The sequence below is a fragment of the Phragmites australis genome, chromosome 2 (genome assembly GCF_958298935.1).
Source record: "Phragmites australis chromosome 2, lpPhrAust1.1, whole genome shotgun sequence".
NCBI lineage: Eukaryota > Viridiplantae > Streptophyta > Magnoliopsida > Poales > Poaceae > Phragmites > Phragmites australis.
The window spans coordinates 9,105,216-9,176,774 of NC_084922.1; the positions used below are offsets into that span (position 1 = coordinate 9,105,216).

The 71,559-nt window shown below is 43.5% G+C and overlaps 4 protein-coding genes and 1 non-coding gene across 7 annotated transcripts; 2 read left to right on the forward strand and 3 right to left on the reverse strand.

Moving 5' to 3' along the window:
* Window positions 1–11,372: 11,372 nt before the first annotated feature.
* Window positions 11,373–14,970, forward strand: LOC133898432 (ATP-dependent 6-phosphofructokinase 6-like). Its single transcript, XM_062339126.1, has 11 exons — window positions 11,373–11,788; window positions 12,163–12,209; window positions 12,310–12,349; window positions 12,453–12,653; window positions 12,941–13,153; window positions 13,241–13,309; window positions 13,403–13,532; window positions 13,653–13,693; window positions 13,791–14,015; window positions 14,303–14,506; window positions 14,588–14,970. The coding sequence occupies exons 1-11, from the start codon at window positions 11,582–11,584 to the stop codon at window positions 14,804–14,806; spliced, it is 1,596 nt and encodes a 531-aa protein (XP_062195110.1). The 5' UTR covers window positions 11,373–11,581; the 3' UTR covers window positions 14,807–14,970.
* A 260-nt stretch (window positions 14,971–15,230) lies between these two features.
* On the reverse strand, window positions 15,231–23,380 carry LOC133898441 (serine/threonine-protein kinase Aurora-2-like). 3 transcript variants are annotated; one of them, XM_062339145.1, is made up of 11 exons: window positions 23,237–23,380; window positions 22,314–22,422; window positions 22,037–22,169; window positions 17,742–17,852; window positions 16,991–17,137; window positions 16,804–16,899; window positions 16,614–16,709; window positions 16,433–16,529; window positions 16,176–16,293; window positions 15,679–15,751; window positions 15,233–15,580 (listed from the first exon to the last, which is right to left on the reverse strand). In XM_062339145.1, the coding sequence occupies exons 2-11, from the start codon at window positions 22,328–22,330 to the stop codon at window positions 15,479–15,481; spliced, it is 990 nt and encodes a 329-aa protein (XP_062195129.1). In that variant the 5' UTR covers window positions 22,331–22,422; window positions 23,237–23,380; the 3' UTR covers window positions 15,233–15,478. The 3 variants fall into 3 exon arrangements, with proteins under 3 accessions (XP_062195122.1, XP_062195129.1, XP_062195137.1); XM_062339138.1 differs by having other exon boundaries at window positions 15,231–15,580; window positions 22,037–22,422; XM_062339153.1 differs by lacking the exons at window positions 22,037–22,169; window positions 22,314–22,422; window positions 23,237–23,380 and adding an exon at window positions 18,752–18,870 and having other exon boundaries at window positions 15,235–15,580.
* Window positions 23,381–28,318: 4,938 nt separating this feature from the next.
* LOC133909833 (transcription factor RAX2-like) lies at window positions 28,319–29,893 on the reverse strand. The gene is made up of 3 exons (XM_062352380.1): window positions 29,345–29,893; window positions 29,116–29,245; window positions 28,319–29,013 (listed from the first exon to the last, which is right to left on the reverse strand). The coding sequence occupies exons 1-3, from the start codon at window positions 29,478–29,480 to the stop codon at window positions 28,536–28,538; spliced, it is 744 nt and encodes a 247-aa protein (XP_062208364.1). The 5' UTR covers window positions 29,481–29,893; the 3' UTR covers window positions 28,319–28,535.
* Window positions 29,894–34,442: 4,549 nt separating this feature from the next.
* LOC133910361 (small nucleolar RNA Z247) lies at window positions 34,443–34,582 on the forward strand. The gene has a single exon (XR_009908530.1). It is a non-coding gene; the product is annotated as a small nucleolar RNA Z247 (small nucleolar RNA).
* A 29,683-nt stretch (window positions 34,583–64,265) lies between these two features.
* Window positions 64,266–66,218, reverse strand: LOC133898457 (zinc finger CCCH domain-containing protein 2-like). Its single transcript, XM_062339163.1, has one exon. The coding sequence runs from the start codon at window positions 66,085–66,087 to the stop codon at window positions 64,936–64,938; it is 1,152 nt and encodes a 383-aa protein (XP_062195147.1). The 5' UTR covers window positions 66,088–66,218; the 3' UTR covers window positions 64,266–64,935.
* Window positions 66,219–71,559: the final 5,341 nt, after the last annotated feature.

Below are 71,559 nucleotides of genomic sequence, written 5' to 3' on the forward strand. Positions count from 1 at the left end.
CTCGGGGGCTGAACGCGCCAAGAAAGACGATCGGGACGACTTCGTTCTCAGGGACGGAAAGGTCGGGAACGGTCCGACTGAGTACTCCCCGGGGCTTCAAGGCAAAACATCAGAAGAAACGCTAAGTACTCAAGAACACTGGAGTTGCGAGCCCAAAGAAAAGCTTCCATTATATTCACAAGGGGAATACAAGCATTTCTAAGGGATCACTCCCATATTGACATCCAGCCAAGACAAAAATAAAAGAAGAGGAAACTACTACAAAAGCCTAATCGGAGGCAGAGTCGGCGTCGGAATCGTCTTGGCCATCCCCGGGGGCTGGCGACGGTGGCGCTTCCCGCCTGAAGCCGGCCGCCACCTCGGCAGCGGTGCTCTGAACTGCTTCCTGGGCGGCCTCTCCCTCGGCTTCGACCACTCCTTCCCGCGCTGGCTCCAGCGGGAAGTTTGAGTCTCTGCTCCGGTAGCAGGCCAGGACGTGCTCGGCCACCGCTTGGGCCAAGCCGCGTCCTTCCCGGGCGGCAAGCTCCTGGACGGCCCAAGGCAGCACCTCGAGGCACTCGCAGACTTGTTGAAGCCCCAGGACTTGTCGTCCGGGGCCATCGCTCTTCTCGTCCGCGACGAGTCGGCCAAGGTCGGCCCTCTCCACGGCCCACCGCATCCGCCGGAGTACGTCCTCCAACATCTGTTGCAGGTTGACCCGCAAGACAAAGGCAGCCTCAAGCTTCTCCTTCGCGACCCGAAGCTGCTCCTCGAGTCCCTGGCCCCCGGCCGCGCCAGAAGAGCTGCCGTCGGTTGCGGGGACGCCGGCCTGCTTCGTCTGCGCCACCAGTTTGGACAAAGCCCGCTCGCGGGCGGTCAGCTCTGCCTCATGTTTGGCGTTCTCCTCCTCCCTGGTGGCAACGGCCGCCGCCGCCGCGGCAACCTCCCCCTCCCAGCGGGTTAGCGAGTCTTCCCGGGCGCCCAGCTCCGCCGCCGTGATCTCGTTGTCGACCTCCCGGATGGAGACGTCCTCCTCCCACCGTCGGACATCTCTGTCAACTCTCTGGAGCTCATCTTTCCAACGTTGGAGGCTGGCGCGCGTCCGATCAGCCTCGCCCTCTCGACGGGTTAGCTCAGCCCGGAGGTCCTCCACCGCCTTCTCGCGGCCCGCGACCGCCTTCTCCCGTTCCTGCGCCTGCGCCTCCCTGGCAAGGGCCTCGGTAGCCTGCTGCCGCGACGCCTCAACCAGGCGGGTGGCGTCTTCTCGCTCCCGCGCAGCTTCGGCACGGGCGGTCTTCAAAATCTCCCACTCCCGCGGTACCTCCGTGCGGGTATCCTCCAAAAGCTTCTGCTCTCGCGCAGCCTCCCGGGCGTTCGCAAGCTGCGCCCTCTCCAAATCCAGCTGGGCGCGCTCCGCTTCAAGCTGCCCCTCCTTCGCGTCCACCGTCGCGCCCAGCAGCTCGACCACCACCTGGACGCCCTCGATCGCGGCCAGGAAGGGGTCGGCAGGCCGGCCGGGCGCCGGTGGAGCGCTGGTTTCCCCGCGATCCGCCTCCGGGTGGTTCGGGGTCCCCGAGGGTAGCCACACGATCATCCGCCCCGGGCTCGGCACGCCCGGGGTAGGTTCGGCCGGCGCCGGGCGCTCTGGCGATGGCCGCATTCCCGCCTCGGCCGCCGCATCCGCCGGCCCCGGCAAGGCCACTGCTTCCGCCATCATCCGCCCCGGGCTCTGCATGCCCGGGGTAGGTTCCACCGGCGCCGAGGGTTCGGGCGACGGCTGCGTCCCCGCCTCAGCCGCCGCTTCCACCGTCCTCCCCTCGGCCGCCGCGTCCGCTGGCTCCCCCGCCATTGCCGCGTCTGCCTACCTCGGCTCCGCCGGCTGGCTTGGCTCGGGCGCTGGCGCCAGCGCCGGCGTTCCTTCGCCCTTAGCGGCGCCCGTGGGTGGCCTGCAGGAGGCAGGCGAAGGTCAAAACCGAAGTTTAGTTCGGGCGGAGAGCGCCCAAGAAAGAGCGAAAAATGAAACTTACGCGGTCGTAGTTCCCCGATACTGCCATTTGGCCGCCGGGGGCTACTGTCGGTGTATCAGGAATCGGGGGTCCCTGAGTCCCGAGGCCAGGCCAGCCATCCGCCACGTGTCACCATCCTGCGAGGTCCCTCCTGCGGGATCAGGAAAATCTAAGTTCCGGAAGAAGGTGCTTGGGGCCACAGTCTCTGGTCCCCGAGCACCCCAGCTCCCCGATGACCCGCAGAGTCCAAGTACCGGGAAGAAAGTGCTCGGGGAGGTGCCCGCTCATCCCCGAGCACCCTAGTCCCCCGATGATCAGAAGAGCTAAGTTCCGGGAGAGAATGCTCGGGGACCGCGCGCAGCAGTCCCCGAGCGCACGGTTCCCCGAGGGCCAGCGTGAGAAGGCTCGGGAGCGAGTGCTCGGGGCTGCGCGTGGCAGCCCCTGGGCTCTCGGTTCCCCGAAGGGTCTATGCAAAAGTGCTCGGGAGAGAGTGCTCGGGGTTGCTCGTGGCAGCCCCCGAGCACTCGGTTCCCCGGAGGATCATGCGCGAATGCTCGGGAGAGAGTCCTCGGGGAGGTAACCAGTACCCACGAGCACCCGGTACCCCGAAGACAAAGATAGGCATTCCCGAGAGAGAGTGCTCGGGGAGGTGAACGGTACCCCCAAGAACTCGGTTCCCCGACGACCCAGAGAGGCCCCCAAGGGGCCCACAGATGAGGTGTCCGCCCGTCAGAGGTCTAAGGCCGCATTAAATGAGCGCGCGTGGCCTGACATATCCAACTGCTCCAGCCGCAGCGTCAGTTCCTGCCATGCTTTGGCAGAGGGGCATGGGGCTATTAATTGCACGGGTCCCGTCCCGTATCATCCGTGTATCTCAGGATAACGTTGCCAGAATCAAGGCGTTCCGCCTGTCGCCCTGCCATGGCAGAGGAACAAGACAGGGCGGGCACGCCGGGTGGCTCTGTGGCTGCTCGGTGGGCCCTCTCAACGGCGCCCGTTGCCAGGGCATCCACAGTGACAAGTGACCGGACGCGCGCCGCGTTTTTCGACCGCCCCAGTCACTTCGCCCACAGGAAATGATGACGCCTTTCTCAGTCGCGGTGTCTTGGAACTTGTGCCCCTTCCTTCCCATTCGGGGTATGTCGCGGCCGGCGAGTGCATAAAAGGGTCAGCACACAGGGAGAAAAAGAGAGAAAAAACAAGCCCAAGCAGTCGACCGTGCCGCAACCAACGAAGAAGAGACCGTAAGCATCGAGCACAGAAGCACCGAGAGCAAAAACCGTAGTCCCTGCCCAAGAGCAAGGGGCTTTAAGCTCTTAGTTAGACACAATATTCTTGTAACCAGCTACATCCTTGAGGGATCCCCCTCAGGATAGTTATTGCATCCATACAGGAGTAGGGTATTACGCCCCCGTGCGGCCCGAACCTGTCTAAACTCCAGTGCATTTACTTCCCTTTGCACTAGGTTGATCATCCCCCACCACCGGCCGTTGCATTTACTTCCACTTCCATTTATTTCTCCGACGAACTTATTCAGGATCATCCCCCCAGCCGAATCTCTAAAAAGGGGTCTCTCGGGATCCCTGCGACAGGTGTTAATCCTCCGACAAAAGGGAAAAGTAATAAGCTTAAGGATAAAGTGTATTCAAGAAATAAAAGTAGACTTGGAGTCAATTTCAACAAGACAAACAAGTCCACAATGTCAAGATCAAGGGGTAAAATCAAAAGAAGATCAAGGCTCACATCACTTGCTTCAAGTGCTAGAAAGAGGGCCAACATATAAAAGATTACCCTTTGAAGAAAGTATGACATAGGATGTGTAAGAAAGAATAAAATCAGAAGAATTTTGCTCACGTCAAGTGCTTCAAGTGCACCAATGGAGAACACTTTGCCTCAAGTTGTCCTAGCAAATTTAATGATGAAGCAACACTTCTAAGAAGGAAATCAAGAATCAACAAAAGGAAGTGTTATGGTTGCAATGAGAAGGGGCATGAAATTTGATCATGTCCTTACATGAAGGAAGAATTTTGCAAGTCATCAAGTGAGAGGCAAACCGGCAACAAGAAAAATAAGAAGCAAGATAAGAGGAACAAAAGATCTTGTGGAAGCAAAAAAATCGACTTTGCTACAATTGTTGGGCAAAGGGACCTGTTAGTAAAAATTGTTCCAAGGGTAATATTTCTAAGCCTAACTCTTTCAGTAAGGATCAATATTTGCTTAGAAAGGTTAAGAGTGGTACTTGTGTTGCTAAGGTAATTAATTCACCTCATTCTAATGCAAGGGCCATTTGGGTGCCTAAGTTTCCCGTGACTAATCTTAAAGGATCCAACATGGCTTGGGTACCACAAAATACTTAATTTGCTAAATAGATACTTAGAGATGCATTGAAGACTTGACTCACTTGAGAAGAATTTTATTGCAAATTTTATATCAAGTTTTCTTTCAAATCGTATTTCTTTGTGAAAAGATCACCAAGTATAAAGATTATTAATCCAACATAAATAACCAATGACATCTCGATAACAAGTACCTACTTTAAAATATGTAGCCTCCTTAACCTTAGGTAGGTATGAGTCGTTCACAATCTTTTTGTGATTGTGAACACTCAAAGTTGGCTAGGTAATTTTTCCTTAAATGTCTGAACTATTATAAAGTGGTGTGTTTAATAGTGCTCTACTAGAGCAAAGTCTTGTGAATGATGCAGGCAATGAATACCTATTAGTAGTCATTAAGAAAAATATCAAGGCTTATGAAAACTCCAAGCATCTTAGCTTTTTGGATAATCTAGATATTCTTGATTGAATCAGGATGCTCCGGTCTTTGTAAACCGGACATTCTCCTGGCTAAATTCGAAAGTTCCAAAATTCGCAGAAAGTTGGAGGTATATTGAGATGAAGAAAAAGAGTTAAAACTGAACCTCCGCTACAAATGCCTCGTTCAATAGCTCATCAAGAATAAAAAAAAAACCATTCCATTAATGATGGTCAAGGAGACATTTGAAAGAGGAATGATAATTGCTAAAATCTTTAGTTACAATTTCCTGTGAATTTTACCTTTTTGTGTCTTCGTGAGCTATAGAAGGTAAAAGAAATACTAGAGGGTTTGGACTTGGTAATGGCTATGGAATATGAACTTAATCTATATGATCTCATGATTGTAAGTTCATTCTTGGCACAAGTATTTCCTTTGTAAATTTATTTTGTGTCTTGACTTAAAATATACGGTAAACTCCTCTAGATTCTTGAATGAACTATGTGTATGTTACAAGTAATTCAAGTACTTGGATGCACATATTTAAGAGAGGGGGTCATCCTATGTTTTGTGCTTTAAGACTAATATTTCTTCAAGTAAATTTTGTGTTAAATCTCTTTGTGAAATGAATGTCCTTAAGGATCTCAATGAGAATTGGCATTGGAGACTTGACTATTTATTTGAAGAGCTATCTAATTGTTTAAAGAGTCGAGTTATATGGAAATATATTATTATCTATCCAATATCATTCTAAGAAGGTAACATTCTATCACAATACCTTAAATTCATGTTCTTGTTTATTGTGTTAGATTTTTGGTCTATATAATTTTCTGGAAAGTTCTAGAACTTGGAAGTTTCAGGTCAGGTTGGAGTATCCGAGTGCTCCAGAACTCAGAGGTTACAGGTTGTATCCGGGAATTCCAGATTCTAAAAGTTTCTAGCTCTTTGTATGTGTCTATGGTTGTTTTAGAGTTTATGCTTATCCTAACATGTTTAGACTTTATTGTAATCTTGTCATATCTATATTTTATATCCATACATATCTTGTTTGCTTGCTAAGTGTGCTATGAATTTATTTCTAGTGCATCTAACTTTTCTTGCTAACTAATATATATAAGTCATATAACTAGTATGTGTAGGATGCATTGCACATTTATATGTTGATTGTGTGGTTTTAGAGCCTTATTTGATTTTATTCGTCTTATTGAATTCTATTTTGGCTCTTTTAGAGAAATTAATAGAATATCACATTATGGGGGGTATTATGCTTTGTGTATCTTAAATACCTATAAAGTATGAATATTTAAGCAATACCACTTAGAATTGATATCATTGCTTATTTAGTATTTATGTGGTATGTCAAACTCATATAAAACTCAATTTTGCAAAAATCCATTATTTAGTCCACATTTTATCTTAAATTGAAACTTGAGATTCTCGGTACTTCTCTAGTGATCTTTTAATCTCAAGATTTTAATTTGAATCTTTCTCGCATTCGGATCAAATCAACTATGATTTTTATATATTTACTTGTAATAGTTGATTTTGTGAAGAATGCTTTGAAGCATGATGCTTAAATTTTAAAATCCCTTCTTCACCTGCTTCTTGAAACAAAGTTAATTTATGCCTTGTTGCAATTACCGACTTGTGAAATCTCCATATACCATTGTTTTCCTACAATTGGTAGTAATACAAGTGGTAATCCTTATTGAACATCTTTGTTTAAAATTTGCTTCAAAGTGATTTCTCTCTTTGTGAAAGATTTTATTTACCTCATATGATAGGAATATTGGTTCCTTCAAGGAAACATTCCTTTTAAGGTTTATGGAAGCTTGCTATCTCAATGGTTGTATCTTTCTTTATATACTTACTTGAGATAAGTTTTTGAGCATGTTTAGAACTTCTTCATATCTCTATATGCTCAATTTTAACTTAGTTCATTTGTTTAACTTTATGAATGCTCATTTGTTAATCTTTTGATCTTAGATATAATTTGGATATTATTGTTGGTATTTTGTCTTTTATTTGGTATCTTCAAGTCTTATATGTTATTTTTGTCTAAATTATATTTTTGTCGGATCTTGAAAGTGATGATCATGCTTATTTGACACCAATGTTAATATCTATAGTATGTTTATCTTCTTTGATCCAACATATAGAGTAAGCCTCACTTAAGTGTTTTTAATGGCTAAAAGGTGTATAATATTTTCATTTGTTTTCAATTAATATCTATTTCATTTGCACCGTCCTTTGAAAAATTTATTCTATATGGTGGGATTTTACTAACCTTTTTGGACCCAATATGTTTGATTACCAAATTATATTTAAATGAGTTTTAGGTGTAATGTAGATGCATTATAAGCTTGGGTTAATCACAGTGAAGGTTCTCATAAATAGAAGATCATTTTAATTAGATTTTCATGAAGAAGGTCACTATTTCAATTGGTATTTATGAAGAAGATCGTCTTCTTCAACTTCAATTGAAATTATAAAGAAGGATCATATCAAAGTAAAGCTAAGCAAGGGTAAATAATGATCTACTACATCAATCCAATATCCTCTCATTGGTAACTTGTTCTTAATTCATGCATTCAACATCATAGCATGAAAACAACATGCGAAAATACGTTTTTATTGCAAGTGCTTAAAAACCTCTTTATTGCAAATATGAGAAATTTGAAGTAGCCTATTTTTATGAGAACTTTATAATTATGTTTATGATTCATTCAATCCCAAATATGCAAAAGAATTCATATCAAATGCTTGAGTTGCTCCTATATGCAATATTGATGAAAATCGTAAAATCTTTTGCTTAAGGTTTTAGTCTGGTTTGTTTGGCCTTATTGAACATGCATGCTTGTGAGATGTTGACACTTTATGCTAAACAAGATATTCGTTATAATGTCAACTATTTTGCTATGTTCAGTTTTGTGCCTAATCTCGGACTCATGCTTGACTCGTCTTCAAATTGGATTTGAGTCAATTGCATCTATCTCAATTGGTATTTCATTCAATTGCTATCTTTTTGAAATCTCTTTTGGCATCTTTTTGAACTCCGTTGACCTATTATACATCTTGTTCTCCTCACATAGTTCATAATTGGATAAGTGTATTTGGTTTAACTCGAATTATAAGAAATGCACATATCATGAGGAGTTTACACTATACATACACAGATCATGAGGAGTTTACACTATACATGGGCTTACACTAGCTTTTGATGATTTCTTTTGTGGGATAGAGCTAATGTGCTTTGGAGAGAATTTCCTTTTGACAATCGAAAGATTTTTGGGACATTTCTCTTTTTGCGAGTCCTCCATAATTCTTACCAATTTGACATCAATTGGAGGATAATTCATTTCGATAATTTTATTTTGGCATTGATGTTAATTGGGAGAGAATTTAGACTATATGTTATATTTTGTAAGAAAGATTTGCTTATAGGGGAGGATTATTGCTCATAGGGGAAAATTTGTAATAGATATTTTGTTTATAAAGAGAATGCCAATTGGGGGAGTTTAAAAGTAAAATCATGCAACTCAGTTTTAAAAGTAAAATCATGTGTTCACGTCAGTGCACATTGATGAAGCTGCTGCACGAGCTAGTGCGTACTGATGAATCTGCTGCATCTAGTGTTCCTTCATGTCACATTAATTTGCTATATCCAGTGCTCTTTCATATCATGTCACTTACTGACTATTTATCTTTTGTAATGTTGTTCCTGGCGGTGCATGCACATCATGATGCTTCTCTTGGCTATATAAGCATGATGCTACCTTCATTTCGTCACACCTTTCGTCCAGTGCTTGTCTTGTATGTTTGATATAGTGCATGTCAACTTCTTGAGGTTCACACAGTCCAGCTAGACGGTACGCTTCTCACCGTACCATGCTATACAATTATTGTTTACGCTAACAAAATTTCCACTGGCCAATAAAATTTACTAAGATCAACTGATGATATGATAAGAAGTTACTCATCGTATCGATAGGATAAGTCTCTGTTGTGGCTTTGTAGGAATGATTGATTTTAACGTAAGAATAAGTACCATGAGACTATGGACTTAATAAATAGTTATGGACCAAAAAGACATATTTTGTGGATATGATTTGTAGTGACCTACAAGCAAAAGCTACTTGCACGTATGTCTTACTGTGACCACTATATTAATTTAAAGTTTCTTTGCTTTTTTATTTTCCTTCAGTCCTTCCGGCGTTTCTTTTTTTTTTTGCATTTTTCTTTCATCGCCTCTTCTTGAGGTTACTTGGTAGGGGTAATTTTTGTAGTCTAATATCCACAGGTGCAGGAATGTCGTATGAAGGGGATACCTTCCTCTAGCTGGATAAGGAAGAGGCATCATGACAAAGGAGTAGCTGCAGGACCAGGTGCCCTAACCTACTCAAAAATAAAAAATATTTACGAGGACTTTAATTGATGGTAGTTGATAGGTGATACCGTGGACGAAGAATGTAGAAATAATATTTTATCATTTGAGATATGACCTCAATACTAAAAATGGACTATAGCAATATAAACATTAAGATATCCTCTTATAATGTATAAGACAGGGTCTTAAGATTACTTTTTTTTCCAACTCGTTTTTAGACACTATGGTGCCCTAAGTATTTGCTCAGCCAATAGCAGCCTCAAAACAAAAAGTACATGCAAAGTGGCTGATCCACAAGGTGAGGTCGATATCAAGCAACGTGTGGACAAGAAGATGCAGAGAGAAAAAAGGTGAGGACGAAAAGAAATGGTCGGAGTTTTGCATCTTTATGTCTTACCACCGCTGCTAATTTCGCGTGCACTAGAAACTAATATCTCTTCCACTCCTTAAAAGTTTTACTAATCTGGAAGTTAAAATTTGCGTCCATGTGATCATCTGCTTTTAATATTTTCTCCTGCTTTTAATATTTTCTCCGAAACCTTTCCGATGAGTTGAGTCCCGTGCACCGTCTCCAAAGTACTGTTGATGCTAGGTGAAACGTCATGTCATGGCTATTCTATTTCACCTGGAAATTGCAGCTGGGGTTTTTTCACAAAATTACGGGCAACGCCGTTCTGTTTGACACGACAATCCGTACTGACCATTTTGCCAACTTGATGGGCTACGGGGTGTGCGTCCGGCTGCGGGAGACCCTGCGCCATTGGGGGAGCACGTGAGTCAATATAGCAGTCGTACCATTTATGCCCATGGTTTGCGAAATGGACGAGACTAGATTTAAAATTTAGTCTATTTTTAGTTTGCGAAATGGAGCATTTCGTAGTGCTTTAGCTCCCAGATAAAATTTAAAGTTTATATGATATAATAAAATAATTTAAATATCTATTTTTAGTTAAAATGAGAATAACATGTTTTACAAAAACCTCAAACTGCGTACGGATCGGGTTCCAAAAATTTCAAAAATTATAGATAACCAGCTTTAAAAAATTAAATCTCAAACTCTGCCAAAATAAACCTTATGCGAGAATAATGAGAGGCCGAGTACCCGCTTCATTTCTAACCAGTGAAACAAAAGAAAAACATGACCGCATTCTATTGGCAGGCTCGTCAAAGTTTGTACCAAGTAATCTCATGCTTTCTAGTCAATGAACCTTGCGTGAGCTTTAGCTTAGACTAAACCACACTGAGATCTCTACTTGCATATGCCTTCACCCTTCATACCAGACCTAAGCATTTTCGGAGCTCCATCTCCTCTAAAGCATTTGATTTTTGCACTCTGCTATTTGGCAAAGTGACAAATTTGTCATTAGTCTATTTGTTATTTTTAGTGAGAAATTATCACTTCGGTAGAATATTAAAAAGTTAAAAAATCTCCAATTTAATTATGAAAACAACCCTCTCATATTCTTTTTCTTTTCTCTCCAGAGAAACACCAGTATGAGACCAACGAGTTCGAGGTTGTTATGTTCGAGGTAGCCTCCTGTACTGGAAAAAGTTGAAATTGGGGCAGACCACCAAAGTATTTTACCGTGTTTGACTAAATATAAAAGTAACCATCAGTGCCGAGTCTGATTAATTTCGGGCTCGTTGCTCATTAACCAGTCCAGAAATGTTTGTTCCAGCCATGCCGTATTTTCTCAAGTCTACCATGTATGCACCTATATTACTCTAAAAAAATATATGCACTTTTATTATCGGCATAATCAATAAATGTTATTATATGTTATATCGTATCATCTTTCACATAATATACTTTAACGGGTCATAAATACATGCCATTTAAAAAAAATGATCAAATTTTTAAAACTTTGACCAACAATAATTTTCAAAATAATTAGTTTTAAAACCTTAAAGTTATATGTATAGGTTTATCTTAAAAATGGTTCCATAATATCACTAATTAAATAGATTTATAAATATATTCTAATAAAAATAGTGATCAAAGTTATGTATTGAAGATTAAATCTTATTTAAAATAAGATAAATTTATAACCGCAGAGTTGAAAAAATGAAAAAAAAAACTTGCGCTCCGTACTAATGTCTTGGAGAATATTCCAATTGCCAATCTGACGCCGGAGCATTTCTTACGCTCCAAACCAGTACGAAAAGGCAGAACCGTAAATAAACGGAAACCTCAGCCCCTCTTCCGAACCGGCGAACCTTCTCTTCTCCCCCTTCGTCCTCCTCCGTCACCGTCGTCAAACGCGACGCATAACGGCGGCGTAGCGCAGGGCGCTAACCCAACCCGATATATAAGCTCCCGCGGCCTCCCAGGACGCCAAGAACAGCCTCAGATTAGTCGCGGAAAGATTTAGTTAGCCTCGCGATTCGACTGGAGTTCTCGATCGCGGACAAGGCGGATAAGAATATTTGCTTTGTGTTAGCCGACGGGCCCCCTGCCATGGAAGCCGTCGGCGTCGCTCCTGCGCCCGTGGCAGCGCCGGAGAAGAAGAAGCTCCTTGACCTGAAGGGCCCCTATGCCGCCGCCGCGAAGGCGTCTCCGGCGCCGGTGGGCAAGTGGGCGGTCAAGAAGAAGCTGGTGGGCGGCGACGCGGGATACGTGCTCGAGGACGTACCGCACCTCACGGACTACCTGCCCGAGCTCCCGGTGCGTGCGAGAGCCCCCATGGTTGTTGGTGTTTCAGTCTCACGTTGGGGTCGGTTGGTTTCCTGACGGCTAGTTCTCGGTGTGGACTGGAAAGTCCTTGGCTTTTTTTCTGTGCGTTTTCTGTGAGTTTTCCTGGTAAAGATGGGATTTTGCCGCTCTTTTTTTGGTCATTTGGGTCTATATTTGGTTCAGGGAATGTCTCCTTTAGTTTGGTTTTGAGTTGTTGCAGATCGATTTTATGGCAATAGTGATTAGTTGGTCCCAAAAAGTTTGAAGCAGGGGCAAATCAATCTCCAGAACAAAATGTGAAGTTAACTTTCTATGGGCGATATGCTCGATAATTACTGATTTTTGTTGGTGTTGTTGACTTGCAGACATACCCGAATCCCCTCCAAGACAATCCGGCGTATTCGGTCGTCAAGTAAGAATTCTCCTCATTTCTGGATTCCATTTGAATGATTCATATCCATCCAGACACGGATGTTCCAAAGCTGACCTTTCTTCCCACCCCGTGGTCTCAGGCAGTACTTTGTCAACACAGACGACACCGTCACACAAAAGGTGACTTGCTTCCCACAACGTGTTCTTCTTACAGAATGTGAATATGAGATGATCGCTGCAGAGTGATTTGCTTGGGCTAACCTTGTGCCCTATCTGGTTGCAGATTGTTGTTCATAAGACCAGTGCGAGGGGCACCCACTTCCGGCGCGCCGGGCCACGGCAGAGGGTGTACTTTCAGTCCGATGAGGTGAACGCGGCGATTGTCACCTGTGGGGGGCTCTGCCCCGGGCTCAACACAGTCATCCGCGAGCTTGTTTGCGGGTTGTATGATATGTATGGAGTCACCAGCGTTGTTGGCATAGAGGTGAGGAGTTTTAGAGTGCTCTTCTTGTGAGTTCTTAGGTGCAGCTTACTGCTTTGCTACGATGCTAACAATGTTTACCAGTTAATTTAAACCGTTTCAAAAATCATCTGAGATCAGAGAACTTTAACCATTTCAGAAATGGTTTTCTAATTGATAGTGACAACAATCATTTCCGTTTGCCACCTAGCCACGTGATGTTGTTATGTAGTATCATATGAAAACAATACTTATCAACATTATCGTTCTTGTTTTGTTTTCTGAACTAATTATGAGTGTGCAATGTGTAGGGTGGATACAAGGGATTTTATTCTAAAAATACTGTTCCGTTGACACCAAAGTCGGTGAATGACATACATAAGAGAGGCGGGACTGTCCTTGGAACTTCAAGGGGAGGGCATGACACTGCCAAAATTGTTGATTGTCTTCAGGACCGTGGTATTAACCAGGTTTATATTATTGGAGGTGATGGTACTCAGAAAGGCGCTTCTGTAATTTATGAGGTAATATAGGCATACCGATGGTGCTGAAATTGTTTATCAGATGCTGAATGCATTGCATGACACAAAATTTTTGAAACTTGATTCCAGGAAGTCCGCAGACGGGCCCTCAAATGTTCCGTTGTTGGTGTCCCAAAGACCATAGACAATGACATCGCGGTACTTTCTTCTTTCTAGTGCCCCTACATTTGTATACAGTACCAATCCATTTGCTATGGCTGGTTATAATTTTGATATTGAATTATACACCAGGTAATTGACAAGTCATTTGGGTTTGACACTGCCGTGGAGGAGGCCCAGAGGGCCATTAATGCTGCTCACGTCGAGGCTGAGAGTGCAGAGAATGGCATTGGTCTCGTGAAGCTAATGGGTCGTAACAGTGGTATGTTTTTCACCGACTTGCAACATCTTGTATGCAACAGTCCTAAGATAACCTATTCCTGCATATTTTGCAGGAATGTGATTTTGAGTAACTAAAGAACTTTAAATTCTACTGGTGCAGGGTTTATTGCAATGTATGCTACTCTAGCCAGTCGTGATGTGGTATGCTTTCATCATTCTGTTAGTTCACTACATTAATCAACAAGAGGGTAAATGTTGAATCAAATGACTAACCACTTCATCCTACTTGTTATCTTAGGACTGTTGCTTAATCCCAGAATCACCATTCTATCTAGAAGGAAAGGGAGGACTCCTAGAGTTTATGGAGAGACGGCTCAAGGACAATGGTCATATGGTCATTGTGGTGGCTGAGGGTGCTGGACAGGATCTCATTGCGAAAAGTTTGAATTTCGTGGACACTCAAGATGCTTCTGGAAATAAGCTGCTTCTGGATGTTGGCCTTTGGCTATCCCAGAAGATAAAGGTCAGATTTCTGGTCCAAAGCTTCATTTCCTTGTCAATGTGGGGACAAACATTGCTCTCTGCCTTTTAGCTCATTGAAGTATATTAACATAAATGGATAATGCTCGAACTGCAATTGGCTTGATCAAAGCGATTTCTTTTTGCGGTGAAAATGTAATACTCAGTCATCCTATAATTAGCAGTATGTCCTTTTCCGTTTGTGCATATCATTAGCTGGAAGCCTGTGACAATATTAATGTATCTCGATCTCACTCCATTACTGAATTATTACATTTCTTTGTCAAACAGGATCACTTCAAGAAGAAGCCCAACTTCCCCATTACTCTCAAGTACATCGACCCCACGTACATGATCCGTGCTGTCAGATCAAATGCATCTGACAATGTCTACTGCTCCCTGCTGGCGCACAGCTCCCTCCATGGCGCCATGGCAGGGTACACTGGATTCACCGTTGCTCCGGTCAACGGCAGACATGCTTACATCCCATTCTATGTAAGTCTAGGGCCTTCAGTTAAGTTCAGTTCCTGAACGCCACCTTATGCTGATAGCCTGAAACTCCGACAACCTTTGCAGAGAATCACCGAGAAGCAGAACAAGGTGGTGATCACTGACCGGATGTGGGCGAGGGTGCTGTGCTCGACGAACCAGCCCTGCTTCTTGAGCCACGAGGACGTAGAGCACATGAAGCATGACGACGACGACCATCACCTGCACAACACGCAGCTCCTGGAAAGTGAGAGCTCGCCGGTGAAGGACTCATCCAAATGCAATGGGTCGGCAGCAGCAGTGTGAGAGGGACAAGAATACGCAAGGATATAGTAGTATTGAGCATGTAATTATAGATATTTATTACCTTCTTTTTTTATTTTATCTTTTTGTGCTGGCATGTAGAGGGACTACTTCGGTAGGATTTAATTTACTGTGAGCATTTCATAATAATATGCTTCATTGTAGTAGTAAGCTCAATTTTGTACGTGAAGGGGTTAATGGCGCTGCAATCCTCCTTCGAATAATTCTGTCCGGTAATCTACATGAATGATGCCCATTTTGCTCGATATCTTCTAAGACTTGGACTTGGACCGCTGTAATGGAACGGTCAGAACGTCGGAGCAAGCCCTCGCCTCAACAAACCAGAAACATCTTCTGTTCCGGACTGGACGTGGGCCAAAATGACACGGGCACATCAGATGTTCAATTTCAGAGAGGTATTCTGAGGCTTAGAACCGATATCATATAGATCAGTAAGGTTGTTGTCCAGTAGGAAATTCTACATTAGTACAGGGCGTACATGACCAAGGCCACATGCATCACGCACACACATACACATTACGCTACAAGTTACAGCTCGGGGGTGGGGGATTTGGCGAGAAAAGCATTAGTGGCAGGGCCAAAGCCACAACAACAGTAAAAAGAATCGAACTCCCCTCGAATTGTAGGGAGTGGAGGCAGTGTTCCGCCGGTGTTCTACCCTCTGTACACGCCGGAGGGGTCAGCGTTCTGAACAATCCACGGGTGCTCAAGAACTTTGTGAAGAGGAAGCCGGTGCGCCGAGTTCTTTACGAGCATCTGCACACAAACATTGGTGAGGTCCAGCGGATGCCTATCTGAATTCTGAGCAACCATTTCTGGTCGACACTGAGACAAGGAAGACGGAAGCATCTTACCTGTGAAATCAGGTCCTTCCCGGCAGGAGAAACGAATGGTTTCAACGGAAACTTCAGGTCAACTTTCACTATCCTGTACGTAAGTAATAAGACAGTTTCAGAAACAAAAGTTGCTTAAAAGTCACAAACAAGAAGGCTAAGGATTCACAAACAAGTGGAACTAGTAGTTTTTTAACCATGAGGATGCTAAACATATGCCTTGATCAATGTAATTTGTGGTAGAGTTGTGCAAAACCGCTAATGATAGATAGCAGAAACCATGGACTATGCATAACTTCAAAATTTGCTTCGCAATCCGAAACATTTTGTCGAGGTAGCCAAAAGATGATACCAATTAGCAGCATGTAGCTCCAAAGTCAGAAAAAAATAATCCACAGCACAACATCTAAATGAGAGTGGTGGCGTGAAAGGTAGGGAAAACATTTGATTAATAGAGGATGATATAGACGAGCTAGTGACAAAATCACTGCATACTGAGATTCAGAGTTGTGATTTACCTTCGGTATGTCTCAGAATGCTCTTTCGCTTCAAAAGGCGGGACCCCATAAAGGAACTCATAACACAGTATACCCAAGCTCCAGATGTCGACATGATAATCATGTTCTGTCTTCTCAACTGGTCAGACCACAACAGTTTTTAGAGCCAAGGGAAAAACAGCTAGGCCACTAGAAAATTAGAACAGGTGCAACAGTTACGGCAATTTTTAAAAACCATGAAACAATTAAGAAATGTAAGTAGGTGGCTGGCAAAGTACCCATTTCAGGTGGCAGGTAATCAAGAGTTCCACACATTGTCCGTCTTCGATTGAAGGTGTGGACAGACCAGCCAAAGTCTGCAATTTTGAGCTCGCCCTGTTCAATGTAAACATATAACAATGTAAGTACCTGAAAGCATACAGTCCCAGATCAATAAGGCCAAAAACACAATGTAAGTACCTGGGTTCCAATTAAAAGATTCTCTGGTTTAATGTCTCGATGGATTACATGCTTCGCATGAAGGTAGATGAGTGCTCTTGCCAGTGATGCAATGTACTAAAAAAACAGGAAACCTCCATTACTACTTTAGTGGAGCAAAATGGGATATCGATGAAATCACCAAGTACAGAGTTGTGGAGCATCAACTTACAGTTGCTGCACGTCTTTCGGAGAAATTCTTGCACCTCGTCAACTCCTTGTACAGTTCTCCTTTGGCAGCATATTCCAAGATTAAGTAAACACGGGTCTGCGAATTCCGTATGGCAAATAGATGATGACAAAACTGGTGTATAAATGAAGCAGTGGTAACACAATATTAGAGCTGTGTATATCTGTACCTGATCATAGAAGTAACCATACAGGCGTAGAATATTGGGGTGGCGGAGGTGGCTCTGAATCTCCACTTCACGGCGGAGCTGATGCTCCACCTGAGATTGTCTCAGTTGGCTCTTGAAAAGAACTTTCAAAGCCACAATTTGATTACTCTGTTTTCATAGAAAGAAATATTGTAAGCTCAAGCTGCTCACTGGAATGACTAGATAAAGCAAAATGGGCATTATAAACCATGCATTTTAGGTCTCCAGCGTTCACATTGAACATGTTTACTGTTGATCCAGTTAGGACCACATGAACTGTGCATTGATTTTCATGGTACATAATGGCCCTGCCATTTCTAAGGGTAAATATAAACACGACATAATGAAATAGTTATACGGAACATGTAGCTATACTTATATCTTACTATACAGCATAAGAACTTCTACAACAAACGAGATTGCTGTAAACTAAACTCACAAAAGTCAGTAGTCAGTTTCAAATATTAAGCTTCTGAACTCAGATGGAAAAACAGAATCGTGTAGATCAATATCTACTTCGAGCTTATAAACCAAAAGGGTGTAACAGCGCCATAATTACTGTTAAACAAGTAGATCTGAGCTCTGATTACACCATTAGCTAGTACTAAATGTTACAATACTGAGCTAACCAGCTCCTCTCAGCAATCTCAGTGCAGCAAATCTTTCACCTAAGTTAGGACACCGAATTAATCAGTGCCAAGTAGACAGAAGAAAGCTTAAACATCTCATTTACCCTCTTTTCTCTGGCCAGGTAAACATGGCCAAACTTGCCCCTCCCAAGCGGTTTCCCAACCTCAAAATCAGACAGCACCCACTGCTTCTCCTCATTTGCATGTGCTGAAGCCTGCAAAAGGCAACAAAAGGCGTCATTATCGTTACATTACACTGCAGGGGTTTATACCCCCGAATCCCAGATACCAAACTTGCAACCACTACAGTACCCTGAAGGTGCAACTTTTAACCAAGCAAACCATCAGTAGAAGCCGAAATACACTGCAGGGGTTTATACCCCCGAATCCCAGATACCAAACTTGCAACCACTACAGTACCCTGAAGGTGCAACTTTTAACCAAGCAAACCATCAGTAGAAGCCGAAATACTCATGAATCCCAGTTTACTAACCCTTTAAAGTCTAGATACAAGAAAATCACCCAAATGGAGCGAGATTCAGGGCTGGCCAGACCGAGAATAAATTGAAGCGGTAAAATACTAGCCGAAGGATCTCGTAAACCATAAACATATATGGCCAAAAATTGACTTCGTTTAACCCTAGACGCAATTTTTGAACAATCAACAAAAGGGGACACGGAAACTAGCACGACTTTAGATCAAACCCTAACCATTTATGCCGCCAAAAATTTTCTGGGAAAATGGAACGCGGACAACAAATAAAGCAACGATTACTTAATCTACATACCCCGCTAAATATTACGCCCAGGAAAAAAAAGAAATGTCTCCTTGACCCTGCCGCGTCAACGAGCTCACATGACCCCTAAAAAAGAGGGAAATCCCCTGGATTCGGCGGAACGGGGACCAAAACCCCACCAATTCGACCACGAACGCGATAATCATCAACCACTCCAAGGCTACCAACTCGCTAATCGCTCGCCAAATCTCACGAATCCACCACCACGCACCGAGGCCCCCAAATATCCCGCGAGGGTGGGGGGAGGAGGAGGCCCAAATATCCCGCGAGGGCGGCGGGAAGGAGGAGGGAAAGGAGGTCAAGCAGGATGGGTATACCTTGTCCTCGCTGCCGCGCGACTCGGTGGCGATGGCCATGGCTGGAGGAGCGGAGCGGAGGAGAAGGGAGCGGCGAGGCGAGTTTGGAACTAGGGGATTTGGGATCGGGAGCTCGGGCGCGGGGGACTTTTAAGTTCTGGGTGGAGAACGCAACGGTCGAATCCTTCGCTCCGCTCGCCCCGCTGGCAGGCTGCCTCACGTGCGGGCCTGCGAGCCGTTTGGTTGGACTCTCGCCTGCGTTGAGATGCGAGCTGAACCTGGGCTGGGCTCTAATGGGCCAACCTGAAAAATGGGATGTAGCTGCTACAATAATGATTTTTTTTATTTTTTAAATAAAAAATTGCAATATATACGCTGTTTTGAAATTTTTAAATCTAGACTCCTGTCTGCCTTGTCGCTCCTCCAATAGATGACATGTTTAAAAATATAAAATATTATATTCTAATGCTCTTAAAATTCAAAATACTATTGAAATAGTCATAAATTTTTTAATCATGTAGACGATGCTATCATCTAACTTAAAAAAATTTAAACAAAAATATGATTTGCACAAGTAATTGTTTGAGCTGAAAATTTTTAGAGATCTTCCAACGTGCGAGAGTCTAAATTTGTAATTTTTCAAATCAGATAGATATAGTTGCAATTTTTTATTTGAAAAATATAAAAATTTAAAAGTTCCTACAATAATGGTATTAGCGGGCCTTATAGAATAGTGGGCCTTCAGTTTTACAGATCCTCGAGAAGAGAGTTTCACATCCCTCTCAATTTTTATTTTTATTTTTGAAAGGGCATATCATGGTTCAATATTCAATTTTTTTATGAAGATGTGACTAAACACATATATCGATGTAGATTATAGCACATGTTGTCCTCCCTATGACCCTATGGCACAAATCCATGCTTGTTTTGCACTCCGGCTGTAGTATTTACATCCATGAGAAAACTATACCGCCGCATAACAAGGAACAAGTGAACCGATTTGATAACACTTCAGAAAAGAACATGTTGTTAGAATGTAAGTCACATACACTCAAGGGCGGATCTAAACCCCAACCGGCTGAAACTCTATTGAAGATTGAGGTGCAGGAGAGAGAAAAAAACAAGAAAGATGATGTATAGATGGAGGAGGAAAAAAAGAGAGCCCTACCCACCGGGTTTGCGTCCGCCGCTACGTACATTGAATACATCCAGCATCCCCCAGAAAACTAGTGCTCACATATTAGCAAAAGTGCAACTTGTGCGTCTTTATATACTTACATATAATCAAGGCCTGTATTTTCTGTACTCTAGTGCTATATTTTTCTGTTTGGAATCATAATTATAGTGCTATACAGCTTCCTATATGCAGGCTTAGAATCTATACATATATACTAGTACGTTACACACCGCAAGAAGCTACCTATCCACCAGTTATGCTGCACATAATGACATAACGGAGTGGATCACAATCTTACTAAGAAATTGCTCCCATCTTATAATTTTGGAGGCCAAGTCAGACACCCCAATTTCGGGTGACTTAATCTATTCGCCTGATTACAACAGGCGAACAGAGCCTCTTGGCGTTTTGGAAGATCATTGACTTTTGATTAAGGTCTCCTCTATCCCTCCTATGCATACACATTTTGCCAAGACAGTTCGTTGTTAAATTTTCAGAACAAGTGCCAACCGTTGACTGAGGATCGGATGTCAGAAATCCAAGGGAGCTGAACACGGCACAAGTATATTTCTTTTTTTACTAATTGAGTACCCGTGCATTGCAACGGAAATAAAAAAATTGTACAGGTGCAGGAGGGGAGCTTCCAGAGGCGGCGGCAGCGGCGGAAGGTGGGCAGCACCGGGTCAGAGGGTAAGGGCATCAGGCAGAGGCGGTGGTGGGGCTGTGCTCATCGCTGTCATCATCGTGGCAATGAGAATAGAGGGGGTGGGGCGGGGGCACGGACAGCGGGGTAGCGCTGCGTGACGATCTGGAACATATTTTGCTTTATTCTTGTTGACATCTTGCATCATAAATGCATCAATCAGATCAAAAATAGATCAACGTATTATACCTCGGTAGTGACCAGAAAGTAACAACAATGATAGATTCTAGACCAATACTACCACATGTTGCAGCAGAAACTTCATAATACATTGCAGGGTTCATAGTAGATTCTTGACTCCATATTTGCGGTACCCTAAAATAGATTCTATAAACCAACAGAACTATGATATCTATCATTTGCCACGTGTTGAACAAATGAAATTTCCTCCAGGGTCTTATAACTATTGGGCACATATTTGGGTTTTTTTTCCGAACCTTGCCTAGCCATGCTCATGGGCAAGGTTGGGTAAGGAAAACCCTAATAGGAGACGGTCAAAAGTAAGGAAATCCTTGCCCACATTGCCCAGATTCAAACCATGCAAGGGAACCAAATATGTCTTCTTGTCCGCTAACATTGAGGCAAAGGTGGGTAAAGAAACCAAACATGCCCTTACCTATCAACATCAAGAATACAAGATAGGGCTTCAAATAAACAGATAGATTTTAATTCCTGAAAAAAAATATTGTTTGTTTGCTACCAGCCATTGATATTTTCAATGACACCCCTTTCTACCATCAAATATCCAAGACAGAAGTTACCAATAGAGGTTTTTTTCCTGTTGTCAGGTGCATATACCTGCAGTAGCGTACCAGCAACTCAGACTCCTCTCCATAACTATCTTACAGGCGGAAGCATAAGCAGAAGTGGCAGCAAGCAGAGTATAGAAAAGTTGGAAAAGGCTTAGAGTATTCATTTTTTCCTCTTTTCTTTGACATGACAGTTGTTAATTGTTATCATTTGCTATGGGGAAAATATGACATAGATTGTTCTAAAGAATGATATGGTATAGTCACCATTTTTAAAACATTAGCAGAAATATGTAAACAGTATTGTGAATTTGATTAACATAGTCATGTATCTACTGTAACATTTTGGCAATAATCGCATACATTACTCCAAACCACCCGTGCAGTAGAATGAAAACTGCAATAGTTCAAGCATCAAATTTCCCTAGCTAAAAGTACATTAAGGTTGGGAATGCAAAAAAAAAAAAAAAAAACTATGCCAGCGCACTTTCCTCAATGCAGAAATGAGCTTACCACTACCAAATGTATACACACCATGAAAATGAATGCATAGTGCTCCAAGAAAACAGATTATGTATAGAAGATAATGTTAGTGTACTGTAGAAAATCAACATACATGAGAAAAAAGATAGCTGGGCAGACGGAGAGATAACCAGAATTTAAAGTTAACAATATACCTTAAGACCAAGAAGCTTGATATGGGCACTGGCCTTGGGGAATTTGTAATTGCTCTTCCATAAGAGCTTTTGAACATCTTTGTTCAAAGTATTTATCTCATGGCTTCCCTCTGGACAATTTTCAGGAGCTAGGCTATCCTTATGTGTACCAAAAAATCGACAAGTTAGTCCATACTGACACAACTTCCCCGAAGCGGAAAATGGGCATGTTCCTTCAAGGTCAGCTGGTTTCTGTGCACGATAAGTAATGATCAGATTAAGTTCAGGGAAACAATACCTGAGCCAAATAAGCATTTATGTCATGGCTGAAACGGCAAGAAGCACCGTATTTGCAAGAGTCCACTTTTCCCTACTTGTATTCAAAGATGAGAAGTAGATTTTTGTTCCTGTACAATATAATAAGCTCAGCGGAGTAAATAAGCGCCCAAATTAAGTTGACAAGAAACTGGAAACAATTGACAGAACTACAAGGAATAAGGCTGTTGCCAGCATAAAAGCGGTATATACGCATGCACAGATGGCACGCCATGAGCATAAACACGCACTATAAAGCATGCAGGTATTTATGATCACAAAGCAAAGCACGTTGCAGGGAGGAACAGGGCCTTAAGTGCAGGTATGGGCATGGGTATTTCACAAATGATTACATAGAGAAAGGCAGGCCAACTTGCAGGTTTTTCAAGTAACATATAGGAACCCCAAATAATAAGTGCATGATCAAACATGGTTATTTTACTACAACCAAGCATTAGGACTTAGAAGAAACACAGTAGTGCAAAGTCACTCCCAACTTCGGATATAAAACAGTTGACTCGACACCAACAGAAGCAAGGATGAAGCTATATAATCCAGCTTACTAAATAGAGCCATAAGTAGGTGATGGAGGTAAAAAAATGGATCCTTCTAACAAGAACGCAATGGTTGTCAAGCAGCTATCTCCATATGATCAATACAAAATTTAATACAAGAAATAGTACCGACATAACAAGCAGAAACCCTGAAATGCCACAAGTGTTTTACATGTAGCTACCAGTTGATCCTCACTAGATGGAAATCAGGTGTTCTGAAGCACCAAAAATGGCACCCAAAAGCAGAGTAATTACACGGGTGCGCATAGGCATTACAACAAGCACCTAGCAAGCAGAGCTCCATGACACTCAGGCATTAAAGCAAGCACCTTGTGCCGGCTACAGCGGTTACCTGCTTGCGCTCGCGCTTGAGCTGGCGCTTGGACTTCTTCTCCGCCGCGACGATAGCCCCACCGGCGGCGGCGGCCTTGCCCTCCTCCTTCGGGGCCTCGGGGACGGGCGGCGAGCGGAGGAAGGCGGGCTTAACGGGGGCGATGGCGCGGGCCACCAGCTCCTCCGGGGTGGGCTGCGGAGGAGGGGAAGCGTTGGCCGTGACGGAATGGGAGGAGTCCGGAGGGTCGGTGGCCGGCCGGCCCTGATATTTCGGTGGATTAAGAGTAACTCAAAATAATATTTTAGAGATCCAGTGAGCAGCTTTACAATGATAACTATAGTAATTTCTTAGCTTGTGTTAAGATAATTGTAGAATTTAATTTAGTAATACAGATTAAAAATAAGATCTTAATAAATATATATTTTAAAATATTTATATAGTACAGTGACTCAAAATAATATTATTGAATTTTATTGTTTTAAATACATCTAAGTTGATTTTGTATTACTAAATCAAATTCTACAATCATCTCAACACAAGCTAAGAAATTACTATTGTTATTATTGTAAAGTTGCTCACTGGATCCTCTAAAAACCAAATTTCGTTTACCAAGATATTTTGCAATGGTAACTATTCAAAACAAAATTTGCTTCAACTGTTCTTTCTCCTTTGTGATTTTCTGTTAGAAATCTTTGTCAATTATTTTATTTTTGCTCAATCTAGTACTTAATTCATTCTAAGAGTTCATGCTAGTAATATGCTCGACACTAGTTTCATGTTATTTGAGCCTTTCGTTGAGATACCTCCAATTTCTAAATCCATTATCTCTTAATGAACTCTTGCTATTGTTAGATTTAAAAATCTTACAACAGAAGCAAAACACTTTGTCAACAAACTTAGAATAAACCAACCATTTTCTGTCATGTACCTTTCCATTGCTCATTTTTCTAAAATAATGAGCATACGAAAAATGTCTCGAGTTACCGTCTAAAGAGAATTTAAGATTTTCTTCTCTTATAGGTCCATTCTTGACTAATACGTTATTTGCTTTGTTATCAAGATTACCTAATTTTTTGGATCATAGATATCCATAAAAAAAATGATTGTTCATCAACACTAGCAGATGAATTAAATATATGCTCATGATCACTCACATTGTTATCATCCCCATTGGTATCAATATTTTCTTCTGTAGGGCATTGGTCTTCTGAATTCCCATTAGATTGTTCCTCCACAACAACTATCGTCAACTCATCCGGGTTCTTTAAACTGCTCGTATTACTCTTAAAAAATTTGTCAATAGTTCCCTTTTATGATTCCACTAACTCATCAACTCGTTTCTTTTTTTCCTTTTTTTCGCTACCAAATGCATGCTTTCTAAAAGACATGATTCAAGAACATGCTGAAAATTAAAAAAAAATACATTAACGGTTGAAGTACTAAAAGGATCACCAATTAGACAACTAAGAAAAGTAATTATCTCACCAATTAGGCCAAGTCACCATCTCGCACTCTCACCGTTGTCACCGATCACCAATTCGTCGACTAAGACGAGCCACTATCTCCCCGCTGCAAATTGAAACAAATTAACAATAGATATGTATACTTTAGGAATTGATCGCGGATTCACGGACAAACGGACTGTCGGACTCACCGCAGACGGTTCACAAATCCACGAATCCAATCCACCGCAGACGGCAGGCGACCAGCGACGGAGTACGGATCAACGGTTCACCGAATCACCGTTCGCGTGGCGTGATCGCGTTGGTCAGTCGCCAGACGCCAAACGCCAATCGATCTCGCCGTGACGTTGTCCTGTCGGCCGTCGGCTGTCTGGGCGATGGGTGTCTACGTCTCGCAGTCTCGCCCTCAACAACTCGGCAAGGAGACGGCCAGATGGGTCGAGCCGATGGAGCGACTGGCGTGACGCATGAGTGGGCTGCGGGATGCGACGGCTGCCGGCCTCATCCGCCAATTGTGGAGAGAACGTTTCGAAGCTACATTGGCTCTGATTACGGTTTATGGATATATAAATGGGCCCCTAGGTTTTGGGGAGCCAGGGTGGCTACCCCGCTCGCCCCCCCCCCCCCCCCCCCCCGGGCCGGGCCTGGGCGCGGTCGTGGCCATGGTTGCGGAGTGGTGACGGCGCACTCACTTTCTACTCGGGAGGAGGCGAGGAGCCGAAGCGGGGAGGACCCACTGAAGCGGGAAGGACCCACCTGTCTATCTTAGAAATCACTATATATTTTTAAATAGTAAAGATTAAACAAACATGGCACAAGTACCTTCATCCTACGTTATGATTTTAAAAAAAAGTATGGCAAAATAAAGTCTGAACTTGTAGGCAGAGGACGTATTTCATGTACTGAAGTACATTCATCCTACGTTACGATTTAAAAAAACGTGTGGCAAAATAAAGTCTGAACTTTTAGGCAGAGGACGTATTTCAAGTACTGAAGTACATTCATCCTACGTTACGATTTAAAAAAAAACTTGTGGCAAAATAAAGTCTGAACTTTTGGGCAGAGGACGTATTTCAAGTACTGAAGTACATTCATCCTACGTTACGATTTTTTTTAAAAAAACTTGTGGCAAAATAAAGTCTGAACTTTTAGGCAGAGGACGTATTTCAAGTACTGAAGTTCCGTGAATAATTCGACCTGAACTAAAAAAACACTGCATAAATTTCGATGGGTGAAAGGTTAGACTTAATCACAGACGACCTAGACATGAGCAAAGACTTGATACGGTAGAACTTGAGCCGATCTGCAAAGGTCATCATGTACGGTGATTCTTTGACCTAACGAAAGGTGCAAATTGATGTATATATAACAACTAAGTTGAACAGCGAGTTGCTAAGAAATGTTATTTCGCTATCGTCTGCAGGAATATTTAGAAAATCAGCTTCATGACAAGAGCAGGGCGGTGGGCCTTCGCTGTCACTACGAGTCCACTCTCATGTAGTCTTGCTTATTTAAACATTAGGATTAGGAGTATGTTGGGTTCGTAGCCATATCTTATTCCACTTGGCTACTGTCGTTTGGTTTAACGTTATAGTTGTGACAATATTTCTTTCTTGTTGTGATGGCCTCATGTGTCAGAGACTCAGGAAAATATGGCACAATTCTATTAGGCAGTTTAAAGTGTGTCGCTAATTTTATCCATTATAAGTGCAGCAACTTATGTGAAAATATATGATAAGCTTAGGTATTATTAGGCTGTGAACCAAACATGCTCTGAGCGTCACGGAGCAAAAGGTGGCTTATTCGTGCTTGACGGGACCTGTCTAGCTTAGCTGGGTGTTGCTTTGAGTGGATATGACTAGGGATTTTTGTTAGGGGACGCCAAAAATACAAATTAAATATTTCTTATCTTAATATTTGAAAGAAAAAAAGAAGTCATCATGTTCGCTTTTAAGATCATGAAATTACTATATTAATAAAAAAAGAATATAATTTAGACCACTTTTTATTGTTATGAATATATAACGGTCTAGATAAAAAAATCCATATCAAATACGACACATAAAGAGCAAAAACTAGAATTAAAAATTATAGAAAATTATCAATTCGATTTTATAAGGGTTGGGAAAAAATATCTAAATAAAAAAGTCCAAATAAAATAAACTAAACAATAATTGAAATTGGGATTAGAATAGAAAAAAGAAACATCCATATCAAATATAGTCTTAGAAAAAATTGAATTATTCTAAAAATCAAATATATAAATAAAGAGACTATATAAAATATAATTAATCAAATGTTATCATGACAAGATATTATAACGAGGCTAGTTATGCTATTAACGTGAACCATCTTGCTAGTTTTTTGCTATTCGATCTTTTTTCCTTAAACAATCCATGAATTGTTATTCTAAAAATCAAATATATAAATAAAGAGTCCATATAAAATATAATTAATTAAATGTTATCGTGACAAAATATTACAACGAGACTAATTATGCTATTAACGTGAACTATCTTGCTAGTTTTCTCTATTCGATCTTTTTTCTTTAAACGATCCATGAATTGTTATCTCCCTCTTCTCAACGATGAGACGGCAATACTTGAACCTGCTTATTGCAGTGATCAGGTTCGTACTACAAAAAAAAAAAGCAGGGTGTAGTGTGTGCAGAGATGGAGCAGACAAGGAGGAACATGACGTCGCTCGCAGAAAGATAAGGTGGTTCTGCTTCAGTGCTTCCCTTGTGGGGCGACGGCTCACGGCCACGTTCAACGCGATTCCGCCGGCAAGGACTCCGGTCGCCGCAGCCGGCAGGGTACGATCGGGGTGCAGAAAGCAGCATCTCCCTGACTCCCTGCAATGCACTGCATCTGCAGTCTGCACCGATTCCCTGACGCGTTCGGAACGGCCAGGCACAATGCATGGGTTGTTTGCCCGGCCGGCCGGTGAGGAGATCGATCCAAACTGAAAACTTGCGAGTCATTTAGCACTGAGCGAGCAGAAAGATAGGAGAAACAGGCAGACAGGGGCAATCGGACATCATCGTCTTCTCTGATTCCGACTGCTGAATTTCTTACGCCACAGTACATCGATCCTCATGCCATTGTGCATGAATCAACCAGAACTGCTTTCTCAAGTTGAGTGAGGGTGAGTACTTTATCTTCCTTTTGTCAGCTGATGGCCTGATGCACCTATGATTCTCTGATTGATCGAGCTAAAGCCTGCTGATTGGAATAGCCCTCACTTTATTTAATTAACCATGTGCTTCATATATTCCTTTGCATGGGCTCTATTCATCCAGTTTTGTTCTCTGGAGGACCCTTCCAATTTCTTTTTCCGAGAGAGAGAGAGAGAGAACCTTGTGATCTTATCGCCAAGTTGGAGACCGGGCGGAGCAAATCATGCACGAAAGCTAATCTTATGATCGTTCTTGATTCACATGCGAATTTTGTGAAAGGAACACAACCGTTTACTGATTCACATGCTATGCATCAGAAAACAAGCACAGCAACACAACCGTTTTGCAGCACAGAACTGTGGTGCGATGGAATTGGTTCGGCAAACAGCTTCTCCAGGCTTCAGCACAAAATATGAACAGCACAGACAGCAGAAAATTTTCCTCTGCATGAACACCACATTTCATTTGAACCACAAGTAGTTTTCCTTTCCTCATGGCTACTTAAATTTTCACCGGAAATTTCTCATGAAGACAAGACGTGACCAGCATGCATCACCGGCCTGAAGAAGCGATGATAAGGCGTGCTTTGGTTAAACATGTGACCGATCGATGCCAAGAACATGCACATGTGTCGACGTGTACTGATCCTACCGCTACTGTCGTTTGAACAGGGGAGCTATACCAGAGACAAGCTCGGATCGAGAGGGTAGTAGTAGCCACCGGGAAGCTGGAGCAGGTCAGCGGCGCCAAGGTCGGAGCCCGCGCAGAAGTCCAGGAACAACCCCTCGCCGGCGTTGGCAGCACCGTTGTCGGTCGACCAGTTGGACGCTGACGACGCCGCGGAGGCCGAGGTGGAGCCGTCGGCGGCGTCCGCGCACCCGCCGGCAGCTAACGGATCCCGAAGCGCTGCCGGCGCCAGGAAGTCGTCGCAGGTGTACGTCTCAGTCTTCACGGTCGGTATGGCGAGCGGCGAGAACAGCGACGCGTGCGTGACCACATGTGCTGGGCCCGGCGCCGGCAGCCGCGAGAGGGGTGGTGGGGAAGGGGTCGAGGCCACCGCGGCGGCAGCGAAGCGCTTCTTGAGCTTGGTGTTCCAGTAGTTCTTGACGTCGTTGTCCGTCCTCCCCTCCATCTGCGACGCTATCAGCGACCACCTGCGCGCACGTTGGTCACGGAGAGGCATGGCAAGAAACGATCGAGAAGCTCCATTTGCTTCTTGTTTTCTTGATCGAGAGAGAGGTCAGAAGAGTACTCACTTGCTTCCGAGCTGGCTATAAAGGGAGATGATGATGGCGTCCTCCTCGTCGGTAAAGCCGCCGTGCCGGATGTCCGGCCGGAGGTAGTTGAGCCACCGCAGCCTGCAGCTCTTGCCGCACCTCTTGAGCCCTTCGGGGCGGCCGGCGACACATGCATCCATCAAGATTAACAGCTGCGGGCCCGCGAGTCATGCATGCATGGGATGGGAGGGAGGATCAGAGAGCTCACCGGCTTTCTTGGGCATGGCGATCCAGTTGCCGCCGCTGCCGTGTCGCCGGACGTAGCTGCGCAGCGCCTCGTCCTCCTCCGGCGACCACGGCCCCCGCCTCACGGCCGCCCTGTCGCAGCACGGCTTCCTTCCCATGGACACCCCACCTCCACACCACCAACCCAACCCTTCGCTTCAGATTGCGTGCCCCTAGACTCCTATCTACCACACTACGCGCAGGAGGAAGAGAAGAGAGGGCAAGAAGAGGACTGGCTGTTGTAGTGTTGTGCTGCCTGGGAGCAGGTAGTACTTGTACCTGTCGTTCGTTGGAACAATTGGTGATTGGACCCTCTCTCTCTCTCTCTACCTTTTGGTATCACTGACATGATCCAGTGTTGATCAATTTACTGACATGAAGTGATAGTAGTGCTAGTGCATCAAATTACTTATTACTAGTCCTGGTCAGGATAAAGGATCACTGGATCAACTGACTTTTGGTCTCACATGATCAGTTGATCACACACACAGACAAAAGGAAACAGTAAATTAACCGTGTAAATTTACCACCATGTGCTAGTAGAGGTTATTGTTGGAATATGTGTCGAATATGTGTACATGGTAGGTTACAGATAGACTTGAGTTGTAATTGGGTGGGATTAGGATTAGAGTTGTAGTCGAACTCTAATTCCGGACCTTTAAATAGAAGGCACCACCGTTGTAACGAGGTTCGGCCAAGTTGCCTACATCCTCGGGGCATGACTACGGGCGCTCCTCCCCAACTGTTTCGTCTTACCATGGTTACAACGGTGGTGCCTTCTATTTAAAGGCCCGGAATTAGAGTTCGACTACAACTCTAATCCTAATCCCACCCAATTACAACTCAAGTCTATCTGTAACCTACCATATACACATATTCGACACATATTCCAACAAACTCCACCTTGACGAATATGCACGCCAACTTGAGTCTGCCATGTGTGAACCTCCGTGTACCTAGATTTGAGCCGTTTATCTCTATTGCTCATCCTGAACAGTCCGACAAGGATGCCTCGCCGCTAGGAACGTATTCCGCAAAATTTGCAGCTCCCACCTCCATGATTTCACCTTTCAGCTTGTATTGATGACCTCCTATCTTCTCACCTATCATCACAGTCTTGCCATCCTGCATCACATTCAAGGTCTTCTTATCTGACATCGCCTGATATAGCCAACCTTCTCCATGCAGTAATCCAAGCGATATTAGATTCTTCGTAAGTCCCGGCACATGCCGCACACCCTCAAGTAGCACTTCTTGTCCATCATACATCTTCAGTTTGATATTGCCGACTCCCATAACACGGTAACCCGTGTCATCTCCCAAGCGAGCAAGACCAAAATCACCTTCAGAGTATGAAGAGAACCACTCCTTGTTTGATGTTGCATGATATGAACTCGCCGAATCTAACAGCCATGCTTCACCACAAGACTTTTCACTTGATAGTACGAGAAGATCACCATCGCTATCCGAGTCATCTTTCTTGGAAACCACAATATTTGCCACACCCTTCTTCAGTTCTGGACAATCTTTCCTTACATGTCCCCAATCCTTGCATTTATAGCACTGTGGTCCCTTCTTCTTCTTTTTCTTGTTAGTCTCCCTGCCTCGATCACCTTTGACGAAAAAAGCATCTCCAGATGAACTCTCACCAGCATTGTTCTTCCTCCTTTGTTCATGAGCAAACAACGCCGCAAGAATATCATCCACTTTGACTGCCTCTTTACCATACGTCAATGTTGTGACCAAGTGCTCATAAGACCTTGGCAAGGAACACAGAAGAATAATCACCTTGTCTTCATCATCAATTTTCACCTCCACCTTCATAAGATCAGCGACAACTTGATTAAAGACGTTTACGTGCTCAGCAAGATCTGACCCCTCCTGCATCTTCAGCCCATACAGTTTTTGCTTCAGATACAGCTTCCGAGTCAATGTCTTGGACATGAATTGATCATCTAATTTATCCCAAATCTTCTTAGGTGATGTTTCATCCATGACATGGTACATGATCTGATCGGAGAGACACAACCTTATTGTCGCCGCCGCTTGTGCTTGAATCTCTTCCCACTTGTCATCATCTACCGTGACTGGCTTCTTGTCGCTAAGAGCCTTCAGGATCCCCTGCTGCGCCAGCAAGTCCTTCACTCTTGTTTGCCAAAGCCCGAAGTTGCCAGTCCCGTCAAATCTCATCACCTCGAATTTGGAAGCCATCGACGCCATCTGCCTGTTGCCGCAGACCGCCGAATCCCGCTCACGTGTGCTGAACGAGCCTCCGCACGCTCGTACCTGCGCCCCGCGTGGACACACCGCCACGCCGAACCGCGCGTACGCCCGCCTCGTACACCGCCCGTGCACGATCTGCCGCTCTCAAGCACCGTCGACTGCCACGCCGCTTGCACACGACGAAGCCGACCCGCTCGATCGCCGCCCGCCGTTCGCCGTCAACCGTCACAAGCAACAGTTCACGAACAGCACAATTGCAATTTTCCCGCAATCCTATGGACTTCTACTTCGGTTGCCTCTGCGTTCTGCTGCTGCGCTTCTATTCCCGTCGGCCACAGCTGGTATTTATTTCCCGAGCCGCATCCTCCGAACCGACTCCAAAACGATTTGTTCCGTGTCCTGATCGGAGTCTCAGTCAACCGAGTACTATTCGGACTCATGTCCGTACGCGTGTCCCGATAAAACTAGCTGCTTTCCCGATCGTTCACGCCAGCTCTCGCGCGTCCTGCCGTTTCCCGCGCATACACGGCCGGTGACGCGGAAAAAAAAAATCCCGCACACCGCGCCCTCTTCGCGCCTCCAGCTCCCATGCTCGCGCCCCTTGATCAGAAATCGTCGACTGCACTCGTCTTGCCGCACGTTAGTCGAACCATCCAGTACACGCCAGCAGCACTGGTTGTCTCCGTCCGCCACGCGCACGAATCTCCTGGAGCTCCAAACCGTCTCAGCCTTATTCAAAACCGCATGCAAACTCCAACCGATCACCATGCAATATTTTAATCCCATATGCATGCATGCTTTGCTAGAAGACACACATCACATAAGGCCATGCACGTGTGCCCTCCAAAGCCAATCACGCTGGATTTTTTAAATCCAAATAGTGTGCATGTCTCCCATGCACCCTACATGCATGCATACAAGCTGTTGACCAAAGCCTTGCCAATTTCCTTTTTTCTTTTCTCCGTTACTCACCACCATGGCCCGCGCGCTGACTCCCTGGGCCGGCCAGCTAAACTAATCAGACACCTGTTCGGCCACGTCTCGGAACCAGCCGCTTCCTACTGCAGCTTCACGTGTTCCACCTCAGGCCAACACAGCCGAACGCCAAACGAGTCCGCACGAGTCCATGTCAGCCACGTCACACGAGCCTCCGAAGTCCACCGTGACTTTCGCCATCGCTGTCGCTGCTCCACCTTGAGCAAACAACAGCCGCTCCGATCTAGATTGACCGCCCGTCAACCAGACCGTGAGTCGAAGCCGCTGCCTTGTCCGCAACGTCTTTCAGCCGCACCGTCGAAACTGTCCATCACGTCTGACCGACCACTATCGAACAGCAGCCCCAGCCGCTATCAACCCGATCTCCACGTCTGGATGGATCCCCATTGATGCAGCCCATCGGACGGTTCAAGCCGCCACGCTTGAAGTGTCCGAATCCACCGATCGAGTCGTCGATCGCCGCCATGCTCCACCTTGCGCTGTCCTTCTCCGGACACGTGCAAGCCTTACGCGATGTGGAACATATCCTCGTGCCTTTCCTTGATCTTTCTTCATGGCTCTGATACCACTTGAAGTGTCCGAATCCACCGATCGAGTCGTCGATCGCCGCCATGCTCCACCTTGCGCCGTCCTTCTACAGACCAGTGCAAGTTTTGCGCGGTGTGGAACATATCATCGTGCCTTTCCTTGATCTTTCAACATGGCTCTGGTACCACTAAGGTCTTGTGTGTCGTGTCTTGTGTGTTGATCTTATGCTTGGCTTGATGATCCTGGTGATACTTCCGCTAAATTCCTAACAGTTATCACTACGTACTGCCGTGTAAGGGACCTAGTAAAAGTCTCTGCGCCATTTTTAACCACTGTTTGTTTTTGTTTTATGAGTAACTAGTAGGAACTCAACCAGTCAAAATGAGAAAATATATGAGGAGCAAGCGAGATGGTTTTCAGGGTAAAGAATACCAGTGTTGGAAAGAGCACGGTGCTTGTTTGGGGACCGTGGCACGGTAAGTCTCTGGAGTTTCAGTTTTCGCACCTCATCCGACAGGCAGGAACAGTTTGGCAAGCATCGCTGCAAGACCAGAGTATCCGGTACTATCTTCGCTTCTTCATTGTCTGACACAATATCGTTTCCTTGCTGCTCCTTCGTCTCATGACTCATCCACGACGTACAGGCCTGCTAGAATAGTTAGTAACTAAGTAAAATCTATGATGTAATTACTCCCTGATCTTCTTTAAATCCTCTAGAATCGCTAGCACGACTTGTCACACATTGAATAGGGAACCGTTCTCCGAACAATTTTTCAACTACTATTGTTGGAACCTGACAACGATATGGTGTGCGGGAAATCATACCTCTTTCTTGATTCTTTCGTGGTATAAGAGCCTACCTCCCATACAATGTCTAGCTCTCCCAAAACTCCAAATTCATCCATGGCTGCTGCGACATCAAGCTCCGTTGGCCTACTCCCGTCGCCATCCTTCGGTCATCCTTCATACATACGCTGCAGGCAACTCCACACCCCGTGGAATGTGGTGAGGAACATCACTTGTGATAGCACATCTCGCACGAGTATTGACAACAGCATGCTCAACACGAGCTAATCTTACTGAACACAGACTTGATATTCTGGATTGGGCTTGCGTTTATCTTTGTTGACGATGACTTGAGCTAGAACTTGGATGCTTCCATTGGCATATCCTAGCAGTTGTTGACTGCGAAGATATGACAAGATTTGAGCTTACCATAGTAGGTAATGCAGATCCATTGCCAATTCTCTACTGTGCAAAAGTGTGATCCGTCAATGACAAACTACAAACACAAAGTAAAGAATTTGGCTGACTGCATGATGCCCGCTGGTTAGCCAATCAGAGATGATGAGCTCTTCTCTTATCTGTTCATGGGGCTTGATTCTAAATATGATTCAATTGTTACTTCACTGACCACTCAGAGTTGATGATCTTACCTTTGATGATGTGTATGAACATCACATGGCCTTTGAGATGTGCATAGATCACCATAATTCAGCTGCACAAACTGGGTTCTCAGTTAACTCGGCTGTGCGTGGCAACAATAGCAATCACATAGGTGGCCATGGTCGTGGTGGTCGTGGTAGGGGCTGTGAGCTACCCTCCTCTTCAAACTATAACAACAATTCAAGCGGCAACAACAACAACAACAACGAGCAGTCGTGTTAGATCTGTCATAGAACCAATCACATGGCTACAAGATGCTACTAGAGATTTTATCATGCTTATCAAGTGGAAGAACCATGTGTTGTGGCTGTTGCCATAACTCCAAGCTACAGTGTTGACCCCAATTAATATATAGACACTGGACCAACTGATCATGCGACCAGTGAACTTGATCGGTTCACTGTTTTGAAGAAATATGCTGCCAAAGATCAGGTGCCGAGTGCAAATGGCTCAGGTATACACATTGCTCATATTGGTCACTCTAGTACATCACTCCACATGCATCTAAAAGATATTCTTCATATGCCTAAAACTACAAAGAATCTTGTCTCAGTTCATAAGTTCACTACTGATAACAATGTTATCTTTGAATTTCATCCCAAATTTTACCTTATACCGGCCAAGGGGACTCTTCTTCACCAAGGTAAATGTGAAGGTTGTCTGTACCCCTTGCCCACACCAGCCACCACCAGTTCAAGAAAGTCTCTATCTGCAGTTAAAACCACCACTAAACAGTGGCACTACAGATTGGGGCATCCATCTCCTACCATAGTTCAGCAAGTGTTGCAATTCAAAAATATTCCAGTCCCCACTTCACACTATAAAAACTCTGCTTGTAGTCCTTGTCAGTCCAGAAAAATACATCAACTTCTCTTTCATTTGTCCAATAATGTATCATCTTCACATCTATAACTTGTACACTCTTATGTTTGGAGTCCTGCACACACATCTGTAAATGGGTTCAAGTAATATATGAGCTTTTTTTATGATTATAGTATATTTACTTGGCTTTATTTATTGAAGGGCAAAGATGATGTAGTATAAGTGTTTGTTCAGTTCCAAAAACACGTCAAGTGAACTCTTGATAAGAAAATTTTGTGGTTGCAATCTGATTAGGGTGGAGAGTATAAAAAAATACATACCTTTTATTAGGACCCCAACCTTGGATCATCTGTGCCTCCTATATTAGTCCCTGTATCAAGTAGATGATACGCATATAATTCAACAAAATAATATCAAATACATACTTTGATTAAAATAATTACATGAAAGGGGCAAAAGATGGTCTTATGGATAATGATTCACGGAAGACCAGCCAAGCAGAAAAGCCTACAGTGGAGTGAAGTGAAACAAGTAGAAAAATCCAATGCCATAGGTAACTTGGGTGCGGAAGAGACCTTAGACTTCTTCTCTTTAACTTCAACTAGGTTGAGATTGATCTTCATCTCAACAATCTGAAAGCAGCAAGACTGAGTACGGAAGGTACTCAACAAGTCTTGTACTACTTCAAGGGTTTGATAGTTTAGCTTTTAAAACAGTTTAAATGAGCAACAAGGTATATCTGAGAGGTTTTCGGTCCTGAGAAGGGCTACACCTCACTTCGTAGTCCCTGTTATTGTGTCTGGTGTACCTCTAATACTATATAGCTCCTGGCAGATTGAGCTAGTGATCTCATCATACGGACATCTAGTTCACACACTCACTCATCAAAGACACGCACCCCTGAGTCTAATCAATGAGGTCATTGCTTCACATGTCCATGACCGTAGATATAGCTATTCGAATAGTTTTACACTCTGTAGATGTTGTACACTGTACCCACATGATATGGTCAGCCTCTAACTATTGCAAGAGGAGGAGCGAATCATACCGAGACACTTAATTCACCTTTTCTTGCCAGACTTTTCTATGAGAAACCCTCAAGTGCTCCAGGTCTCGTATAGAGTGCAGTCCCCTGATGACCATCGATGTGGCTGGGGCGAAAACTCCTTCGTGAGTCCCTGATAGATGATTGGGTTCTTGTTGCCTGCTTGACCTCCTAGTATGATGTCTAGTTTGGTTGGAAGATAGAAAAGTCAAGTCTTGCCTATACAGAATGTATGGTTACACTGGAGTGGTTTAGCATAGTGACGTAATGATTCGGTACTTATACGGCTAAGGCAGGAATCTTCAATTGGCAATGAATTCTACCAGGTAACTTAAGCCCCTAAGAGCATCCTCACCGAAGGACTATTCTGACTGCCCCCGTCAAAATAGTTTTTACCTATTTTACACACCACTCTGAATGTACTTAAAGATGCCTAGAGGGGGGTGAATAGGCTTTTCTGAAAATTAAAACTAACCAGCGGATTAAACAGATGTCGGATACTCAGGTGAAAGTTGGATACTCCGGTCTATCTGGAGTATCCTGTCTAGTCCGGAGTCTCCGGTCTATACAGGAACTTGAGAACAACTAAAGTTAAGCAAGTACAACTAAGGTCTAAAAGGTGATACTTGTTTAATATCAGCACAAAGCTTAAACAATAAGAGATACTAGCAAGACGATCACAAAAACTAATTGTATGGAAAAAAATCCTAAAACTACACAGCTAATTAAAATTGCACAGATGATGAGACAAGAGATTATCCCGGAGTTCGACCACCTCACAAAGAAGTGCTTACATCTCCGTTGAGGAGCTCACAAAGAGCCGGATCTTTTCAACCCTATACTCTTCTAGCGACCACAAAGTTCAAGCTAGAATTTTCTTACTCAAGTCGATGTCGATTACAAAATTCCCATGGAACTCCACAATGATTGGGTGCTCTACGGGCGATGCCTTGCCGTCTAGGAGCACAAGACTCCAAGAGAAATGATCACAATATATGCTCTATGATGAACTCAATGCTCAATTGACTCAACTTCACTCCAAACACAATCTCACGAATTTAGCGCAAAAACTAGGCATTAGAGATGTTTGGAGGGCTTTTAAATGCTCTTGGAAGGCTTTATAAAAGTGGAGCTCAGCAGCAACAGCAATCCTTTAATGCTTGGGGGTGTGGGAGTATATATAGCTCACCCTCAAAAGCTAGTCGTTACTGTTCTGACATACCTACCCCGAAGTCTCTAGCCTAAAATCCAAAACGGCATCAGAACGGTGTCAGAACTGTGTCAGAACTAGCCATTACGGTTCTGTTATACTGCCCGGAGTCTCCGGCCCAGACTTAGTTACCACAGAGAGAAAGTCCAGAGATTTGCCGGACTCTCCGGCCTCCCCAGGTACCGGAGTATCCGGTGAACACCAGAGACTCCGGCCTTTTAAAATAAATACTAACCGAGCGACCCTTGGCGGAGTCTCTCTCGGAGACTCCGGCCAAAAACATTTTCCTACCGGAGTATCCAGTGAACACCAGAGATTCTGGCATTTTTCTACCATAAATGCTTAACCGAGCGACCCCTGGCAGAGTCTCCCTCGGAGACTCTGGGCTAAAAATTCACCAACTACCGGAGTGTCCGGTGAACACCGGATACTCCGGACAATTAAAAAAATATTCGGAACCGAGACTCTTCTGGCGGAGTCTTTCTCAGAGACTCCGGACTCAGTAAACTCTGCCAATATTTCTCGGTGTCCGTGGATGAATGTGTCTCTTAACTTATTGGTTCTAAAGGTTATTTTGAGCATTGAGGCACCATAAAAGCTAACAAATGCAACCCTCTTAATAGTACGGCTAACCTAGACTCAATTTCAAAGATAGAATAATTTAAATCTTATTGAGTACTACGCATTGCTTCTCTTTTCTTTTCGAGGGGTGTCAATCGTCATGAGTCTTCACAATTGAGACTAAGACCTGTTCATAGCTTCGATAAACATATTAGTTCCTTAATTGTTTTGTCATCAATAAGCCAAAACCCACTTAGGGGGCCTAGATGCACTTTCACACTCACCATATCCCACATGATTATCAAGGATTCTTCAATCATGAAAGATTCAGGGTATATGAGTTGAAATGATTATTCAGTGAAGCAACATCTCAAAGGAGATGCATTCCACGAGAGACATATCATAATAGATGTATTCAATCCTAACCATACTAGATATCAAGGTGTCATCCTACGTTATTATAGATAATGACAGGTAATCCTATGATGATGTGTATTTTGGATAATGACATTTAAGGCATGGCAATTGTTTGATAGGATGTAACTACTGCAAGTAGTTGAAATAGCATAATACATAACACATGCGATAATAAGTCAGGTTTTAAGTTTGATCAATATATTATTGCAAACGTGGGTTTAACATGATCAAGGAGGTTGGACTTGCCTTGATGAAGATCAATTCACGATTGGTCTTGTTGTTCAAGTCTCCTAAGTTCTTCATCATCAGGCCTCGCCTTTAGTTCCTTCCTTGCATAATTCTAGATGATTTATATACTTAAATGTTAGATTAAATATCCTAATCTACAACAGTAACCAAGGTTATATAGTAATTAATCTTAATTACCAGATGGCGGGGAGAAAGAACAGTAGAGGGGGAGAAGGGAGCACATGGACTCACCAGGATGGATGGCAATAGCAAAGAAGGCCAGAGCGTCCAACCTTCTCACTCGAGCATGGCATGTCGAAGATTAGTTCCTGACAATATGTCTGTAATTGAACTAGGGTACCTTTGAGATTAGGGATCGAGTAGGAAACAAAACACACAATGTATACGGGTTTGAGCCACCGAAGTGGAGTAATACCCTACATCCTATGTGGATGATGCTGTATATGGATTATCACGAGTACAAACAAGATGGCTAAACCTATTACAATAGAGTAGATCATATTTAAACTAATCTAAAGTTGAAGTCGCTAAGTATCTCCAAAACTAGGGTCTTGATGCTTGCGTCGAGTTGTGTAGGTGTTGTTCTATCGTCCTTCTGGGGGTCAAGGTCCCTGCCTTACAAAGGGGTCCTAGCGCCGCCTTAGTCCCAATCGTAATCGATAGAGTCTTTCATCTTGTCGGTTAAGGCAAGACAGTTGAATACAGTTTGGATACTAGTCATACTCGAATTGGTTAACCCGATCAAGACCTTCCTAGTACAGCTATTCATGATCTTCAAGTATATTAGGTCTCGCAAATTTGGATCCGTAATATCCGGAGTTGTCCATCAGGTATACAATATACCCTATCAATGTATGATGTGCTCCTTATACACATATACCATATAATTAGATAATCGACAATAACCCCTAACTCTATGCAGTAGGGAGAATTTCCACAAGCACCTACTCAAGTACTGCCAAGTCTAAGCCTGGTCAAGCAAGATAGATCAAGCTTGCAGTCAAACTAATTGAGCAAAATAAATCATGTTTCGAGTATTGAGTGGAAATGCTATTGGGACGAGCGTCCTGCCATTGTCCGCACTCGAGACTCAAGAAAAGCTTGAAAACTCAATTTCTCGACATTCGTCTCTGGGTAGAGTTAAAAAAGAAATATTTGAAATTTGAACTACTGGGTATAGGCTCATTTAATACACTCGAATGGACACGTAAAAATTCGTATGATGCAATCATCCCATCTTTCATGCCAAACGAGGCGCCACAGTAACAAGAGTGGTTACCAAAGAAACATTAAGTGCCACGCTTTATATTCTTATGAACCTAGATTGTAGCTATTCTTCATCCTCTCACCACCAATCTCCTGCTTCAAGCTTTCACCTTTTTTCATCCAAGCATGTGCCGCCTCACAGCAATCTCGCTCCATGGCCTCCAGCCCTTTTGTGAACGTCGCCTCTCCTTCCAATTTTCTTCTTGTCGTACTTGACTGTTAGCAAATCAAACTCCATCATCTAAACCTGAACTCGATAGCTATTCTCAGTGTGTTCATCCATCTGTGCGAAGCTTTCCTTGGTATTGCAGCAAGCTTGAATCTGTTTTAGTATTTCTATCATTTGAAAAGAAATATGGAGAACAAGTGTGTCAGAGGCTGCGATTTCCAACTATGGAATGGGATGAATAATTCCTATATCCCGGTTGCACTAACCTCCTCCTAGCAAAAAGACTAGAAAAAAATTGGTTTTATGTCTCCAACCCCGATCCAGTTAGTTTCCTTAGTCTATAAGGGTCTTCACCCCCAACAAAATCTGTCCTGGTCGAGGAAGCACCGCGAGTCCGACTGCACTACCTACTATTTCAACAAGATTGGCGAACTTAGGCAAAGTGGTGAAAGTGCATCTAGGCCCCTAAGTGAATTTTGGTAATAATGATAAAATAATTAGAGAACTAATGAGTTTTATAAAGTATGGAGAATTTGAGATATAGTGATCCCCCAAAAAGGAAAAGGAAAAGCGGCTCATGGATCGTACTCGAGTCGGTTAATTGGATCGAGACCTTCCTAGTACATGTATTCGTAATCTTCGAGTATATTAGGTCCCGCAAATTTGGATCCGCAATATCCGGAGTTGTCCATCAGGTGTACGATGTACCCCATCTATGTATAATATTCTCCTTATGCGCATATACTTTATATCTGAATGCAAAATCGACGAGGATTTGAACAAATATGGAATTGGACAGAATTTGAGATTGATTCAAAAATTATTTGAAGTTGGATCTAAAATTGAGTTTGGCATTGATTCAAATAGGAGTATTTGAATTAGGAAAAAGATTTGAGTGTCAAGCCTTGGGATTTGAGAGATGTTTGAATTCAAAAGAAGTGAATTTAGTTGGGTTTCAGCTGAAATGAAACTAAGAAATAGATTTGAATTTGAGAGATATTCAAATTCATATCTCCACTCAAAGAACCATAAAAACTAATAAACCCAAAAATGAGAATTTTAATATGGTGCTCCTTGGAATACTTAGCCAAAATAATATATTTGAATATACACATACATGTATATGTATATATCTATATATTCAAATATACATTTCTTTGATTTTATGTTGTTTAAAATAATTAGAAACAAATTAAAAATTAGTGAATTTTGATATATTCTAAAATGCTAAAACTCAAGATGTTACGCCTTTCTTGCTGAAAATGGAATCTCTCACATGGTGCCATGTCTCCATACACATCAGCAACATGGGTTAGTAGAGAGGATACATAGACATGTTGTTGAAATAGCACTTTCTCTTCTTGCTCAAGATTATATGCCCATACAATTCTGGGATGAGACTTTTCAATCTCCTTGCTATCTCATAAATAGACTACCTAGCATAATCACTTATCTTTCCACACCAATAGAGTTATTTTTCAAAAACAAACCTGATTATACCCTTCTCAAGACTTTTGGGTGTGCTTGCTATCCTAATCTCAGGCCCTACAAGAAGCACCAGCTTCAGTTTAGAACAAAATAGTGTGTGTTCATTGGGTATAGTAGCTTACACAAAGGATGCAAATGCTTGGACACAGAAATAGGTAGAGTGTACATTTCCAAGGATACGATTTTTTATGAGACCTTGTTTCCTTTCTCCACAAAGAATCCTTCATCTGGCTTTGTTAAATCTGAAGAGCAAATACTTCTATCATCATATAACACTATTAGGAGTGACCATATGAGTAATGGATATGAGTCTTTGCATACTAATCCTGAATTGTAGCTAGCAGACTCCTGTGCAGGACACTGATGTTGTCAACAACAACAATCTAGAAGAAGTGCCTTCAGCTGGGCTTACCTCAACCTGTTACATTACCTGCTAATGGGTTAGAAAGTGTCACCATATCATCAGCAAGATCATCTTTTGGGCCTAAAGGTGATGCTGCCCAAGGCATTTCAAGCATATCAATACTGAGACACAACACCCAATGTGTACAAGGCTCAGGAATAATATCACAGTCACAAAGAGATACACTAATGGTACAATAAGATATGCAGTTGTTGCTACCACTACTGAAGAACCTACTAAGCATTGCAAGATACAAATTGGAGAAATTCTATGGATGCGGAGTTTCAAGCATTAAAAAAATTAAACTTGGGAGGTGGTACCTCCACAGAAAGGGATGAACATAGTTGACTACAAATGGATTTTCAAGGTGAAAAGAAAACCAGATGGGTCTATAGATAGGTTCAAGGCAAGACTAATAGCAAAAGGATTCAAACAAAGATTTGGTATTGATTATGAGGATACATTTAGTCTTGTTATCAAAAGCAAACACACCATTGTTTATCTTTGCAAAAGGGACAGTTGTAGCATTTAAGCCCCTATGTAAGTGGTAAGTAATTCGGTGATTAATGACAACAGTATCATCATGACTAATGTGTATGTTTTGAAGGGAATCAAATTATTTAGTTCACAATAATTGAATGTGTTTTCTTGGTCCCTCATGGAATTCTATTAGTCGATCAAAGGACATTTACGTCAAGATTAAGGATCTTCTAGTTCTAAGTGTCACAAGTTGATGAATGACACTTAGAGTAGACATAGGTCTCTGTTTATCTTTTTGACCGTACTATAAAGGGGGCTAAGTGTTGTAGCTTGATTTAGTTGAGTCTAGATATAGTTGAATACACACTTGCGAAAATCTAGCACTAGGTAGCTCATAGAAACCCATAGGTGAGAAGTTGAGAAGTTAGAACTCAAAGTCGATTGAATTGGACGAGTTCCAGAAAGTTTGTTCTCACTAGATTGTCTGGTGCAAAAAGGTTTAAACTCACCGGACTATTTTTCCTCTCTGTGAAGGTTTCAAATGACCTCACCGGATTATCCGGTGATTGGAGGAATTTTGTACCGTAGCATTTAACAGAAGAGTTATTCTTCAGAGAAATTTGAGGTTACATGCACCGGATTGTACGGTGATCAAAAGGACGCATACACCAGACTATTTAACAAAAGGACTATTTTTTGGAGAAAATCCGAGTTGAATTGACTAGATTGTCCGGTGACATAAGGGAGTTATCACCGGACTATTTAACAGCGACTTAGTATTTTTGGAGGAAATGAATTATAAGTCACCGGATTGTCTGGTGATACTATATGAAGGAACACCGGAGCTTTTTGCAACGGCTATTGACAGATGACAGACAACATGTAAAAAAAGTAGTCTCACCAGATTGTCCGGTGCTGACAGAGGCGTGTACATTGGACCATCCAGTTTTCACAAAAAATGTGAGTGGCTGGGTAACGGTTAGATTTGGACCTCTAGCCTATATATACCCCCTCACTTGACTTCATTCGTATCTCTTGCAACCCAGAAGCATTCATACACAGTTGATATCATTTAGAAGCAAGGGAGAGCACTTGAGGTGATTTGCAAGTTTGTACTTGAAGATTAAGGATTTTATTAGTGCTTCAAGAGTAGCGAGTGTGCATCTAGCTGTTGTTTAGGCTTGATAGAGATCAAGTGAACTAGTTAGCTTGTTACTATTGGTGGTTGGCAATACCTAGCTGGTCATGGAGATTGGAGGTGTTCTCGGTGAGCTCTTTGAGGTCTTGTGGGAGCCCTAGGAAGCTCGTGTACTTGGTTTGATGCCCGCTAATTCGGAGATGGAGAAGTGGCAATCACTAGTGAGCACTTGAGTTGTGGTGACTCAAGGGGGAGCGACATCCTTGTGTGGATATTTCAACGAGGATTAGTGGAGAGTGCCAACTCTTCGATACCTTGGGAAAAACTCGATGTCCCCTTTCCCTACTCTTGTTACATTCCACACTTTGCTTCTAGCATTTCCTTCATGCAAGTTTCAATTTTGCACTTTACTTATGTTCTATATGCTTGCATGTTTGTACTTATCATTCTAGCTTGTTAGGTCATCTAGTTGCTTTTATTCATTCTAGGCTAAGATTGCTTTTTGTTCTAGAATTTAGTAGTTGGTTTAAGTTTTTATTAGTGCCCTATTCACCCCCCCCCCCATCTAGGGCCTTTAGATCCTTTCAACAGTAACAGTGTATGCATTTTGGTTTGTGGATGATATTATTATCACAGGATCCTTTGATCAAGTCATTACAAGTCTTCTCATCGGCTGCATAAGGAATTTGAAATAAAAGATCTAGGAAGGCTTCCTGGGAGTTGAAGTGATAGAAACAAATACAGGTATCACATTAACTCAGTCCAAGTATGTGTCTAATTTACTGAAAAGATAAAATATACATCACTGCAAATCAGTTGCTAGTCCCATGTCAGCCTCAGAAAAATTGAGCAAAACAGAAGGTGAACCACTGTCAGCTGAAGATGCTTTCAAATATCTAAGTATTGTTGGTGCACTTCAGTATTTGACCTTGACCAGACCAGATCTCTTTTGTTGTCAATCGGATTTGTCAATTTCTTCACTCACCTACATCAGCTCATTGGTCTGCAGCAAAGAGGATACTATGCTATGTTAGATCCACCGCTTCAGTTGGTTTGAACATCACCAAGTCACCCTCTACCCTTGTCAGCACATTCTCTGATGTTGACTGGGTTGGGTGTTTTGATGACCAACCTTCCACCAATTGCTTTGTTGTGTATTTCAAAAGTAACTTGGTGTCATGGGGCTCAAGGAAATAACATACAGTGTCACGATCTAGTACAGAAGCTGAATACAAAGGATTGGCGAATGCTACAACTGAGATTGTGTGGTTGCAGTCACTTCTTGGAAAACTTGGAGTTTTTCAGAATCAAACTCCAATCCTTTAGTGTAATAACCTCAAAGCTACGAACCTCTCAGCCATTCCCGTGTTCCATGCGAGGATAAAACACATTGAAGTTAATTTTCACTTGGTCACAAAGAGAAAGAGAGTTGCAAGAAAGGCTCTGGAAATCATATTCATTCCCAGCCGAGATCAAGTTGCTGACATTTTTACCAAACCAGTTCAACCTCGTCAATTGCAGGTACTAAAGAATAGTCTCAACCTCGTGGATGCCGGTCAAGATTGTGGGAGCGTGTTAAGATAGTTAGTAATTAAGTCAAATATGTGATGTAACTACCCCTACTCTCTCAAATCCCCTAGAATTGCTAGCACGACCTGTCACACGTTGTAACGGGCTGAACCATTCTCTGAATGATTCCAGTCGCTATTGTCAGACATTCTTTAAGCGCTTTGCGCTATATATTCAGAGTAACGGGAAATCATCCTTCTCTCTTGATTCTTTCAACGCCAACATGAACACACCGATGGAGTTTCAGTAACAAAATGTATCTTTGAGATTTTTTGTGAAGATTAGTGGTCGACGACCTTATATTGTTCAGATTTTGACAAGTCCGTTTTGTAGAATGCTTAATATTCCCTGCATACCACTAAATATTAAAGATCTCAATTTGCTACTGAAAAAAATCATAGTTCCTTTATGACACCAATTTAGTTTTTTCATCTGTTAAATGGCATTACTATCATAACTTATTTTTTTTATCTCTTGTATGCCAATGCCGCCAACTCCGTTATTACGGCAATAGTATACAGGAAAAGAAAAAAAATAAGTGATGGCACCATGATTTTTTCAATACCAAATTGATAATTTAGTTGTACACAGGGAATTATCTCAATGTGGAATTGATGCCGTCCATTCTTCTTTGGGAAGAACAAATGAAAAGGAAAAGAAAGCAGCACAGTAGTTCAAAAAGAGTAGTCCCACTGAATACTCCATCGCATAAAGCAGGTTTGCACAGTTGAATTCAGTTCCTGAGAATTCATGCATCTTTTGGATGTTCCAGTGAATCAAGGAATGGTCCCAACAAAACAAACAACTTTAATCACAAATCAAGTGGTATGATTAGTATGCAAAAGGAGTTATTTTACTACCAATTAGGCAGTTATTACCAGATCTTTTATAAATGAGTCATTAGCGAGGGCTTCCAATGATTATCTCCGAGAGACCTTTTGCAAATGATCATAGCACAGTGATACTACAGTTCCTTATCTGGCTGGTTTCGGGTCCATCATTACACGCATACTATATGCTCTCGATGGATGGATAAGTGACCATCATGAATCATCACTGGCTTTATGGCTTAGGTCAATGATTTTTGATAAAACATCAATTAAATCTTATATGCAGATTTTGTATAGAGAAATATATTAGCTCTGCTTCTAAACACTTCTACAGCCAAGTGAAGAGGATAAATTCGTACGGAGGAGATGATGGTGATTTAGTAATAGGATATTCTAGTAATTTCTCCCATCTGAACTATGTGGACGTTTATTTTAATCATGTTATGTTGCATTTATTTATATCACGTTTGTGTGCTGTCATCAGCCTTACGCTGTAACTCTATAATAACTAGCTAAGTTGTTGATGTGTTGTAATAATATATAAATATTAGATGTAGTAATATCTAAGTATAAATTTAAGTATGAAAATGTGGATGTATTATAGAGTATCGCCGAATGAACACACCGAGAGTAATACCGTAGCTTGATTTCAGATAGGATTAAAAAAATATGAAGAGATTATTCGTTAATTTCTCTCTTAATTTCTTTATTTATTTTCATTAATGAAGTGGGTCATATATCCATAGCTGGTAATGAGATGGAGATGTTGGAGGATGAGGATAGATGAGTAAAAGTGAGTAAATTATTTAAATTTTAAAGATTTTTATTAGATAGGAGAAGAGCAGAAAAAGAGATGCAAAAGCTGAATTGTATTTTATACTGTAGAGATAGACGGTCTGACATCTCCTGGGGCTGATATCGGGATTCTTATCCCATTAACTAAAAAATCACTGTTAGTGTGATCCCCCAAAAGGCAAAAGTTAAGGACTCGTAATTCTGTGTATAAGAAAAAAAAGGAGGACAGAAGAATCAGTGGATTCCGGCTCGGGGGCCAGCAAACCGACGGCCCAGATGGTGACATGACCTGGTTTCTCACGGGACGCACAGGGCTGTTTGGTTTGAAGCGGCTCAAGAGGCCGAGTAGGCGTCGTGTTGTCGGACCCGATTAATTTACAAATTTGGGCTGTGGTGCACGGCCTGGCACATCTCCAAGGACATTCCAGCTTAAATTGAGCCCATGGGCTTCAAGACACGACCAGCAAATTTAATTCTGGACCGTAGGTCACCGATCGAGCCCGTCCTTGCTTGCCATGATGCCATCCATGAAAGATAAGTAGACGGTGAGCTTCCGAGAGAGACGGCCGGCGGCAGAGCAGCCGTCCGTACAAGTTGCTCGCTGTCACTGGTACTACCCTACTTAATTTTAGCCGCCGACAGACGGTGAGCTTCCCCTGCGCCGTATCCTTGCTCTACACCGTTTGCTCTACATGCACACAGTGGGTTCTGAAAATACCATCTTAATCGTTACAATTTATAAAATACTATCATATCCATTAGCATACATGCCGAATACCGTTTCCTCCTCTCTTTTTTTATAGGTATTCCTTCTTTTCTCTTTTTTTTTCACTACCTAAATGGACCCTCTGTCTATCCTTAGCCCTATAAGATGTGATTATTTTGCTATAGGTGTATAATGTTTAGGTTGTATATAATGTGATGCTCTTTGAAGACATCTTAAGTAATTTTAGGATGCTATATTGCATCTGTTGGGATACAATTTAAAAATCACTCTTTTATTTACTTATGTAAACATCTTAATTTATGTTAGCTGCAAAATTAGTAATGTAATGCTTTGAATTAGTTGTCAATCATCACGTATGTGTTTAATTATATGGTGTGTTTTTATGTAACGTGGATATATGGGTGTGTTATGCATGAAATGACTCATGTTAAAGTAGCACGTATGGCTCACGCAGGAGCAGAACCGTCCATTCAGATAGTGAAAAATAAAGAAAAACCTGAAAAATATAGAAAATGGTATTTGGTAAACATTTCAATAGATAAGATGGTATTTTATAAATTGCAACGGATAAGGTGTTATTCTCCAAACCACAACTCTTTCAAATGGTATTACTGAAATTCCCCCTGCCGACAGAGTAGACCTCGGTGTTCGTCGTCCGAGACAACTGCTTGCTGATGCAGCCTGTTCAGTAGACTACGGCTACTGTGATTTGCGTGTACTCACCCACTCGTGGCTTGGTTGTCTGCACTCGGTGAAGCTAAAGTGGTGTAAAGCTTGAATGCGAAGGTCCAGCCGGAGTAGCCAAGAATTGGACGGTCCGCGGTTTCGAGTAGCATGATCTTTCGCGACCTGATCTGCCGGATCCAGAGTCAAAAACGCAGGCGTCAGCGCGCTGCTTTCAACTGCTTCGGATGAGTGTTGCGCCTTGTGACGACTCCTGGCAAGTCACAGGTCAGGAGCAGAGCATGCTTGGCAGTCTTGCCCATCACAAGCGTGCAACAGCCGCGTTATCCTTATCCAGTGCGTCCATCGGTCCGTCTCACTCGGTTGGCTGCAGGCCCTCTTCCGTCACGCCCTCTTCTGTTCCCACGGCGGACGGAGCCGCTCGTTTCCGCACACCGATCCAAAACAAAAATAACCGATTGTTGAATGTTCCAGATAGCATACTAGGGGTTTGAGCGTAAGATCATTCTCAACTGATTCTCGTCATAACATAGAATTCTTTTATAAATAGATTTTTTTACTTTTAGTACTCTAACGATTGTCGTTATAAAGGGGTTTTCAATATCATTATATTTAGAACGAGATTTTTTGTTATTTTTCTTCACAAATGAATTCAAATGAAAATTATTGAAGATAAAAGAAAATAAAAAAATGTGAACGAGGAGGAAATAAGAAGAGAATAAAATGGAGAGAACGTTGTTAGTATAGTCTAAGAATGCGTCATATAAGCGGCTGCATATATCAATTATTGGAAAACGAAAAATTATACAGTGTGCACCATGGAGACGCAAGTGGATCTGCCCCTCCTCCACGCCACGCATGCATCGATCCTGACGCGTATTGCACGATCCTGTTACAGACGCCGTGCGCGTTCGCGTCACGTGATGGCTGGGGTTACGGCACACGTACCCCATGCAGTGTTGCTGCCCCGGGCCAAACTTATCCACATCCAGTGCACTGCACCGCACAGGGATTAGGCTGCCCTGCCCTGCCCTGCCCTGCACCTCACGTATTCCGTACGCGCTTGCAGGTTCGCTAGCCGACAGAGCGCCACTGATCGATGCGGGTACAGTACGGTACTGCATGAATCCTCTGTAGCTACCAGTCTGCCACCCGTAGTGGCGAGATATTTCTAGGCACCAGCGTGGCTGCCCTACCCAACCATTTTCCGGCCCGGCCTCTGCAAGCTGGTGATCAAGTTGTGCGTGGTTTATCCGTTTGGCGGATCGGAAGGGCTGTGTTTCACAAGGTACTAGCACTTTTGTGTTTTGTCTAGCTGCGGTGGTACTGATGCTCGTCCACCTCGCCGGCCGGCCCTTCTCGCTTTGGTCCTCCGACCACCCGACGCGATACATCCAACTCTCCAAGCAAGGTTCATCTCCCGGTCGCGGTCGAGGTTTGCAAAGGTTACGGTTTTTGCTTTAGCATACGACCTACCCGCCTCTAGGGAACAGCTGGTTGAGAACGACTGAACCGTGCGCAAACGAACAACGAACGCATACAGCTAAGCACTGAAGTAATTTAGTGAAGGAAATATCTTGTCAAGAATAATTTAAAAGCTCACCGACTAAGGTCATATTTATTTAGACTTCTGTTTATAGACTTTTATAAAAAGCTATATTTTTAATTTGTTTGAAAAACTGTTTTAAAAATAGTTTATTAGTTTTTATAATAAATTTTTAATTTCTCAACACATAGCTTCTCAAAAAAGTATCTCTCAGTGAGCTCATCAGTTTTAGTTCATTTTTCTCATAAACAAGTTTCTAATTTCTTAAAAACCACTTCTTAAAACTCTAATTATTCTAACTTCTAACTTACCGTAACAGTAGAAAGCCTAAAAATTTAGTAGTCCTTTGATGTAGAGGTTTCGTCCACAGCTTTCGCTGAGCCTTGGTTCTACCAGGCCGTATGTATGAGGTGACAGGTGAGCGCGCTCGCGGTGGGTTTTTCCCGGTTGGCCGGTTGCCGCGAGAAGGAAAGGAAAGGTGCGGAAAATAATACTCACCCGTTTACAAATAATTGGCAGCAATGATTTTACTATTTAAAATTTGACTATTAGTTTTTTACAAATATATGAACATATATTATAAATATATGATATTATAAAAATACTTCTAATACCATATCAAGTGATATTTATGTTATATCAATTAATTAAATATTTAAAAAACTAAAGCTAGTCAAAGTTGTTAAGTATTTATAACAGGAGGGAGTACTACTTAGATCTAGTCTTATGTATTTAAGAGTTTAGACCTAATTCATAGTATGATATATGGAAAAAATAATTATAAAATTTATAATAAAAATAAAAAATCATACATGATATAAAAAAAGAAAATAAATTATATGAATTAGTGGACGAGACCATGGGTAGTAGAATTATTTTACGAAGGGGCTGGGTACGTTGCCGTGGCCCCCGGGGGATTTTTTTCTCACGTGACGGCGACGTGCTTGCAGCAAGTGGACGACGATAATATCTGCGGATGACTGGATGCGGACAACCACCATGACACACACACCGTGGGACGAGGGACGGTGCATGCCTCGCCTCGCCTCGTTATCACCCGGTTCTGCCGCGCATCGACTAGGTAAAATTTTTAGATTTTGGCTTGTTTTTAAAAACTTTTTCTATGTGTAGACCTATGGAAAATAATATCAAAAAATAAATTATTTTTATGGTGTTACAATATTTGGTACTGTGGTTGCATAGCAGGGAGTTATAGCAATTAACGTAACAGCAGCTATTATGTATGATCTTTTAAGTTCAAAATAGAAGACCGCTCGCACGTGTAAAAATATCTATTTTCATAAATTATTTTTGTAGAGTTCTATTTGTGGAATATATTAAATAAGTCAAAATATAAAAAAATTCCACCCATCTTAGTAGCGCAGTACCTGTAAAGCGACCACAACCCCGATCATATAGTTTGTTGGATATCTAGCGGCAAACCATTCACATGTCGACGCCAGAATTTGGCAATCTCATGCGACACAGGAATCCGTTCTAGACAACTATCGCTTTTCACAGCGACACGCGACTTGTTTACGAGTAAACAAGCAAAGAATTTTGACCGGCAGCTGTGAGAGCCGCCGTCGGACGATTTGCGAACAAATCGATAAAGAATCACCACCCAAATCATGGAGATTCGAAGTAGCAGTAAAAAAACTACCCTGATATGCATGAAAATAAAGGAGAATGAAAATATATGCAATTATTACGATTGACTGAGTTGTTGCAATCGACCACCACCCCTCAACTATATATATAGGACGGTTTGGACTTTGCCATTATAGAAATAGAACTCTCACACCTAAAACCTACGCAAACATGTCATGCTCGGTAAAAAAAAACACTAAAAGAATCCGAACAGATCTATAAATCTAACTCGATTCGGACTCGGACTGAGCACAGATGGATTGGTGAGATCAAAAATGATAATGTCGGATCATCCGATGTATTTAATTGATTAGAACCCTGGATTCCTTCCTAATCTACACCGGACCTTTCGACGTGTGAAATGCACTCACCGAAGGCTTGCGCCAGACTAATATTTTCAGAGAGGAAATTCCTTGCACGAATTCTTCTCTATGTACACCGGATAGTCCGGTGCCTACGAATGCCTCAACGGACCATTTTTGCTTGAAAACATGTGAAGCGCCCCAGGTTATCTCCGGTGCTTAAAACCATTATTATAACAGCCCCTGGATCAGTCACTGTTATATAAGAGTCTTACAACAGGTATTATCAATGCCATACAACTCGAGGGACGGTGAGTATAATCCACCAGCCTAATAAAACATACAGCAGTAAGTCCAAGTGCATTATTACAAGGGTCCATGACAACATAGTACACAACAGAGGATGCATGGAGAACACGCCACTCCACAGGCAACTCGGGTACGGACGCGACCAAGCCTACTCGTCTGCCTCAGTAAAGTCTGGATCGTTCTCTGAAAGTATAAGTAAGGGTGAGTACAAGAGTACTCAACAAGTCTCAACCCTTGCCCTACGAAAGAGGGGGTACGAGTACATGCATAAATGGAGGACAAGGATAAGCTGTAAGGTTGAATTTTGCAGGAAGCTAAGTTTTACACATGCTTGGTTCATTTTATATAAAATGGTTTATGAAAATGACATTAGTAATAAAAAGCAGTTGTCCGAGTTTTATTGTTGCTGGACACCCCGTCCACGGCAACCCACGGCACACAGCCGGACCTATATTCCAAAACAGGGCACACCTTGCCCACTCACTCACAAGGAAAACATACGCAACCCATACTAGTTGCTGCGACCGAACCGTAGTTCGTTCATGACCGTGGACACGGCTATTCGAATAATTTTATCACTGCAGGGTTGTACACTTTACCCACAAGCTAAGTCCGACAACATTCCACTACCGTGGAAGCGCGACTCAACAAAACCATTACCCACCACATCATTTTTTATCACACTAATCGCCTACGGGAGCTAACCAAGGGTTCATGATATTTAACTAGGCCTCCAACCGTGTCGCCAAGCCTGGACCGCCTCCACCTGCTCCATGTTTCCCCGTTGCACACCTGCCTCTAGACAATAGTAGACTAGCAGGGGGATTTAGACTAAGCCCTACCTATACAGGGTCAAGTGGTTGTACTGTATAGACTAGGTAGGATGTCACATCAACTTGGTCCTTAAACGAGCCAAGGCAAATATCTACATATGGAGCCTACCACACGGGCAACAATCCTTACGAAGCCTATCTCACCGACAACGTTCAGACTCCCTGGGCATTCTTGAAGGAACCCTGATTTGCCCCAGCTCTAACCCCAACTCAGATATTAACGTTATCATCTAACAAGATTTTACCCAACCATAACCCACACAACACCAATACCAAGTTTTACACCATTGAAAAGCTAGATATAATTAAGCATTAAGTAGCAGTAAAGACTATCGTACTAAGCATGCTAATAACAAGGTAATCGCATGAGCTTAAGTAAATGGACTAAGGCGAGATCCTAAGCTACCAAGATTTAGCATGTAGGGTAAAAAGAAGGCTGGCTAAGCTACAATACGTCATAACTAGTTCAACAGTTTAAAATATGCCAACTAGTAATACTTCATGCAGTATATCGGAGTAAAACGGCTGCTACGGGCCGTGTTGATAAAACTGGGTTCAATATGATCAAAGGAAAAATGGATTGAGACTTGCCTTCGTCGACGTCCTCGAGAGGGTCCTGCTCGAACACCTGGGTTCCTGGCTCCTGCTCCTCCTCCTCCTCGACGAACTCTCTGGTCTCTATACGCGACATACAATAAACAAACACACAAATAAATACAGTACAAATAAATTTGAAATAAATATGAAACTAGTATGAGAGGATATATTTTGAATTTAGATTAATATCGGTGGAAGAATCGTTGAATTCGGAGTTTAAACGGAGGAATTATGGGCTTTTGAAGTTTGTCGGTAGGTTAAATTGAGAAAAGGGAAAATGGGAGAATAGAGCTGGGAGGTTCCCTGGCGGTGCCTTGCTGGAAAACTTGCCAGAGTCGGCTTTCTGGCGTCGGTTTGGAATGGGAAGTGGCTCGGGATGATCCTCACGATACAACGAGGACGATGGAGGGGCACGTCGGTGGCGGCGGTGGCCGAAGCAGGTCCAACGGCACGCCGGAGTTGGTGGCGGCAGCGGTTGACATGGGAACAACGTGGAGAGGCGCTTCGGCTTGGGTTCGAGCGCTGTGGAAGTATGCATGTGGTGCAGGGAGAATTCCTATGTACACGGTTTGGCTATCGGAGCACCCACAATGACCGACGACAGTGAAGCGGCACGACGACCATGGCTACTACGGTGATAGCTCGGGAGAGGAGCGGAAGAGCTGGGCAGAGAGGCTAGGAATGTAGAATGTAGCTCGGTGTAGCTCACCGTGAGGCCAATTTTGGCTGATAGCGGCTCTGCCCAGTGGATCAACGCTGAACTTGACGGCGGTGGAGAGGAGCAGAGACAGTGGAGGGAGGCAAAGAGAAAGGAAGAACTTGCCTTGAGCTCAGCTCGAACCGCGGCGAGGTGTAGTGGAGCTTGGGCACGAATTTTATAGGTAAGGAAGGGCGGGAGCTTGCCGGTGAAAGGTCGGTGGCAAGGACGACTAGTCGAGCTCGGCTCAGACGGCGTGAGAGCGGCCGTAGGCGAGTAACTTGCCTCTGGTGACCTCGTACACGCATACACGGTTTTGGTGGCGCGGAAGGGGACGGGAGAGCGAGCGGTCGACACAGAGGTGTCCGGCGGTGTCCGGTGGCCAGGTTTTCCGCGTGCGGTCACCGTTCGTGCCGTGGGATGTGACAAGCTAGGGCAGAGGGAGGGGCAAGAGGATGGCATGGTGTCATGGCGTGCAGTAGAGGGGGGTCACTTGCGCAAGGCGGCCAAGCGAGCTCCAACGCACGTGCGCGTACATCGTGAGGAAGGAGAAGGAGGGGCGCGTGCGGGCTGGGCCGATGCGGCGCGCGGGAGGAAATAAGGGAGATGGAGTGGACCAGGGAACAGAGATGGGCTGATCGAAAGGGAAAGAAGGAGGGGAGAAAGGCCGGACCGGGCCGAGAAAAGGGAAGAGGGAGGAATGGGCTGGATTCAAGAAAAAAAAGGTTTTGAGATGGTTTTGAAATGATTTGAAAAGATTTGAAAAGGTTTGTTTGAATGAATTTTTGAAATTTGAATTTGGCCAAAACTGGGATGTTACAACATGTTTCTCTACAAGAAATCGTCCTTATGCACACCGGATGATTTGGCGACCTTGTTACATCTCACTGGATGATTTCTTGCAGAGAACAAAATCTTCTGCGAGGTTTTGAGATATAGGCATCGGATGGTCCGCCGTTATCAACGAAGTTGTCGCCGGATTATTTCTTGCAGAGAGAAATTTTCAACACAAAATCCCTTTCGACTAATCGGATAGTCCAGTGATGACACGGCCTTAATCAACGGACTATCTAGTGAGTAGAAAAAGTCTGATCGTGCCATTTTTTGCTATCAACATATACCCGCTTGTTTAATATATCGCCCATGTATATATGTTCTTAAGACGATGCTAAATTACATCGATCATGTATACTTACCTCCTTAAATGTTTTGCCAAACGCTTGTGTCGGTGATATGGGAACCGGGGGTTTCCGAGTCCCGAGGCCAAAACAACGCATTACCACATGGCGCCCTCCTTCGGGGACCACCTCCCCGAGGGCTCGAGGGAAGCCAGGTCCGGGAGGGGGTGCTCGGGGCCAAGAACAGTTGGTCCCTGAGTACCCAGAGTTCCCCGAGGACCCAAGAAGAGCCAGGTCCGGGAGGGGGTGCTCGAGGCCAAGCACAGTTGGTCCCCGAGTACCCAGAGTTACCTGAGGACCCGAGAAGAGCCAGGTCCGGGAGTGGGCACTCGAGGCCAAGTGCAGTTAGTCCCCGAGCACACAGAGTGCCCCGAGGACCCGAGAAGAGCTAGATCCGGGAGTGGGCGCTCGGGGCCAAAAGCAGTTGGTCCCTGAGTACCCAGAGTTCCCCGAAGACCCGAGAAGCCCTATGCTGGTGGACCCCACAAGGACTCCACGATGAGGTGTCGATCGGTGGGAGGCCCAATGCCGCATTTAAGGGGGAGCGTGGACGGTCACATCCAACTACTCTCCCCCACACCTGTCGTACTGAATACGTCAGTCCCTGCCACCGCCTGGCAGGAAGGCGTGGGAAGAATTAATGCGGCGGGTCCCATCGCATGTCCCCTCGTGGGGCCCATAAAGAAAGATGGCTTGAAGATATCTTCGATAGGCTTGAGGCTTATCACCTATCGCCCTGTTGCATCAGACCGTGTCAGACCTACTCTGACCAGACGGGCATGAGAGGGTACTCAGAGGCTGGCCGGTGGGTGCCCCTGCACCTGCTAAAGTTGGGACGTGAGGACCGATGGGACCATCCGAGGGATGTATTTTCAACCCTTTTTAACATCAATTGTAGACCCATGATGGTGGTTTTTCCATTTATTGTTTACGGGAACTTGTGCTCTCATTCTGGGCACACCCTGGAGGGCCTCCCCCGGTAGATAAAAGGGGGGAGCACTTCGTAGAAGGGGACCTGACCTAGACATGGAGAAAAAAGAAAGCTCAAGACTTGACACAGTCGATAGAACAGCAACACCTTGTAACACAGAGAAAAACGAGAGTGTTAGAGATCTAGAGAAAGGCATTCGAAGAGCATTGATAATATACTAGACACACAGAAGTAGGGTATTATGCCTTCGTGCGGCCTGAACCTGTCTAAATCCCTGGTGCATTCATTACTACTAGCCGACGATCATTCATCCCGCCTAAGTCCCACATGTATTAACCCCACGTACGAGGTAGATCCAGGACCAGCCCCCTCCCCCCCCCCCCCGCCGAATCTTAAAGGGGGTCCCTCAGGATCCCCGCTTGCGGTGTTCATCCACCGACATCTTGGATAATACTTCTTCAAGTATTTCCCATTGATAGCCCAAGGTATCCTCATCTCCTTATAAATACTGCAGCACATATGAATTTTCAAGTACAATTTCCGCAACTTTAAACGGACCTTCCCAACTAGGAGACCACTTTCCGAACTTATTATCCTTATACCCAATAGGTAAAATCGTCTTCTAAACCAAGTCTCCTACTTGAAACGATTTTTCCTTAACTTTCTTATTGTAGGCTTTAGCTACTTTCAATTTATCTTTCTCAATCTCCCTCAAAGCTTTAAGTCTTTCATCATTAAGGTGATCTACTCTATCTATTATAGCATTGTAATAATCCATAGCAAACAAGTCAGTTTGTCGTGCTACTCTCAATGCGCCAAGATTTACCTCAACAGGCCAAACGGCCTCTTGTCCATACACTAATTCATAAGGAGTAACTTTAGTGGCACTATGCTTAGATATGCGATGAGCCCACAATGCATCACTCAAAACCTCATGCCATCTTTTTGGATCTTCCTCTATTTTTCTTTTTATAAGCTGAATCAATGTTTTATTACTTGACTCGGTCTATCCATTGATCTAAGCATAATATGGCGAGGAATTAAGAAGTTTATTGAGAAAAAAAGAAGAACCTTGACCGATAGTTAAAGTTTGCAGGATACTGAATCTATAAACAATATGCTCCAAAGTAAAGTTGCTTTCCTCTTTCTGTGTCATGTTCTTCAATGGAACAGTCTCAGTCCACTTTGTGAAATAATCCGTAGCAACAAAAAGCGATGACCTTTGGAAGATGAAGGATGAATTTGACCGATGAAATCCAAAGCTCATCCACGTAATGGTCATGGTTTGATGATAGGATGCAACAGAGAAGCAGGAGCTAATTGTACATCACCAAATTTTTGACACGCGTCACATCCTTTGTAATATCTAGAGCAATCATCAAACATAGTCGGCCAATAAAAACTAGCCCTCCTTAATAATCACATCATTTTGTGAGCTAACTGATTTGTACCACAAATATCTTCATATACTTCATCCATAGCAATTTTCCAATGCTCCATACCTAAACACTTTAGAAGCAACTCATCTATGGTTCGGCGATGCAATTCACTACCCAACATTACATATTTTAAAGCATGTCGCATAATCTTCCTATCTACCAATGAACTAGGATTCTCTAAATACTCAATTAGTTGCTTCCACCAATCGCTAGATGCAGACAAATCTAAAAGTTTACACACAATCGAACCATCTCCATGTTGTTCAGCTATATAAACATTAGCACAAGGCAACAACGGTCTTTCTAATACAAAGAACACCCCTCTACTTGTTAACCAGATGCTAGATGCGATGAGCCCACAATGCTTCTATACGTTTCACACCTATGGGCTCTACAATTTGCAAACCTAATAAAAGAGCTTCATACTCGGCTTGATTGTTGGTATAAAAATATTATAAATGCACTGATGTTTCAAAAACAACACTCTTTGATGAAACTAAAATAATACCAACACCTTGACCTTCTTTACAAACTGAGCCATCAAAATATAATTTCTATGAACACACACCAATAACACCAATCAAATCCACATTATCAATACGGTGATCGACAATAAAATCAGCAATAATTTGGCCTTTCAAGGATCTTAATGGTTCATGACTCAATCAAAGCATATGTCCACTTACTGATTCTATCACTCAAAATCAGCTTTTGTAACATGTATTTAATAACATCGGTTTGACATAGAACTATACAAATACTAAAAAGCAAATAATGTCTCAACTTAGTGCATGCATAATACAAGGACAAACATAATTTTTCAATAAACACATACCTTGTTTCCGCATCCAAGAGACGTCGGCTCAAATAAATGATCACATATTCTTTCCCTTCGCTTTCTTGTGTAAGAACAACATCTATCACCGTCTCTTGTGCAGCAACATATAGCTGAAACGGAATCTCGGTTTTGAACGCCCTAAGTATAGGGGGTGATAACAAATAATTTTTGATCTCATCAAAGGCTTGTTGTTGTTCTGCCCTACAAATGAAATCAACTTCTTTCTTTAACTAAAGTATATGAGTAAATGCACTAACTTTGCCGAACAAGTCAGATATGAAACATCTCAAGTAATTAACCTTTCCTAGCAACATCTGAATATCTCTCTTTGATTGTGGCGCCCCCAACTTGTCTATAGCTATTATCTTACTATGATCTATATCTATACCTCTCTCATGTACTATAAACCCAAAAACTTACCTACTGATACACCAAAAGCACACTTAAATGGATTCATTTTAAATGTCATGACAACCCACCCAAATAAACTAACAAAACCCGACATCTAAAGGTCATTTTAGACATGTCCTCTTCGGCCATGAAGATTTGATTATATCACACATTACCATCAAAAAATTAATTACTCTATGACGCAAAGCATTATTAATCAACATATCAACGATAGGCATAGGATATTCATCTTTAGGAGTAGCTTTATTTAAGTCTCTAAAATCAATGCATACTTTCAACTTACCACTTTTTTCTTCTCAACCGGAACAATATTAAAAATCTATTCCGCATACCTACAAGGACGAATAAACTCCATAGCAAGGAGTTGCCAATTTGTATCAATGCCAGAATTTGGCAATACAGTGCGACACAGGAATCCATTCTGGATAACTATCGTTTTTCGCAGTGACACGCGACTTATTTACATGTAAACAAGCAAAGGATTTCAATCAGCAACCGTGAGAACCACCGCCCGGATGATTTACGAGAAAATCGACAAAGAACCACCACTCAAATTGTGGGGATTTGAAGTAGCAGCGAAGAACTACCCCTAATGTGCAAGAAAGTAAAGGAGAACAAAAATAGATGCAATTGTTGCGATTGAAATCGTCCTTATGCGCACCGGATGATCCGGCGACCATGTTACACCTCACCGGACGATTTCTCATAGAGAACAAAACCTTCTACGATATTTTGAGATATAGACATCGGATGGCCCGCTGTTATCACCAAAGCTATCCCTGGATTAATTTTTTGTAGAGAGCAATTTTCTACACAAAATTCCCCTTCTATTCACCGGATAGTCTGGTGATGATACGATCTCAATCACTGGACTATCCGTTGTGTATAAAAAATATGGTAGTGCCATTTGTTGCGATCAACATCACTGGTCTTGACTCGTCAAACTTGGATGTTTCATTCTTTTTTGGTTTTGTATGAGATCATGTGATAAAAAATTGGTTTGAATGATGAAATTAGCATAGCAAAGTGATTTAGCTTAATGACATTAGGATAACATTCTTGAGTTACTAAGTTGTTGCTTAGATATGCTTATATGCTGGTATTAGCGTAGAGATGATACAATATATTCGTGTGAGTAGTGTTGCGTGAACTGATCTTGAGTCAAGTCGGGAAGGACTTGTGCTCGTACTCATTTGTTGATTCATATGCAGGTGTTGATTGAAGGCGAACATGGTCGATGACTGATCGGTGAACTAAGTTCAAGGAGGAACTGAGGTTTAACGACTAGGTTTAAGAGAAACTGAGGTCGTAGTGATCGAGGATGTCATGCGGGACGTTCGGGCTAGAGAACAGTGAACGTGAAGACATGGTTGCATGTGTGCGACTAGTGTGTTGTGGAGAAGGACAAACGTACATGAGGTCGTGGGCAACCTGATTGTATGTTCGGATGATGGAGTCGTTCAAGTACATGATAAGGTCAGGCTGCGGTCTAATTGGTTGAAGAGTCCAGTCCCATAAGGAATCAAGTGCTATTTTGAGTTGGACTCGAGCACGAATTGAATTCGGTTATGGGTGGACTTATCTTAGTATGGTTTGTGTCTAGGTAGGATATGACTAGGTTGTTTCCAAATCAAGTACAGTTTGGAGGGCTATATATTGAGAGAGTCTTGGTAAGAGTAGTGTTAAGAACGAGATTAGATTTAGATTTTTGATCTAGCGATTAGATCTATCCAGGGCTTGAGATTTCGTGAAAATATTTATTAGATGCTTTGGAGATGAATCTTGTAAACTCATTTATGCAATGAAAATCAATTTTCATAAGTTGATGAGTTGCTAATTCGGAATTTTCTTTATGTTCTATATTATGCGTACTTTGTTTTGGTTTTCGATTAATGTTGTGCTTCTATCAAGTTTCATCTATTTAATCCATCTAAAATTTTGATAGAATATCTAGTGTTTGATTTGAGAAAATTTTGAGTAATTTTGATTTGATCTTGAGTAACTTTTTGTTCAACTCGACTAGATTTCGATCTACTCGATTCTAGTTAACACAGTCTTTTTTGACTAGGAATAATTCTTGATCCATATATCCGATTGACTCGATTCTTATTGGATTAGTTTTGTATTTTAATCTAGTTTTAACTATCTAAATTTAAGAGCAATCGGATTAGGGAATCTTTCTCTATATTATTTTTATTAGAGCATATATAATCTGTTTTGAGTAGAATACTGAGTTTAAATTGATTTTCAATTTAATGAATAAATCCTTAAATTTGATTTTCGCAATTATTCATCATCCTCTATTTATCTTATTAGAGTGTAATCGATCGAATAATTTGCTATGGACTTCACGAGATCCAGGATCTGTGTAAATTTAGTGCTGGCTAACTCAAGTTGTCAAACTGGAGCTGGCAAACTGAAACTACGATGAAGTCGGTAACGTTTTCACCGTTCAATCAGGTGATCCAGCTCCCCCTTCTGCTGTAAACTATGTAAAGTGGAATAACTCCCGTTCAAGCACGTCCATCTGTAAACAGGTTAGCTTGGGCAAAGTAGGGTCGGATCATGGCGAAACCTTCGACAACAAAACATTGACACCGGTGTAAACGCGAGAGGAAAGCCCAAGTAAAAATTGATGCAGCGTGCGCGATCGCAACAGCCTCCGGCGGTGTGGTGGAATTTTTACATTTTGATCTTTTTTTTAAATATATTCTACTAATATATCCTTACAAAAATAATTTTAGAAAATAGATCTTTTTACATGATGTCATGATATTTAATGCCGTGATTGAATAGCACGCGTCGTGACATTTAGTATCATACTACCGATCTTCTATTTTTGACTTAAAAAATTATACGTGATAGCTATCACTGTATCAATTATCACGGCGCTGTACTATTCAACCACAACGCAAAATATTATTACACTGTAAATATAATTTACTTTTCGATATTATTTCTCGATAAACTCATGTGTAGGAAAGGATTTTAAAAAGGGTCCAATTCTTCAAAAAATTCCACGGCAGTTGTAGCTCGAGTAGTCGCTAGCGTATGTACAGCAAGCGCGATGACCGGGGCCGTGCGCTTTAATATACTCCTCGATGAGAGACGAGACCTACCAATGGAACGCAACAGGCCAAGAAAGATTAGTGGTACGACGTCTATCATTCCCTTTCCCTCGCTTCTCCTCTTGTCCATTCTTGCCTTTTGCTTCGCGTGTCATCGTATGGAGGAGTGATTAGAGACGAGGTATGGTAGGTCCTCTGCCTTCTTCTGATGATATCCTCTGCATCCGGCCACAAAACGGGAGTCTCCTCCAGATTTCGCATGCCTCACGCCCGTGCTCTTTTACTTCCTTCACAAGAGCCCAACCAAAAATCAGACAAAACAAGAAACGGCAAGGCCAGTGAATTGTAAGGTACGAGTTTATCCGTTCACACAAAATATACTCCTCACCGGATGGTAAATTTCTAGCATGCAAACTGTAATCGGAATGAGAAACACAGCACGAGTTGTTCGATTCTTGTTTCGCAAACCAAGAGGACGTTGGCCAATTGCTCCCGAGTCCTGACGTAAACATGAAGTCTTGGAAAAAGAACGGTATTTTCCACAGGGGAAAAGGACGGAAAGATTAACGGGCGGGATAGCTACGAAATGGAAAGGAAAAAAAAATAAGGGTGATGATATTTTTTAATCATCTTTTTTTAAAAAGATAAATAAAGCAACGAATCTAAGCTATCCGTGACGTTCCTATTGCCTCATCACTTCCCTGCACTAGTCTCCACCGTCTGACTAGCCTCAATTTATGTATTATTTGACGGTGCTCTCAAAGTAGTTTTCTAACTAAAATTAAAAGAGTTATACCACACAGTAATTTTCAGCTTTTAACTCACCGAATGTAATTCATGAGTGGTTCCTAAAAAAAATAGGTTTACTTGATTCATTTTTCGTACAAAATCAATTTCTTTTTTATATAATTTATTCTAGAGAATCACTTTCAACCACAAAATCACTTTAAAAAAATCACTCTTCGTAAAAAATTCAAATCAGAAAGAGTTCTACAGACACCGCCAAATTAACCCCGCTGGGAAGCCGCCGCCAAACAGTGCCTAATGGCATTCCTTGCAACCGAAATTTAGGAAGTGTACAAAAATAATGAGGCCATCCTGTCGCATGGAACCAGACAGGCCACTCCACACAAGGACATGGCACCGCGACGCTGAACTGAAGCCCCACCCCACCAACCTGCTCCAGTTTGTAGCGAGGCCGCAGATGCAGTCAAGTGCAGCGAAAAGATCAAGCGAGCTGCAGCTTCTACAGACCTAGACAGTAGCTACAGTACTGCACTGCTGGACTCCGACTAAAGGTGACCACACTGTCACACACACCATAACAGTCGAGCGCTGTGCCCATGCGTGCCGGCGAAAGCGAGAAAAATTGCCACGATCCAAACATCACGTCGGAGTTGGGAGCGACTGCCACTCCATTATTATTCCACATTCGCCCCTGTCCCCGTTCCTCGTTAGATCTGGGCGACGCGACACCCGTCACTAGGCTCCGTCTCCATCGCCGGCCCCCCACTCCCTCTCCGCCGACGAAGGCGACGACGGCTGCCCCCTGCTCTCCGCTCCTCGCCGCACTCCCGTGGACGTACTGGTGCTCAGCTTTACATCACGACACAGTACCACAAATTGTACCGTGCGTGCATGTGGTCTGCTCTATGGACACATCGCGATTTCTTGTTTTTTATCAGAGAAAAGATTTTCGAGTGTTAGCTCTGCCTCTGCATAATTTGCGACGCCACATTGGAAGCAAGCAGCCCCGCGACTTCTTTGTAGGCGCGCAGTGTTCTCCGGGTGCTCAAAAGAGTAGACCACTCGTGCGGCGAAGGACAAAGCAAGCAGCAGTGTGGTGTGGCACGGCGCATGTGCAGCGGCGACAAGGATGGCGCGCGGCCGCGCAAGTCGTCTTCCTCCACCGAGGAGGAAAACGACCGGCCGGCGACTCCGGTGGCGCAGCACTCACCGGTCGCACTCACTGAAGTTTCCACAGCCACATCGCCGACACTGTTTCAACCCACATCAACCGATATAGCCAAGCAGGGGAACACAAAACACGCAGAATCAATTGACAAAACTTCAAACTATTAGTGATAAACATTGGCCATTTACATGAGCAAAATACTACATGGGGAAATTCACCACCAATGGTGAGTGAATAAGATTTCAGCTAATACAAATATGCTGTAGGGGATGATGATCTTGAACAAAGATTACATCAACAAAATAGGTAATCAACAGGGGGAATTGAAATCACCTTCAACTAGTCGATGCAGAATGCACAAACGACGAACTTAAACAACATCAAACTAGGATACTCCGGAATCACAGAAATAAGCAGCAGCTAGCGCCGGCGGCCGCCGTGCCCGCTGGAAATCAGGCCATCTTCCACCTTGGTCGTCACCATCATCTGCCATGCTTCGCCTCCACACGCTACGCACAGAGGAAACAACCACCACCTAATACAGTTGTACACTTCTTTTTTCTATTTTTTGGGATATTTTCTGCTACCTCAAGAACCCCAAAACAAATCCACCCCTCTTCCTCCTCCATCTTGCCTCCCTTCTACCGACCAAGAATATTCACAGGGGGAGATATGTACAGGGGAATTAGCAGAAACAGGAAGCAACAAAAGAAACTAGGTTTTTTTTTTCGGATGCGATCCTTCTCTGACGATCTTACCACCTTCTCCATGCCATGCCGGCTCACAAAAGGCACTTCAAGAACGATCTGCCGCCTCAATTTATGAGATCGGAGACCCACCCAACGTCGGGGCCTCCAACACCAGCAGTGGCGGCGCCGGATTCGCCCGTGCGAGCGCCTTCCCTGCTCAGGCGCTCGCACACCTTTGCGCGAAGGGCTCTCCCGGACTCCACCCTCTGCACGGGCTCCTCATCACCGCTGAAGCCGACGTCGAGTGGCTCAAGGTTGTGCATGAAACCGGAGGCGGTGACCATGCCTGCCTGTGTGCCCCTCGGGGTGGAGGGCAGGCTGTAGAGCCCACCAGCATTGGGTGATCCGTAGGCGACGGTGGAGGCCGGGTAGCCAGACCACCCGCCGGACGGCGACGAGTTCACCTTGCTAAAGCGCAGCTTACGAAGTGAGGCGACGACGTCGTTCACAGGCGATCCCACACCGGGCCACGAACCGCGGCGGATGGCCGCGGCACCGTCCGGCGACAATGGCGGGGACTCCGATGTGGGCGACTTGGGCGGCGAAATCAGGGTGCTTGTCGGCGACGAGGAAATCATTGTCATGTTGAGGTAGCTCTCGAACGCCTGGCGCCGCAGTGGGGAGCCGTCGTAGGACTCCACCAGCGGCGAGGAGGCGGCGCTCCTCGGGCTGGACTGCTGCTGCGGGAGGACGCGGAGCTGGTCGGGAGTGTGCGCGAAGAAGCACACCCGGCGGCGGCAGGCGGTGCCGTCCTTGCACGGCTGCGTGCGGTAGCGCGCCGGGTGGAGCCAGCACTCGAAGACGCCGTGCGCGAACTCGCAGGCGTCCCCGCGCTTGCACCCACCCTTGCGGAAGTCCGGGCACGCGGTGCCAGAGTAGTGGTACTTGCGCGGGTCGCGGCGGCGCGCCTTCTCCCCCGGGTGCGCGAAGGGGCACTCCGTCCAGTCGTGGCTTCGGCCGCGCGCGCAGCGCCGCACCTTGAACTCGTACATGCGGAAGTCGTCGCACCCGTACGCGTCCACGGCCGCGGCCATCGCGGCGGCCTCCTCCTCGTCGTCGGCGCCCACGCAGACGTCGTTGCACGGCAGGTACTGACGCAGCGCGGCGAGGAGGTACGGCGTCATCTCGTCGCCGGCCGCGCCGCCGCCAACATCGACGCCGCTCACCGGGAGGTGGGACCACGGCGGGACACTAACGCCTTCACCCATCATCATCATGACTGACGTTACTCCGCTACCAAGATCGGGCTCTGTTTCCTCTTCTCTGGTCTACGGGAGATCTCGTGGACTCAGCCTATCACCTGATTCGTCGCGGTGCGTGGTGTGGGACGGGGAAGACGAACGAGAAGCAGTCCGCGCTTATAAACTGCTCAGCGAACCACGGCTACCGTCTCGGGAAACGAGCCGACCGCGGTTAGCTAACCAGGGTTAGGGCAGCCGGCGGAGTCTCCGTCGCAGCAGATAACTGACGCCGTTCTGGCTCCCATGGTTTAGGGTGGCCCACGGTCAGTGACAGTTCCGTCGACCGGGAAGGGAAAAAGTCGCTGTGGCCGGACGCGTGGCGGGCGGAGAGGGAAGGTGTCATGCATGCGGAAGGCGAGGGGCGCCAGGTTCGGGACACGTCGGGTGGTGGGGGTGCTGCACTGCGATACTTGGCGCCACAACAACACGCCGTCTAGGGCTGGCCGTGGTTTGGGTCCGTCCGTCAGTCTGCGGTTAAGATATTCTTGTAGGTTCTGGAAACCTTGGGGCGATTGGCGTCTGTTTTGGGAAAATAACGTTACGTGATCTGGTTTAACGTGACAAAAAATTATTATAAAACTTATAATAGATAAGAAAATTATATATAATAAAACAATGATGAAAATAAATTATCACGATTCTAAATACATTAGCGCAGGTATAATAGAATTATTTTCGCTGTTTTGGACACTTGCATGCACGGTGCTGTGGGTGCGGAGGACGTACTCTGACGCCATCGTACCGTGACGAGTCGGTTTACACGTGAGCCAAACTCTCAATGAACCTCGTTTCATGTGGGTTTATGGAATGGAGCTGTGACTGGGAGTTGGGTCTGGCTTTCCCCAAGCATGCGGGCCTGCAGCTTGCTTTTCGCTTGGCTGTATACTCATTTTGGGATGCGGTAATGTCCTGCTTTTCTTTTCTTTTTTTAACACCAAGGCAGCCTGGTTCTGGATAATGTTAGTTTTCCACTCCATTTTTGGCTGACAAGTCACGGGGACTAAACAAAGTGGTTGATCTGGTTCTTCTTTTCTCTGTCTTGCCAACATTACTTTACTAAACAAATTTTAAGGCTGTTAATGTTCGTTACGTGACTACTAAGCACGCACTGAATCAGAATATCAGATATTCAGATGTGAACAGCCAGCTCCCAGCCTTTTAGATCTGGAAACTTCCGGAGTAATCCTCAGTTTCAAAATATCTTCTACTTTAGGCTGTTAAAAGTAGCAAATGGCATGGCGCAATCAATCTAATGGCTGAGAAGACGAAAATGGGACGCTGGTCCCCCGGACGTCACGTGCCACGTAGGCGCGGTGCCCATACCGCAACCCACGCCCGCGCGCATGGCCCACCAGACCGGCTGCTACGTGGGCCTGCATGGCGCTTGACCCGACCGGACGGACCGGACCGGACCACTCACTGCTCGCAATTTCTTTCGGGCGAGCAGAGAGATTCGAGGGATAAGACCAGGGGCTCTCACTCCTACCGGGTCCCACCGGTTGTGGTCTCCCGTGGAAGTCCATGGTCTTTTGAGCAAAAACCAAGGAGTATTTTGTCCGCTTCCACATTTGTTCTGGCCGGCCGAATAAATTTTAGGTACACTTAACTGTGCACACTTCTCGGTGCACACTAACTTGATCCTATTTCTACATACCATTTATACAGTTATTGTGTGTCTACACCTTTAGCCCTCGGCCTAGGGAGGTGAGAGAAAAATTCAAAATTAGATAATATGTATGAGTATATTTACAAAATAGATAATATGTTGTTGTATTTACAAATTTAGTATCCGTATTTGACGCGTTATTTATCGAAAATATATTTTTGGTACATCATACATTGAAAAACTCATATTCGGCACACCGTATGCCGAATATAGCACTGTAGCTCATATTCGGCACATATCAACTATATTCGGCATATGGTGTGCTGAATACGGGCTACAGTACTGTATACGGCACGCAATGTACCGAATATGGCCGTGTGCCGAATTAGTGCCTGCACGGCAACCAAAGGTCAAATTCGGCATACGGTGTGCCGAATACGGTTGATATTCGACATATGGTGTGCTGAATATGGGCTACAGTATTATATTTGGCACACGGTGTGCTAAATATAACCGGGCATGTATTTTTTCAACGTACGGTGTACCAAAATTCTATTTTCGGTAAACTATGTGCCAAATACGAATATTAAAATTATAAATACGATAATATACTATCTATTTCATCAAATACGCTCATGTATGTTGTCTAATTTTAGATTTTTATCGTGAGGCGAGCGATTATGTTCTTCTATTCATCTCATCTATATACTTTAAATGAGTGAAAGAGATAATTACTTATAAATTAGCATCTATCTACCTCTATTAGCAAGGTAAAACTAAAAGATGCATCTCATCTTTCATTTAATTGGAACTTTGATATTTATTTAGAATTACATAAATATACACTAATGAAGAAACTCTTTAACACTATCAGCTCCATAACCCCTCTTTACTGCTGGTTTTATAGTCAATAGTGGGCAACAGACAGTGATAGCCTCTGAGTGATTGTCGGTCCCCGATTCAACGTGTTTGTAGCCGGAAAAAAATTGATCAAAGGCACCTAACCAACTAGTGCTCACCCAAAAGTCACTCGCTATTTTTTCACACAAATTATAGGACTCAAACTCACGACCTCGATCAGAAGCTCCGCACGTGTGATCTGTCTAACCATCTTACCTCTCACTTGCTCTTAAATATAATAGCAAAATAATTTGTTTACCTCTTTCGCTCGAATGTTTGAACAAATATTTGCACATCTAAATGATCCTAAATTTATCAACTACAAAGTTGTACATCTCGTCGAGTTCTACAATGTTAATATAAGGTTTGTTTCCATCCGACTCCGTATGACAAAAGTTTGTGTCTAATCCGTACACTGTTCAGTAAAACTGCCATAACTTTTGCATACGGAGTCCGATTTCAACGTTTGATCTCTACTTTCGCAGTTAACGAGGAAGCGTATTCGAAAAAATACATATCTTTAGAGTTGTATCTTTCTTTATCCATAAAAAAGCTCAAAAATACTCTCAACACGACCTCTAAAGTTTTTGGTTGAAAATTAACCTTTTCCGATTTGTCTCAATTTTTTTGACATAGCACTACGTAGACGATTCATCAATCTGAGTTATCAAACTCATAATAAAAATCTTTAAATATGCAGTTTTCAACTTTGTGGTCATGTGTGTCCTTTTCAATGATTCTTAATAGTGTTTTAAACTAGATCCAAGTTAAAAGTTTGTGGTTAGTTATGTGGCTCCCTCTGTATTAGTTATAGATCTTATCGAGAGCTATAATTTTTGTACTTATATGGTTTTAAATAAAAAATGATCAATTAGAAAGTTATAGATCTTATCAAGAGCTATAATTTTCATATAAAGTTTGTCCCTATTCAATTTTGTATCAAAATGTTATGAGTTTTTTAAGTGAGCTGTCATCAGCCACACCTAAAACTTTATTAAGATTTTTTGGCATCTAAATAACCTTATATTAAAAGGTTTTCAACTATAAAGTTGTAGATCTTTTCGAGGGCAATAATTTGTATAAAAAGTCTTTCTCATCCGACTTCATATAAAAAAGTTATAAATTTTTAAGATAAGTTATCATTCATTATCAATGTTGGCTCGTCACATGAACCGACAGTTATATGCATTATCACTGCCGATTTATAACACGAACCAGCATATGTTACTTGACGAACTATCACTACCGAATTGTAGCTAGAGCTAACAGTGATAGTTTAGGTATCTCTGCCGTCTGATGCCCTTAAGCCATCAGCCGACAATGATTACTTTTCATTACTATTGTTTTATAAGTCATATTCGCTGATTCTTTTTATGTGGTTTTTAAATCGGTAGTGATGTCTTATTACTATCGTTAGTGATACGATGATTTATAACCTGATTTTGTATTAGTGATAATGGGTCAAACCCGTATAATTTAACCTAAAACCTTAGTGAGGACAAACCGGACGCTTTTTCTTCCGAATTCAGCGGAAGGTGTGAGTAGCAGCGACTGGTGTAGGCCCGCCAGGGGCAGGGTTTTGAGACTTGGAGCGAGTTGGAGGAGGTATGGTATGGTAGGCAGTCAAAAGGCAAAGGAAAGAGTCGGTGTGTGATCAAGTGAAGCAAAACTCCATGTGTAGCAGGAGCACGTGGCACGTACCGTCGATGCGAACGCCCGCGACAAACAGCGGTCGCGTGCATTGATGGGTGTGACTGTGAGGGGACGTGCAACAGCAAGGCCCGAAACGGCAGGCGTTTAACGGTGAGATGTCGCCGAGAGTCTGATAAGTTTTGACCGTCGATCAACTGGACCTATGATCTGATGGCGGGGAACACCTTCCCGCCTGGCGCAGCAGCAACACAAGGTAAACAAATATTAGTAGACATGGTAATACATGTTGACTCTCTTTTTTATCCAATCATTAGATCATAAGTCTCGTGAAAATATTTGTAGACATGGTAAATTTGCTTCCAACACAAGATGTCCGTCCCTTCCGTTCGCGGCGCTAACAGAAGGGGATCACGTACGGTTACGCTGACGACGGAGAGCGGACCGGACGATAAAGCGGAGAGATGAGAGACTAGGCGACGAAAGAAAAAAAAAGGCAGATCGGTCTGGTGTCGAGGAGGCGTATGGTGTCACTCCACGCGTCGGGGCTCATCACGAGATGTGGCGCGCGCGCGTACGGGCGGGTACTGCCGCTGGGCCCGCTCAAAGCGCGCGAACGTCCGATCCCCCGAGCGCCGGCACGTCTCGGCGCGCCACTGCACCACACCACGCTACTCTACAGCGCCACCACTATTTGAACAAAACAGCACCACCACGGTTGCCCTGCCGTGTGTTTTATAAAACTTCAGCTCAAAAATTCTTATAGCTGGATATTAATAGTTTTAAAAATTCATGTAGTTAAATTTATGAATATACTGAGAATATATTTAGGTGATCAATAGTATCCTATTTTATACTTAAAAAAAGATTTAAACAACTTTATTTTAATTTACAAACTCAAAATCTGACGTGAAGCTCTGCGTAATGATAGTGGAGTTTCGTTCTTGTGTAACACTCACAAAGACAAAGTGATAGGTAAAAGATGATGCTTTTTTACTCCTCCTTCCCCTACTACAGTACCACGAAGCGAAAAGGAAGGGAGCTAAGCCAGCGTAGACCGACTTAGGTTATAACACTAGCTTTTAGATTAGATTTGAGCTACTTAGGGTTTCCATGGTGGCATCAGTATGCCACCCAGTTGGAATAGATAGTTCCCTCCGGCTCTTCTCCACATACAGTGGTGCCTATGGTGTGATCATCGGCGACGAACTTGCAAGGTACAACTTCCTCCACCTAGTGTGTTCGGGTTGGAGTCTTTTGGTCCCCATCTTTTGGATCGCTGTGGTTCCGAG

Coding starts and splice junctions, on each gene's coding strand:
- LOC133898432 (XM_062339126.1), top strand. CDS start 11,582: ATGGAAGCCGTCGGCGTCGCTCCTGCGCCCGTGGCAGCGCCGGAGAAG. Junction 13,310..13,402: donor CCATAGACAATGACATCGCG/GTACTTTCTTCT, acceptor ATTATACACCAG/GTAATTGACAAGTCATTTGG. Junction 13,533..13,652: donor GCTAATGGGTCGTAACAGTG/GTATGTTTTTCA, acceptor CTACTGGTGCAG/GGTTTATTGCAATGTATGCT.
- LOC133898441 (XM_062339138.1), bottom strand. CDS start 22,330: ATGCTTATTTGGCTCAGGTATTGTTTCCCTGAACTTAATCTGATCATT. Junction 16,530..16,613: donor ATCTTTTAATTGGAACCCAG/GTACTTACATTG, acceptor TACATTGAACAG/GGCGAGCTCAAAATTGCAGA. Junction 15,752..16,175: donor CATTCTGAGACATACCGAAG/GTAAATCACAAC, acceptor ACTTACGTACAG/GATAGTGAAAGTTGACCTGA.
- LOC133909833 (XM_062352380.1), bottom strand. CDS start 29,480: ATGGGAAGGAAGCCGTGCTGCGACAGGGCGGCCGTGAGGCGGGGGCCG. Junction 29,246..29,344: donor CGCCATGCCCAAGAAAGCCG/GTGAGCTCTCTG, acceptor GCCGCCCCGAAG/GGCTCAAGAGGTGCGGCAAG. Junction 29,014..29,115: donor TATAGCCAGCTCGGAAGCAA/GTGAGTACTCTT, acceptor ACGTGCGCGCAG/GTGGTCGCTGATAGCGTCGC.
- LOC133898457 (XM_062339163.1), bottom strand. CDS start 66,087: ATGATGATGATGGGTGAAGGCGTTAGTGTCCCGCCGTGGTCCCACCTC.